Source organism: Hemiscyllium ocellatum, chromosome 17 (assembly GCF_020745735.1).
Source record: "Hemiscyllium ocellatum isolate sHemOce1 chromosome 17, sHemOce1.pat.X.cur, whole genome shotgun sequence".
Taxonomy (NCBI): Eukaryota; Metazoa; Chordata; class Chondrichthyes; order Orectolobiformes; family Hemiscylliidae; genus Hemiscyllium; species Hemiscyllium ocellatum.
Window position 1 is genome coordinate 29866405 of NC_083417.1, and position 72089 is coordinate 29938493.

General features: G+C 40.1%; 1 protein-coding gene across 2 annotated transcripts; it reads right to left on the reverse strand.

Annotated features, from left to right (window-relative positions):
• Positions 1–1776: 1776 nt before the first annotated feature.
• cdh31 (cadherin 31) lies at positions 1777–48569 on the reverse strand. Of its 2 annotated transcripts, none has more exons than XM_060838034.1 (16): positions 48396–48569; positions 48023–48122; positions 29959–30152; positions 29492–29644; positions 27520–27675; positions 24904–25048; positions 24166–24338; positions 21434–21562; positions 20841–21023; positions 19273–19517; positions 17687–17829; positions 16028–16252; positions 14358–14582; positions 8890–9020; positions 3871–4011; positions 1777–3758 (listed from the first exon to the last, which is right to left on the reverse strand). In XM_060838034.1, exons 1-16 carry the CDS (start codon positions 48540–48542, stop codon positions 3549–3551), a joined length of 2700 nt encoding a protein of 899 aa, XP_060694017.1. In that variant the 5' UTR covers positions 48543–48569; the 3' UTR covers positions 1777–3548. The 2 variants fall into 2 exon arrangements, with proteins under 2 accessions (XP_060694017.1, XP_060694016.1); XM_060838033.1 differs by having other exon boundaries at positions 29492–29647.
• Positions 48570–72089: the final 23520 nt, after the last annotated feature.

The following is a 72089-nucleotide window of genomic DNA, read 5'->3' on the forward strand; positions in this document are numbered from 1 at the left end:
GAGGGTAAACATCCCACAGAATAGTGGTGGGAGCCAAGACAGGACATAGGGTGCATGACATCCATTTAATCAAAGGAGAACATCCTTGCCTGAACAGGAGCAGGCTGTGAATGTAGTGATGCAGCGATCTTCCTATTCTAGTAGCCATGTAAAACCCATTGTCAAGGGCCATGCTGCTCTCCCATTGCCACTATCAAACAGAATCTGGGTAGGGCACACTTTCTGGGTGCTGTACCAACCAGCAATCCCAGGATTGCTCAACCAAAATTCTAAAGGCCAATAGGCCTTGGGCAAGGGCTCCTCCAACCCAACTGCATAACACTGATGTAGAATGGTGCCATAACGCACCATGGCAAAAGTGAGGACTGCAGATAAGTCTAAAGTAGAGTGATGCTGGAAAAGCACAGCAGGTCAAGCAGCAGCCAACGAGCAGGGGGAAAAAAAAAAGGTTTCAGGCAAAAGCCCTTCATCAGGCATGAAGCCTTCATTCCTGATGAAGGGCTTTTGCCTGAAACCTCCTTTTTTTTCCTGCTCCTTGGCTGCTGCTTGACCTGCTGTGCTTTTCCAGCATCACTCTACTATAGACTAAAGCAATATGACCATGTCTGTCTGAGATAACTGCTACAAACCATGACAAGCTGCCTAGCTTGGTGTCTCTGCTGAAAGACAAAGGCAGGACAGCACACAGTCACCCTGTTAGCTCTGGCTGAGGGTCTAAAGAACAGAAAGCAGGGCAAGACAAGGCAAGGCTGTGAGCATCCAAATAGGCATAAAGCAATAATGCGAGTGCTCAGAAAGTAAAACAGAGATACACATTTGTCCAGTGAGTGAACTGGATGCCTGTCAGTGTGCAAACTGTTCTTGCAGCTGCAGTGCTCTGAAGTGCAGAAAACTACTGCAGTTGGATCAGAGATATGCCATGATTATGCAGTGAGGCAGATATATATCAAAACCAGTGTTCATGGATATGGGACACATGCAAGCATTACCCATGGACCATGCCCTCAGATGCTGGTGCCAGGTGTCCAAGTTAGAGGTTGGGAGGAATGAGAGATAAGTTTGAGTCACCAGAAAACTAACTTGATTTTCAGGCATCCTTGGTGTATACCTTCCATCCAGTGATAGTTAAAATAGGAGAATGCCAGATTACTGAGGTGTGATTAGGCTGTTAAATGGAGTGGCAATCCATGCCAAGAGACCTCTCAATGCTCACTAGTGAGAATCTCATCTCAAAGGCAAACACTTGGTTGAAAAAGGGGACATTTTGGCCTTGATGTCAAGAATGGCTTCACTGGACACCTCACCTGACTCTTCCAAAATTTACCACCATTGCCAGAGGTTCAAGAGTTCAGAGGATTTAATTTTTTAAAAAATTATAAAATATAATCTGGCAGTTCATCATCACAGACATTTTCAGTCCAGAAAACAAGGGACACTGCTAACCTGCTTTCCAGTTTGAAAGTGTTGTTTAATTGGATTGGCTGCTGAGCCAGCTTCATGGTTTCCCTTTGCTTGGTTTGTGACTGAACCACTACAGATGGCACCAAAAGAAAAGCCATAACACAACAAGGTGGAAGAAGTAACACCGCAGAATTTGCTAAGCCTTTGAACAGTTTTCAACAATGTCACCACTGAATGTTGCCCCTTTGCTATTGAGTATTTCCTCTCAAGTGTTATTTAGAAATAGAAGAAAGAACTCCTTAAAAATCCCAACATAGGAGAACAAATTACAAGTAGGAAGCTCAAGCTCAGGAAACATCTAAAGAAACTAATCTAAACTGTTATAAACATTTATTTAAAAAACACACACTAGTACTTTATTCAATGCAAAACAAATTAAAAAGATCACTTAGGAAAACAGATGTCAAAATTTGCTCAGTACATTAGGCAGGCTATTGTGAACATTAAAAAGGCACTGTCGTTGATTGTCAGAAATTATCTTCCTTTGACAACTAGATCATGCTTAATGTATAAACTGAACAGATAGAAACAACAAATTCAAGTGTTCCTAAAATTGTACTCAATTTCTATATTAGAATTAATATCATACAAATTATACTTTGAACTAAAAAAACAGAAATGAGCAAAAATTATAGAATTCATAGTAAGGAAAAATAAATTGTTTCAGATGAATACTCTGCTCAGAGTTCCAAGAATGAAGAACAAATCGTTCAGTCTGCCAGGATGACACACCTTAACATGTATTGACCACAAAGCGCTCAGTTGCTTGTTGGTTTAAAATTCAGACCCAAATTTGAAACTGACCTGGCCATAAATGTGGGGTGCAGTAAGAGAAGGGAAATAATGTTAATTCATGTTCAAATTGCTATTGGAATGTAAATGGATGCATGTCTTCAAACTTTGACAGACTTACTTTACATTTCCTACCAAGATTCTTCCTGACCAAAGTGGGAAATGGGTTGGCAAAATAATGGAGAAAATGGGCAAAAAAAAAGGGATAATGCACAACCACAGGAGATTCTTGTGCAAATTTCTGGCTCAGGTCTCTTTCAGTTGAAAGATTCTAAAAATTTTACATCCCAAAATTTTGTTCCAAATTTATCACATCTCCTTTCTATTTTGTCATCATTCTGGGAGTACAACACAAATTTATTATTAGGCAATAGAATCTAAAACAATTTATGCAGCACAAAAACATTGCTGCCCAAATGTGTATACATTGCATTTGTTTCCATCCAGTGTAAAATTACACAATAGTTAAATTATCTACTTGGAATTGAAATCATGCATTTTAATCAGTCAAGCAACTCAAAGTCTACCTGCCAGTCACAAAGTCATGCATCAGACCTTAATATAAAATAATTTTATTCCTTTGCGTTTAATTATTCAACCCAAGATGTTAGTGCATAATTTGGGGGAAATAATACCTTTTCTTAAAAGTTTTGCTTTTCTTAAAAGCTCATAAATGAACATTTCCTGAGAACGCATGTGCTGGAAACTCACTGCATTTTGGCTAGTAGCTAGAAAAATGCTTTACAATAAAAAGAGTACACACATGACAACAGATAGTAATAAATGAAGGAAACCAACCAAACAGTATTTTCTTAAATCTACTGCAAGTAATATACATTTAACTAAAATAACACTACCTTAAAATTTAATGCAATATTTCCAAATTCTTCACATTATGCATTTTGCTCAAAAAAATAAAATAATGTTGCAATTAGTTCAGTAGTAATATATTGGAGGAGGAAGCAAATCTACTGGGGTGACATCAAACTGAATAATCTTTGGCTCATTTAAACTTTGGGAAAATCCAACTGCACGAGTTATGGACTATTGGAAATAAAGCTCTTCAGGGATAATCCGTGCTGGTCAGCTTAGACAAATTTGTTATTCACCTAAATTTTAATGACAATTTAGTAACCAGCTTTCAAACACTGATGCAAGATTGGTTGGAATGTAATTAGAGTTTGACCCCATCCTGCCATATATCCATTTTCTAGCATCTGCTGCACTCATGTCTTTTAAGCATTTACAGTGATTTAAAAAAGTAGTCTCTAAAATGGCTGATTAACACCATCTGCTCATTCTTCCCCACCGCCATACATCTCAGCTAGTTTTTTGAAGCGTGGTCCCCAATCGTTCAAGTGGTCATAATCCTGATCTAAATCAGAGTTGGTGGATGAGTTCACGGAGCTCAAAGATTCTGCTTCAGATCCACCACCTTCATAATCAAACACCAAGAGAGAGTCATAAGGAGGAGCAGTTGGATCATTATCTGCGGTCTTCAAATTCTATAATGGAGAAAAAAAAAGAAAATAAATCCAATTCCTAACACTGCACAAAAGCATTTTATGATCATACAATTCACTTAATGTTCACACTTTAATAATAGTGGTGCCTTACCTCATCAATGAAGTTGCCAATCTCATCTGGGTTTGCTGGGCGTGGCCGATACTGTGGTGCCAAGAGTAAGGGGGCCACATCATTACGAACAACTTCTGGCCTTGCATCTAGACCTCTGTGCAGTTGACTGAGATCATAATCCTGTTAAACAAGTGAAACAGTTATATCAGAACAATAGTATGGAGTTTTTTTTTGCATGTTCACTCTTAAAAAAGGTGGGAACTGAGCATGATGTTTCCCTGTGAGCAGTATGGGTCTGACATACATGTCAAATGCCAAAAGACAACAATGAGGAACCCACATGATTGGCAGTAGAGAGAATGCCAACACAAAATGCTCCCAATTGGCAGCCACCCTGTTTGAAGATGAGAAATCAAGTGGTCACACAGAGCTGCAATTTGCTTGAAATAGAAGAGAGATATTACATGCAGAATGACCAATGACAGATGTGAAATCTTTCAAACCTATTGGAGGTGGGAAGCTAATAAATAATTCAGGACAATGCATCCAAAGGTTTATCCAAATTTCTCTGCCACAAATCTTTCATTAGGCAAGCCAGCCTTGACCACTTAGAATACATTGGCAGTAGTTGGCATGGCGATGGTCAGCTGAGAAAAAGCTAGTCTAATTTATTTTTCCACACATATATGGCATAGGAGCTTTACTACCAATATCCATCTTAGTTGAACTCAGCAAAGTGATGGTGAGCTGCCTCCTTGAAAATCTCTACTTTGACTCAGTTGTACAGCATGGAAACAGACCCTTTGACCCAACTAGTCCACGCTGACTAGTTATCCTAAATAAATCTAGCCCTATTTGTCAGCACTTGGTCCATACCCTTCTAAATCCTTCCTATTCATATACCCATCCAGATGCCTTTGAAATGTTGTAATTGTACCAGTCACCACCACTTCCACTGGCAGCTCATTCAATACACGCACCACCCTCTGAAAATAAAAAGGAGGCCCGTCAGGTCACTTTTAAATCTTTCCTTGATCATCTTAAACCTATGTCCTCCAGTTTTGGACTACCCCACCCTGGGGAAAAGACCTCGTCTATTTATCCTATCCATGATTTTATAAACCTCTATAAAAGGTCATCCATCAGCCTTCAAAACTTCAGGGAAATAACTCCAGCCTATCCAATCTTCAACGCTGGCAACATCTTGTAACTCTCTTCTGAACCCTTTCAAGTTTCACAACACTCTTCTGATAGAAGAGAAGACCAGAATTGCACCCAGTATTCTAAAAGTGGCCTAACCAATGTCCTGTATTGCTGTAACATGACCTCCCACTCCTATACCAAATGCATTAACTAATAAAGGCAGGCATGCCAAACTCCTCCTTCACTGTCCTGTCTGTGACTCTACTTTCAAGGAAATATGAACTTGCATTTCAAGGTAACTTTATCCAGCAATACTCCCTAGGACCTTACCATTAAGGTGTACAAGTCCTGCCCTGATTTGCCTTTCCAAAATGCAGCACCTCACATGTATCTAAATTAAACTCCATCTGCCACTCCTTGGCCCATCTGATCAGGATCCCATTGTACTGCATGGTAACCTTCTTTACTGTGCACTTCACCTCCAATTTTGGTGTCATCTGCAAATTTACTAACTATACCTCGTAAATTCACATCCAAGTCATTTATATATAATGATGAAAAGCAGTGGACCCAGCACAGAGCCTGAATGGTGTATAGTCAACAATGAAGAAACAGCAGTGAACCTTTGCAATTCTGTTACAGGAAGTGGTTAAGAGCCAAAATATTTTTAAGAAGATATTTTCTAATAGTTATTAGGACTGAAGACATCAAGAGGTATGCGGTGAAAGTGGGAATGGAGTACAAGGTTGGATGATCAGATTTTGCTGAATGGTGGAGATTTGAAGGGCTGAATGTCTTATGTGTTTCTGTAAGAATATAAATTAGGCTGAGCGAATACCTCACAGAGGTTTATAAAATCATGAGGGGCATAAATAAAGGCCATGGGAATAGCAAAAGGTCTTTTTTTTGGTGTTGAGGAGTTCAAAACTAGACGACGTACCTGTACCCACATGACTACATCTGAAGAACCCTTTAAAAGGATCCTTCCTCATTATTGCAGTGATGGTTTCCATTATCAATAATACAATGCCCCCCCAATCCCATCTGAAATTTTGATGCCCTGGAATATTGAGCTACTAGCCCTGGCTTTCCTTCAACTGTCCACAGTGACTGCAACAATATCACATTCCCACATACTGGTCACTGCTCGAAGTTATCTGCCTTACCGGGCAGACTCCTTGCACTAAAATAGCTACAATTTTATTTTCTTGGACCTCCCAGCGTGCAGTATCATGCCCATATCTTTGCCATAATTTGGATTGTCTAGTAGTCCTTCCATTTCTGATAATACCTTGCTTCCAATTTTACATCTCCTCTGTGCTCCAACCCCCTGAAAAATTAATTTGAAATCTCCTCTGCAGCACTAGCAAGCCTCTCAGCAAGAAGGAAGGGTTAACTTGCCCAGGTTGTACAGGTCCCACTATCCAACAAGTCGCCCCAATAGCCCAAAAACTAAAGCATTCCCTCCTAAGACTATTAAAGGATTGGACACTCTGGAGGCAGGAAACATGTTTTCGCTGATGGGTGAGTCCCGAACCAGAGAACACAGCTTAAAAATACGGGGTAGGCCATTTAGGACAGAGATGAGGAGAAACTTCTTCACCCAGAGAATGGTGGCTGTGTGGAATGTTCTGCCCCAGAGGGCAGTGGGGGCCCAGTCTCTGGATTCGTTTAAGAAAAAAAGAGTTGGATAGAGCTCTCAAGGATAGTGGAATCAAGGGTTATGGAGATAAGACAGGAACAGGATACTGATTGAGGAGGATCAGCCATGATCATAATGAATGGTGGTGCAGGCTCAAAAAGGCAGAATGGTCTACTCCTGCGCCTATTGTCTATTGTCTTACACCATCCCTTTAGCCACTGTTCATAAGAACATGAATGCACTGTTCAATGGTGATCCACAGGATGACTATCAGGTTGACCAGTTCTGAGGAAGGATCACCAGTCCAGAAATGTTAACTCTGATTTCTCTTCACAGATGCTGCCAGACCTACTGAGCTTTTCCAGCAAACTTCTATTTTTGGACAATCATGGGCATTCAGAGTTGCTAATACCACAGAGAAACAAAAATTTAAAAAGGTGGTTATATTCTCCCTTGGAAATGGTGATTGCCTGGTGTGCATGGAAGGAGTGCAACTTGCCACTCAACATCCCATGCCTGAAATGTCACTCAGTCTTGCTACATGAGCACAGACTGCCTCAGGAGAAGAGGCTGTGAATGTACTAAACAGTATGCAATTAGCAAACATCTCAATAATGGCCTTGAATTGATGGGAAGTCCAATATGAAGTATCTGGACCTAGAGTCCCTGAGGACCTTCTGCAACAGTGTTCTCGATCTCAGATTCACTTGAAACTTGATGCAAATTTGGCCATAAGGACACAAACCTATTCAGAAATCAATGTACATAAAAGCCATTGTAAATTGATAGGACTAGCAGGCACTATTTTAGTTTCACCGGTGCCTAATCTGATAACTGGTAGAAACACTGGTGTAATAACAAGATGAAAAAAAAAATCAATGCTTCTAAATCTAAGTTGATAATCCTAGATGTGGAATATTGGATAATTTGGATTCAATAAGTTTAGATATTTAATAGTCAAAACCCAAAATTTAATTCTAAAACATACATTCCCAGTTAATGTCCAAAACACAGAATTTTATTTGGTCATTCCCATATGACTGATAGCTCAGATTCCAAAACAAAAATAGATCGTTTCAAGAAAAGTGTAGTTTAAAAACAGCTTTTTTCGGTGATTGCTTTATCGATTTATGAAAAACATCTGGATTACAAAAAAGCTTACCAATTCAAATTTATTATCCTAGAATACCAGATGGTGTACCTGGATAGTTGTTAATTTCACATGTTACTTTTGAACAAGACTGAAAAAAATATTGCCCAGGTTGAGATACAAATGTTCAAATGTTTCAAGGATTCAATCCAATTTTGAGGCATTTTGTATCCTGATGATCTGAAAATTTCCATTTGCTTCCACAGACACTGCCTGACCCGATATTTTCAATGTTTCTTTACAAATCTATGGAATTGAATACTGGAATCTGTTATAGCTCTAAACTGAAGGCTACTGGTGCAGTACCAACAATGCTGGAACACCATTTAGGCATGTCAAAGCTATACTGCAAGTGTGCTATCAAAGTACAATGGTTTTGACTGAGAACAACCCTGATGCTCCACAAATATATGAGCTACTTGTCCAAGAGATCTTCAAATAGTTTGAGTGTCTTCTACTCATTCTAGATGAAAAAAAAGTCACTGACAATTTCTTCAGGAGGAAGTGGCCATTTCAAACTATTATAAAAAGAACAGTTAATCTGAATGTGACATTCAAACAATTCTACACCTCAATTAAATTCCTGAGTCTGGATTTTGAACATTTAAAAAATTATTGTAAAGAAGAACTTGTTACAATTAATTTGTTTCCATAGATCAAAGACTTCAGTCTTTCTCTCCCATTACTACACTCAAGCTTTTGAATTTGCACTTTTTCCGAGTTTGATCGCCATTCAAGTTTCAACTTTCGTAGTGATTTATAACTTAGTATAGAACTGACAGTACATTAGTCAGACCCTTTTGAAAACGTAGTTCATTTAGTCCAGCTCAAGTGGCTTAGATTCCTCCTTTTATGGATGGGACATTTACATTCTCACAGGGTACATCCATATTACCATCTTTCATGACAAGATTCGTATTTAACAATGCAGTTCTATTTGGAGGAGCACAGGTCAGCTGTGAATAGTAGGTCCAGTGTCTAACAAATATATGAACTAATGCAATCATATTACACTAGACATAAAAGTGAACCCTTTGTAGAAAGTAGATGCCACTGCGAGTGTGCAGAGTAAAATCAATAAGCAGATCTTTAAAAACTATAAACTTTAAACCCTGACACTTACTTGGTCTTCTTCGCCACCACCTTCTTCATCGTAATAGTAAATGTTGTCCCGAACATCCTCTTCAGGCAGTAGAGGCTCCTTTTTGACATTCCGCCTCTTTTTCACAAATAGCAGAAGCAGCAGCACCAAGACTGAAAGAGAAAAATATCAGAATTTAAAACATAAAATCTCAGATCATGCATTTGACATCAGAAACACAGACATCTAAAAGGCTTAAATGCTCATGAATACAACAGCATTTCAGCAGCCCAACGCACAGACCAATTATACTACCAAACAGCACACATGAAATCATTGGCTACTTGTCAAATTGAATTAATTACTTTGTAGAAACCAAACAAAGGGAAAAAAAAAGCACCGATTAGAATGGGTGATCTTCCACATCCCCACCAAATGTTGAATTCAATAAAGGAAATGCCTTTGGCATTTACACTAGATATATTACACCATATTACACTAGACATAAGTGAACCCTTTGTAGAAAATATATTCTGCACACAGTCACTGGAATCAAGTCAATAAGCAGATCTTTAAAAGCTATAAACTTTAAACCCTGACACTAACTTGGTCTTCTTCACCACCACCTCCTTCAACAATAGTAAATGTTGTCCCGAAGATTCTCTTCAGACAGTACATGCATGTGAAAAAATTGCTGAAAATGTGTTGCTGGAAAAACGCAGGTCAGGCAGCATCCGAGGAGCAGGAGAATCGACCTTTCAGGTATGAGCCCTTCTTCAGGAATGAGGAAAGTGTGCCAAGCAGGCTAAGATAAAAGGTAGGGAGGGGCATTGGAAATGTGATCGGTGGAAGGAGGTTAAGGTGAGGGTGATAGGCCAGAGTGGGGGTGGGCGCGGAGAGGTCAGGAACAAGATTGCAGAATAGGAAGGTGGTGCTGAGTTCGAGGGTTGGGACAGAGACAAGTTGGGAGGGTGGGGGGGGAGGAAAGAGAGGTGGAATGAGGAAACTGGAGAAAATCGGAGTTCATCCCTTGTGGTTGGAGGATTCCTAGGCGGAAGATGATGAGGCGCTCTTCCTCCAGCCATCATGTTGCTATGGTCTGGCAATGGAGGAGTCATTCAAGGACCTGCATGTCCTTGGTGGAGTGGGAGGAGGAGATGAATTGTTGAGCCACGGGGTGGTTGAGTTGGTTGGTCTGGGTGTCCCAGAGGTGTTCTCTGAAATGTTCCGCAAGTAGGCGGCCTGTCTCCCCAATATAGAGGAGGCCACATCGGGTGCAGCAGATGCAGTAAATGATGTGTGTGGAGGTGCAGATGAATTTGTGGTGGATATGGAAGGATCCCTTGGGGCCTTGGAGGGAAGGAGCGGGGGGGGTGGGGGGGAAAAAGGTGTGAGCGCAAGTTTTGCATTTCTTGCGGTTGCAGGGGAAGGTGTCTGGAGCGGAGGTTGGGTTGGTGGGGGGTGTGGACCTGACGAGGGAATCATGGAGGGAGTGGTCTTTTCGGAACGCTGGTAGGGGAGTGGAGGGAAATATATCCCTGGTGGTGGGGTGTGTTTGGAGGTGGCGGAAATGATGACAGATGATATGATGTATATGGAGGTTGGTGGGGTGGTAGGTGAGAACCAGTGGGGTTCTGTCTGGGTGGCAATTGGAGGGGCGGGGCTCAAGGGCAGAGGAGCGGGAAGTGGAGGAGATGCGGTGGAGAGCATCGTCAATCACGTCTGGGGGGAAATTGAGGTCTTTGAAGGAGGCCACCTAGGCTGTACGGTATTGGAACTGGTCCTCCTGGGAGCAGATGCGGTGGAGACGAAGGAATTGGGAATATGGGATGGCGTTTTTACAGCGGGCAGGGAGGGAGGTGGTGTAGTCTAGAGGGAGTCGGTTGGTTTATAGTAAACCATAAGGAATAAACTCCGATTTCTCCAGTTTCCTCACTGCCCCTCCCCCCACCTGATCTCAGTCCCAACCCTTGACCTCAGCACCACCTTTCTAACCTGCAATCTTCTTCCTGACCTCTCCGCCCTCAACCCCACTCCGGCCTATCATCCTCACCTTAACCTCCTTCCACCTACTGCATTTCCAATGCCCTTCCCCTAAGTCCCTCCTCCCTACCTTTTATCTTCGCCTGTTTGGCACACTTTCCTCATTCCTGAAGAAGGGCTCATGCCCAAAAAGGTCGATTCTCCTGCTCCTTGGATGCTGCCTGGCCTGCTGCGCTTTTCCCGCAACACATTTTCAGCTCTGATCTCCAGCATCTGCAGTACTCACTTTCACCATTTGAAAAAAATTGGCCAATTCACTTCCAACATTAATTTACAGAGCTCATTTCAACAAATTCATTATTGGGTGTCAAGCACTTTTAAGCCCTAAATCATAGAAAACACCTCAAAAACATAGGTTCTATTTATCCTTCTGTCAAACATGACAACCAAGGTCAATGCTGTTCTCACTAATATCAGTGTAGGCCAAAGTCTACATAGATCAGGTTTGAATTTGTGCCTGACAGAGACCCAGGTCCAAAGATTCTTTCGAACATTTTCTATAATTACCTCTTGTAGCATGCAAGGCAACAATCTCCATCAAAACTCTGCTCATGTCATAGTAAAGCTGGCCCACAGCTGCACAGTATGTCATCATAATTATTCAGGAATGTTGGTTGCTTTTTAAAAGAGGACATGTAAAGAATAGCAGAACACATGTTTTGGATCTCTGAAATCCTGTCCTTGCTTGTTTTACCAAAATATATCTTGCGTTTGTCCAATTTAATTTGGATAGATCCCATCTGCCACTCCTCAGCCCAATGATTCAAGTAATCAATATTTATTTGTAATCTCTAGATAACCTTCTTCACTGTCCACTATACTACCAGTCTTAGCATCATCCACAAACCTATAACCATGCCTTCTATATTCTCATCCAAATAATTTTATATAATTCACAAGCAAACTTGCACTGATCCTGGTGGAACACTGCTGGTCACCAGCCTCCAGTCTGAAAAACAAGCCTCCACCACCACTCTCAGTGTTTGGCCAATTTTGTATTCAATTGGCAAACCCATGTGATTTAACTTTATTAATTAGTCAAATATGCAGAAGCTCAAAAGGCTTTACTCAAGTCCAACTAAACATTAAGGGCAGAGCAGTAGATAATTCTTCTTGTTACTTTCTCAAAAATAAAACTCAAGTTTGAGAGACATGATTTCTCTTGCACAAAACCATGCTGACTATTTGTAATCATTCCTGGCCTCTCCACTTGCATGAACATCATATCTTCCAGAATCACCAAGAACTTATCCACCAGTGATACCAGACTCATTAGATCTGCAGATCCCATGCTTTTCCTTACAGCCAGCCATTCTTAAATAAATCTTGAGATGATCTCTTTAAAACAGAGGGTAGCAACAGGAGATTTAATTGATGTTCAAAATTGTGGGCGGCACGGTGGTTAGCATTGCTGCCTCACAGTACCAGGGATCCGGGTTCAATTCCCGCCTCAGGCCACTGACTGTGCAAACTCCACACATTCTCCCCGCATCTGCGTGGGTTTCCTCCGGGTCTCCGATTTCCTCCCAGAGTCCAAAGATGTGCAGGTCAGGTGAATTGGCCATGCTAAATTGCCCGTAGTGTTGGTGAAGGGGTAAGTGTAGGGGTATGGGTGGGTTGTGCTTCGGCGGGTCGGTGTGGACTTGTTGGGCAGAAGGGCCTGTTTCCACACTGTAGGTAATCTAATCTAAATCAAATCATGAAGGGTAACTTGAATGGCAAGACATTTGGTAGCCAGAGGTCCTCACATTCAGATAATTAGGAAATTTCCCCATCCTACCCTTGCTTCAAGCAGCAAGATATTATGATGGTCTGGAATATATTGTTGTGGTTCTGTTCGCCGAGCTGGAAGTTTTTGTTGCAAACGTTTCGTCCCCTGGCTAGGCAACATCATCAGTGCTTTGGAGCCTCCTGCAAAGCGCTTCTTTGATGTTTCTTCCGTCCTTGCCGCTTCCTGTTGTCAGTTTTAGCTGTCCGCTGTAGTGGTTGGTATATTGGGTCCAGGTCGATGTGTTTGTTGATGGAGTTGTGGATGAATGCCATGCCTCTAGGAATTCCCTGGCTGTTCTCTGTCTGGCTTGCCCTATGATAGAGGTGTTGTCCCAGTCGAATTCATGTTGCTTGTTGTCGGAGTGTGTGGCTACTAGGGATAGCTGGTCGTGTCGTTTTGTGGCTAGTTGATGTTCATGTATGCGGGTTGTTAGCTGTCTTCCTGTTTGTCCTATATAGTGTTTTGTGCAGTCCTTGCATGGTATTTTGTACACTACACGAGCAAAACTAATGTTGGGTATCGGGTCCTTCGTTCTAGTGAGTTGTTGTCTGAGCGTGGCTGTTGGTTTGTGTGCCGTTATGAGTCCTAAGGGTCGCAGTAGTCTGGCTGTCAGTTCAGAAACGCTCTCAGGAGCGTTTCTGAACTGACAGCCAGACTACTGCGACCCTTAGGACTCATAACGGCACACAAACCAACAGCCACGCTCAGACAACAACTCACTAGAACGAAGGACCCGATACCCAACATTAGTTTTGCTCGTGTAGTGTACAAAATACCATGCAAGGACTGCACAAAACACTATATAGGACAAACAGGAAGACAGCTAACAACCCGCATACATGAACATCAACTAGCCACAAAACGACACGACCAGCTATCCCTAGTAGCCACACACTCCGACAACAAGCAACATGAATTCGACTGGGACAACACCACTATCATAGGGCAAGCCAGACAGAGAACAGCCAGAGAATTCCTAGAGGCACGGCATTCATCAACAAACATCGACCTGGACCCAATATACCAACCACTACAGCGGACAGCTGAAACTGACAACAGGAAGCGGCAAGGACAGACCACTATAAATACCGGAAGAAACATCAAAGAAGCGCTTTGCAGGAGGCTCCAAAGCACTGATGATGTCGCCTAGCCAGGGGACGAAACGTTTGCAACAAAAACTTCCAGCTCGGCGAACAGAACCACAACAACGAGCACCCGAGCTACAAATCTTCGCACAAACTCTGGAATATATTGGCTAAAGGTGGGGGGTGGAGAGTGGGGCATGAAGGTGGGAGCAGACTCCGTAACAACTGTCAAAAGGACATCAAATGAGTACATCATGTGGAGATGGCAGCAAAGTGTAAGGAAATAATTGCAGAGCTCTACAGAAAGTTGTTGAAAAATAGACAAACTTGTTATTTCTTTCAACGAGCCAGTATAGGAACACTGATGTATGGCTTCAGTCTGTGCTGTAACATCCTGGCGATTCCTCGAACCTTTAGCACTTACAGGCACTAATTTAATATCATTGTATCAAAAGTTTGAATTATGGAGTACTTATGGGACAAAAAGGGAAATCCAATAGCAACAAATCAGAATTACTCCAAAGCATTGATTGTTGAAAACTTAAGAGTGCAGATTATGAAGCTAATTTTTGAAATACAAAAAATTTAATCTGTATGTGGACAATACTCACGCAGCAATGCTAAAATGGCACCCAGAATAGCCAAAATGCCAGAGATTCCAAATGCAGCTCCAGCTATCCTCTCTTTACATCCTCCATTTTCATGACAGTCACAAACTTCTATCGACAGTCCTGTGAGTTGAGACAGCGGTGGCCTTCCACTGTCTGTTATTTTTAAAGGGACTTCATATCGGCCAGGCTCTACAGTTTTCTGCAGTAGTAACATTACCACTTCAGCTAAAAAGGGATAAAAACATTAAAAAAACTGACATACTTTAACAATCCTGAAAATAAGCTCACTGTCTTTTTTAAAGAATGTTCTTTTCAAGGTATGCATTTATTGCCCACATCTAATAACCCTTGTACGGAGTAGCTCGCTAGGCCATTTCAGAGGTCAGTTCAGAGCCAACCAGTCATGGATCTGGAGTTACATGTAGGCCAGGCAAGGATGACAGATTTCCTTCCCTAGAACAAGATGAACATGGTCATAAAAACCCAACTGATACAATTAATGATCGGCCTTTGGCTGCCAACGCAGAAACTAGACTTCAAATTCTGATTTATTAATTTAAAATTTAAGCTGCCTTGCCCATACAGCAGATGGTATTTGGACTAGTAGTTGAATGACATTGTCACTACACCACTGTCTTCTCCCATTTCAGGCAGGATGCCACTCTCAAATGTAGTCATCTTATTCAGGCACACTAATAGCATCAGTTGTTTTTCAGGGGATTTTAAACAGTACTGCAGTAAGTTAATCCTTAAAATTAAAAAGTTGGCTAGAGTGCTGTGGTACCCAGTCCTTCAGAAATTTGTGCCAATCACTGCGGACAATGTATAGTTGCGTATCCTCCATGTGCAACTCATTATTACCAGCTTCGGACCACGCAGGAGAAATTGGATTTTTGCATTCAACTACCGCTTCCAGTCAGACATTAAGTTAGAAGGGAATCAAATCTTGGTTTGCAAAGTTTCCAGAGATCAACTGAACAGTGCAATCCCATCTGCTGTCCATATTAATTTAGCATTTAGGTGTTCCTTAAATCTCATCTCCCAAAGCCAAAAGTTCTTGATTGGCAATTTAATTGCATTCACAAGCCAAAAAGGCACAGATACAGATAGTAGATTTTCTGTTGAATGATCAAGCTCAATTTAGAATGATCGAGATTGGCAGGTCAGTTAGGAATCCTTTTCGGATTACTCAATTTTTACGATTTTTGCAATCTGAAAACATTCAAACATGAATTCTCCAACATTAGCTCTTTAAGTCTCTCCTCCCCTTACATTATGTTTGCAGAAAAAGCCACAAGGAACCTCTCTGATAGCACTATATTAAAAAAAAAGGGTGTTTGATCTAATTCTCAGTCATTTCTCCCATTCTGTCTGTTCTCAGCTTAACATTAATTCTTTGTGCCCATTTGTTAAGCATTTTGAGATGCTTCGTGAGGTCAAAGGCATTAGGTAAGTGCACATGGATATGGGAGTAGGGATTTGAGGAGCCCAAATAATCACTTCTGCTAATAATTCTCGAGCAAATCCCAACAGAAACCCAAGGGGATGTACCACAAGCTGTCGACACATTCAGATGGAAAGAAAAAAGTTTGAAATAGAAAGAAAAAAAAGAGGAAAATAAAGAATTCATTTTTTGAAAAAGGCTATCCTTTTGAATATAAGCTGCTTACCATTTTCCATGTGTTTGATTGTCCAGTTACTCTCAGCTCCATGAGTTAGCTGCACAACGTAAGGAAAAGTGTTGGGTGGGATGTCTTTGTCCATAATGGTTACATTGACAGGAAGTGGATTATGGTTGCACACAAGGGTTGTAGACGCAATAGCAATTGGGGGATTGTCATTGACATCTTCAAGCTGCAGAATGAGGGTCCCAGTACCAGTAGCAGATGGAGAACCTGTGGAAACAAATAAAATTCTGAATCCTAAAGCAAGAATTGATAGAAGTTCAATACTCAACTGAATCACTTGATGCATCTTTGTATCATCCATAGTGGTTGCACAATCAATCATTCAACCCATCTTATGCAGGAAGGGCCCCAAAAGTCTCATCCTTCACAGCATCAGATTTATGTTAAATGACTCTTTGTTGCTTCTGCTGCTTATCCTATTCCATGCACGAGAAAAGAACTTGAAGATTTTCCCCAGACCAAACCCGTGCTTCCTCGAACTGCTATCACAATGTGAATGTGCTAGATTTCTCTTCCATTAGAAGTTTGCCACACTTCCACTTCAGTTGCAATCTTTTAAAGACTGAAAACTGAAGCTTCTATTTTCTTATGCGAAACAACATAAATATCAAGTGCATCAAGGGGGTATTTCTATGTACATAATTCACCAAAACCCAAGGGAATTCCCATGTTCGCATTGAGTGGCTATATTACTGTGGTCCACCAAAACAATGAGAAACCAAATAGGGTTACTAGAACTCTGCAGTTATAGTATTTTGACTTCCATTTCACCTTTTTGTTTATACGCAACCTTCTGTTACAAATTGTGCCAAAAGGTTTCCACCGCAACTGTTTTTGCTGTAAGTCATAAAATTCAAACTTTCAAAATAATGGGCATCATTTACACTTTTTAAAAAGTCTTGTCACACAGAGGGTAGCACAATTTGCATAAAGCAGATTAAAAACTACTCATGCCTTTCCCACTGGATCAAAAAGTGGTCTAACTGCCTTAATTGAAGATGGATGAACGAAATTGGAAACAGAAAAGTTTCTATTTCCGAAAGCAATGAGGTGGCAAAAAGTTAATACTTGCGTAGGTCATTAAAGTTACTCAAGAAAGGAGGCCACAATTGCCTATATTCCTCACCAAAGGCTTGCTGATCACAGTTATAAATTTAAATTTGGGCTTCAGTGTTGGATATTTCCAACCCAAAATTATGTAGGCATTATGACAATATGGTTTCAGTGGAGATAAATTTTAAATGCACTACATATTCCATGACAAGCAGTGTGATTTAGAAGCAAGGTGAGGAAATTAAATTTTTTCCCAGTGTTTTGTGTATTTGACTGTCCCACCTAATGTTTGCAGATCTGCCAGAACCATCTATTTGAGAGAGGATTTTAAAAGATGACATGAGACATTTTCTGGTCAGCTGGCCAGACCTAAACAAAGGTGCCTGGAAGTTGGAGATGGTGCACAAAAGCAACCGTGTGTTAAAATGCATTTTTAAAAACAGAATTTTCAAATCAGCCAAGACAATTTGCATAATTCCTCATGGTTATGTCATAAGGTAGAGAAATATTGCAGCAGTCAGCATCGAAGTTTGCCAGGTTATTAAAGACACAAATTATGGAGGTTGCTCACAAAAAAGTTATACTTACCATTATCATAAGCAAGTATTGTTGCAGTATATTTGCTGTCCTCAACAAACGGAGACTCTCTGTCCATTTCATTAACTAGTTTAATGATACCAGTATCTGACTCAATTTCAAACCATTTTGCTGGGTCACTTCCCATTCGATAACTGGAAAATAAAATTGGAAAAAAAGTTACCACGAATCCCTTTTAAAAATCAGAAAAAGGGGCAAAGCACAGTTTCCTGTTGAACTCTACATACATTCATTCCAATTCACCATAGTGGAGCAGTCAAATACTTCAGTATGGAATTACAATCATGCAGCAAGGTACAAAACTGGGTAATCATGTCTAAAAATGTACTTTTGGGACAACTTAATTAAGCGTAGGTTTTTCTTTTAAAGCAAGCAATCAGATAACAATGGTTAGATTAAGATTAGGGCACTAAAGGTTGTTTAGTACCAAGAAATAAAAGCCAAGTTTGGGATTTAAAATCCCACCACAATTCAGTGATGTTTGCAAAGTAAGGAGGTGGGACTCTAAAAGGGGCAAGGAATTCCATAGTATTCAGGTTAAGAAAATAGGGGGAAAAAAATGTACAGAAAAAGAAACTGCTATTAGTCATCTTCAACCCACCGAAGCTTTGAGATACCTACAGTTTTGTCTGTACTTTATTTCCCCCCCTTTTCATAATTAAAGATTATACAATAAAAAAGTAACAATACACAGGTGGATAGAAATAATACAATAGAAGAACGATGCCAGAGTATACAGAGATCTTAATCTCCAATCAGCATGTATAAAGGTGCATCCAGACTTGATGGCTCAAGCCTTTCAAAAATGTTTGTACCACAGAGGATTTGTTGTGTGAAAACGCTCCAGCTGACAGGCCACATGGAAGCAAATCTGATTTGATGATCATCCATATCAAAAAGCTGACCATGACATGAACTGCCAGTTCCTTAGACACATTCTTGCTGATCTTGCACTGGCCTCTCCAGTCATGACAAATATGGAAGATGAAGTCGCTTATAGATTAAGCATAAGGACTCAATCATTGGCTAAAGCTGCATTGTAATTTAATTGAATTAAACTTCATGCAACACCAAGCAGAAGTAAAATACAAAAGCCTGAATTTTGTGCTCAGCAGCAAAAGACACCATAGTGGGGCTGAGCAAAAGTGCAAGCCAGATTGCAACATTTTAAAGACATAAAAATGGAGATCAAATTGTCAATTTAATTATTTTTATCCCTGTACAAAAATTGGCACATGCATATAGGATTAAGGGAGGACTAAGAGAAAATAAAATAAATTTTAAAATCGTGAACGCTTGTGAAAGATCGATCAGTGGTTGCGAAGCGACCAAATCCTAGTCAATTCAAGACACTTTTGTAATAAGTGAATGAAATATAAATGTTTCCAAAAACAGGTAGCAAGCAACCACGCGAAGGACATGGATAACTCAACGTTGACTAATTACGTTGTTCCATGGGCTGCTAGAACCTTTCTGCATTAGTAATTGTAATTAACAAGTACAAGACATTTTACCAGACATCTGCAAATAGAAAGTTATCACTACATGAAAAAATGTCCTAAAAATCCATTTCATACCGAACTATTTGGTCTTGAGCATTGTCAGGATCCTTTGCGGAGCACGAGGTTACTGTACTTCCTATTGGTAGATTCTCAGGCTTTGTGTCTCTCTTAGTTTCTGGATCAAATATTGGTGCTTCATTTACATCTAGTACATTGATGATGACTGTAGCAGAGGAAAGTGGCATGGTTGAGGTCAAAGGTATTTGATTCTTCACTTCAACAATTACCCGATGCAATTTGCTCCTCTCATAATCCAAGGGCTGGATAGAGAAAAAGGTTGAATTAATGCATGCATGCAATACTAAAGAAGCATTATTCCAATGTAAAAGCAGAAAATTAACAGAACGGCACAGCTCTATTTTCAACAGGTTTGGGTGGGTGAGACACTTTCCCCAAAAGATGTCAGACTCATATCACCACCAAACGCCAGTGCATAACTTTCAGAGTTTTGCAGACCTTGTTAAAAACAAAAGCAGGACCAATTCCCCTAATTTGTATTAGTATGTGATAAAGATGCAGCCTGGTGTTGGTTGCTGGTCTGCACTTTGTCACTTTGTAACTGGCTGGGATCGTTATGAGGATAGGACCTTGCCCCTCCTCAGTTTTTATGACATCTGATGAAATTGTGATTTTCTATGTCAACTTGTGTAACATATGTAGAGCCAGGATTGTAATGAGACAATATTTACAACAATTAACTATCAAAACTTAATCTGACACTTCTGTTGACTATCAGACCAGCCTGCTGGCTGCTCACCATCAGATTGAAATATACAGAAAACAAAATGGAGGCCTCATATGCAAAGCATTAAATGTCATCTAACAGTCTTAATAGTACAGACAAAATACAATCTCATCCATTTTCACCTTTGAAGAATAGATGCAAGGATGCATGCTAGTATCTTAATGCATAAAATTAAATACTCTGGAGGATGTATAATGTGACTGGATCTGTCATTATGGCCCAATTATATAGCCTCACTCTACAATGTGCTTCAAACATGGATAAATGTGTATGATGAGTTAGAGACGCATGATGGTTTGGTGTGGCACAAGAGGATTCTAATAATGCCACGTATAACAAACAGTTGGTCATATACAACACAATGTTGCCCATTGCCCCAAAGAATCTGACCATTCTTTGTCACAAAGAAACTGGAATGCTCGTGGTTTTATCTGGGATGGGTAAAAGAAAACATATCATTTTTTGATGAACCCATGCATTCATAGGATGATTTCAAACTGATCCTTTGTCCTGCTGTCTGCATGCATATTGATCATGGTCTTTTGCAATTTTCTCCCCAAGAATGCATCTTGTGTATGTGGTTGGGGTATCAAAAGTGTGATGACGGAAGGACTTAGTGGATTACTTGCACTTGTTAGTTTAAATGTCCTCTTGTTGAGAAAATTCAAAGTTTTTTGGCCAGGTGTTTCACAAAGTATGCATGTGCAGAACATTCCGCAGCCTTCTGAAAAGCATTACCTAAAATCAGCCAGTTTGAATTAATTTCCAAAATGTAGAATACTTTTAATTGCCTGCAAACTAACTGTGTGGTGTTGACAAACAAAATGGAAAGCTCTACCTTAACTAACTTAAGGACTCCATTATTGTGCAAATCAGTCTCCATCGCAAACTGCTGTCTCTCATTTCCAAAAACGATGCTGTAGTTTGCTTTCCAGCCAAGTGAATTATACTCATCTTTGTCAGTTATTGAGAGAGTTGTTACGTCATAGTCATTTTCATTTTCACGAACATCTACAACAACCTGCAAGTCAGAAAGATAGAAGTCATGGGGGAGAAGCAGCTTAGCAAAAAAAAAGATCAAGTTCAACAGAGTTTCCTGGGATAATTACTCCCTCCTTACAACCGTTAGCAATTCCTACTTCAGATTCAAAATCCAGCTTTACTCCTAAAGGAAAATGAAATACTGGAGAATTCTTCCCAGGGATTCAACCTTCAACATTTTGTTCAAATGACTGTTCATCATGTGGGAGCCTATTGTCCCTTGAGCAGTACTGCAGGCAATTCTACCTTGATCTCAATCATTAGCAGCAAAGAGTACAGGATTATGATCTGGGACATCTTGATTAGAACCCAAAATTCACAGGCAACAGACAAATCCACCCATCACAACATTCAGGCAAACAGCTCGGACCCATTACATAAAACAAATACCTCTTTAGTCTCAAATTGTGGAGCATTATCATTTGTGTCCGTAACAGTGATTATTGCGTTAGCGTCAGTAAACATGCCGGCCCCTTCCAGATCAGCTGCTCGAATTATAAGTGTATATTTATTCACCAACTGACAGGAGAGAAATAAAAGAACAAAAAACAAATTTGTAAGTACGTAATACACTCAGTCAAAAGTCATCCTCAAAGTAATCTCAGCTCTTAATGCCTGTATTTCCAGCTACTGGCAGTTTGACAAACAATGGTTAAAAATGACATTGGAATGGGTAGAGGTTGCTTCATATGTGCACTCTTGGATGTGTATGTGCATACTTTGACAATCACATCAGACACCATCTTGTTAAAAGGACAAACAAAGGCATTTTTACCCACATTTGAAGCAGCTGTTAATCCATTTCAAAATAAAAACAGAGCAAACATTTCCAGTCCTTGTTGCAACTTTGGCGTGCCTGTAGTAGTTAGCTTGAGTGCTGGCTGAGTCTGGGTAAACCAATGACACGAAAAATAACCTAATTACTTGCTATAAACATCAATTCCAAGATCTTTTTCCTGGCTCAGTTTGATAGGTCCCACATCAACTACTCTACTCATTTCAGCCCGAACAAGTCAAATCTTCATCATGCTCTGCACCTCTCACCTGACTCGACAGTACTCCTGACCACAACCCCTAAATAAACCAGAGCTCCACATTCTTCCTACTGGATCCTCCAAACCCCAATCACACTGATTGCTCTAATATCCCCATTATCAAGCATTTAGATCCACGTTTAGCATCTAAACTCTGACGCATGACTTCTTTGAGGGGCCATGAATCAGGAATTCTGGTGAAACCGGTCAGGCTCTGCAGGAACTGCAGCTGGCTAGGAGTTGCCTAGCTCGTAATGAAACTGGCTTGGCGCTGTCTCACTATTCACACCCTATTCTGCACCAACTGAAATTAAGGGTATCAGGAAAAGGGGTGGGAATTCTTGAAGTAAGTCCCAGCTATTCAAACCTTCTTCCCCTGCCAAATGGTTTCTGTCAAACAAGATTGGAGGTAGGAAAGTGTGGGCTCCAGTCCTTAGGATAGTCATTTTTAGAAAATTATTGGTCTTATTTCCAGATTTTGATATTTAGCTAAGTTTTCCTTTGTACATTCATGCCACCCAATTTAGAACATGTCCAATGGACTAGTGATCATTGCAAAGCAATTATAGAGTCAGAGATGCACAGCACGAAACCAGACCCTTCGGTACAATGTGTCAATGCCGACCAGATAGCCTAAACTAATTTAGTCCCATTTACCAGCACTTGGCCTATATCCCTCTAAACCCTTCCTATTCATGTACCCTTCCAGATGCCTTTTAAATGCTGCAATTGTATTAGCCTCCACCACTTCCTCTGACAGCTCATTCCATACATGTACTACCCTCTCTGTGAAAATGTTGCCCCTTAGGTCCCTTTTAAATCTTTCCCCTCTCACTCTAAACCCTATGCCCTCTAGTTCTGGACTCCCCCACCCTGGGGAAAGGATCTTGTGTACTTACTCTATCCATGCTTTTATGATTTTATAAATCTTTAAGGTTAACCCTCAGCCTTCAACACTCCAGGGAAAACAGCCCCTGCCTATTCAGCCTCTAATCCTGGCAAACATCCTTGTAAATCTTTTGCGAACCCTTTCAAGTTTCACAACATCCTTCATATAGGAGGAAGACCAGAATTGCACACAATATTCCAAAAGTGGCCGAACCAACATTCTGGACAGCCAGAACATAACCTCCCAATCCTGATACTCAATGCTCTCAGCAATAAATGAAAGCATATTAAAAGCCTTCTTCACTATCCTGTCTACCTGTGACTCCACTTTCAAGGAGCTATGAACCTGTACTCCAAAGTCGCTTTGTTCAGCAACACTCCCTAGGACCTTACTATTAAGTGTATAAGTCCTGCTAAGATTGGTGTCTCCAAAATGCAACACCTCACATTTATTTAAATTAAACTCCATTCCTCATCCCATTGGCCCACCTGATCAAGATCCTATTGTACTCTAAGCTTCTTTTCTGTCCACTACATCTTCAATTTTGGTCAAGAGTGTGGTGCTGGAAAAGCACAGCAACTCAGGCAGTATCCGAGGAAGTGTAGAATCAATGTTTCGGGCAAAAGGCCTTCCTGCATCGCCAGCCCTCATTTTCTCCTCCAATTGTGGTGTCATCTGAAAACTTACTAAGTCTACCCCTATGTTCATATCCAAATTATTAATATAAATGATGAAAAGCAGTGGACCCAGCACTGATCCTTGAGGCACGCCACTGGTTAAAGGCATCCAGTCTGAAAGACAACCCTCCACCGCCCTCTGTCTTCTACCTTTAAGCCAGTTCTGTATCCTAGTGTTTAGTTCTCCCTATACTCTATGTGATCTAACCTTGCTAACCAGTCCACCATGAAAAACCTTGCCAAACAACTTGCTGAAGTCCATATAGATTACATCCACTGCTCTGTCCTCAATCCTTTGTTACTTCAAAAAACTCAAATATAGTTAGAAGGGACCCCAAAAAAAAGTTTCTTCAAAACAAAAAAAAGGGGCATGATGCAATTTCCACCATGCTCCCAACCTCCTATGCTATAGTATTAGACCACATCAAGTGAGGGATCATTACATCTCAACAAGATGCTTAACATTTTAGTGATCAGCTCTTCATCACTGCATAATAGGCTTATTTATCTATGATCACTCACCTCTCTGTCAAGTCCACTACTTTGCACAGATATTAATCCTGTTTCTGAACTAATTGTAAACATTTGCGAGCTGGGCAACTCCGGTGTTTGAGACACAATAGAGTACCTAATTATTCCATTCGCAGTATCTGGTTGGTCTTTGTCTGTAGCTGTTACATTCATGAAGGAGGTACCTACCAAAACAAATGTTAACTTACATCAGTTACATAAAACCTGACATATTGATCATTGCCAAATAGTGATTCGCTGCTCTTCTCGAAACATCTCACAGCACTATTTCCAAGTCCATCTGATAAGGTGAATGCAACTTTGTTTAAAGCTTTCATTCAATTAGGCAACTCTCCCTCTGAGTCACTAAAGTTTCAGTCTACTTTGAGCTCAAGTAGGGGCCATGAAAAATATACATACAGAAGGCAAAAAGCTTCAGAATAAATAGGTAATTAAATTTTCATACAACAGCTCTGAAAAAGCAACATATATCGTAGCTACAAGGAAACAAATCAAAATCTGAAAGTTTAAAATAAGAGTGATGGCAAACTCTTCACTCAGGCAAAATTTCAATGAGATTTTTGTCTACAATCTTCATTCAAACTATATTTCAATTATATAAAAATGTTGGAATTCTAAGAAACATAGGCTAAAATGCATCAGTTAATATAGTTTAGACTGAGGTATCAGTATAAAATAATATGCCAGCTGGTGTTTTCCAAAATAAGAAAACTGAAATTGCCCATTTACCTGGTGTCGCTCCTTCTGCGATATATCCATAGAATGTTGAAGTAGTAAATTCGGGCCTGTTATCATTCTGGTCAATTACCTTGATCTTTATGTCTACAGGTTGTTCAACAATTACTCCTTGCAAATCTTTTGCAATAGCTGTCAGCTATACACAAGGGATAGAAATAAAACTATTAGAATAACTGGAAAAAAAAATTGCAAAACAACTTCAACACCAAAAATGCCATGAAAAATCTGTAGAGCATATGGTTTTGTCAGCTGACTCGCATTTTCCAACAAATGGTGAACTCAGAGTGCCACTATGATTCATAACAGAAGACTGCAAGGTGACAAGGAAGCAGCATAAAAGTGATGGCATGCTTAGGTTGGACGGGAGGTGTTGGAGGTGGGACAGGTGGGTTGTGTCTGACAACAGGACTGTGCTGGGGATGAAAGGGGAGGTGATCATGTGGGTGGGGATATTGTTTGGGGTGGAGGTCATTTGATTTGTTCCTCAAAATCTACATCACCATTTTTCAAAGACGCCAACTTTTTCTGAGTAGTTATTTCCTTCACTAATATAGACCTCCAATTTAAAACTGATTTTTAAAAATGGTTCCAGGAGTTGCTGAGTGGAATCTTCAATTTCCCAAGAAATTCCTTCAATCTACAAGGATAGAGAATCCGCAGGGTCCCCGTGCGCAACTCCCAGTGTGCTTCAGAAATGATTATCTGACCATCAGAACATCTAGGCCTTGTAGATTGTGTCTTGGGGGTTAGTAAATCTGTACACTCCCCTGCCTGAGATTGTTTCATTGCACTTAAAAAAAAAACTAATAGATATTTTGATCATCAAGTATTTGTGAACAATGAGAAGATATTCTTCTTAGACCAAAGTGGATGATATTGGGGGAACAAAATTGCAAGAAACTTGAAAAGCTTTGCTTCACAATTTACAGTATCAGTTACAGAATTTACTTATACTTAAATTTGTAAAGCAGCCACTCCTGTATCATTAGCATGAATTGGAGACGTCTGCAACAAATTAAAGCTTCATTCCAATACAATACGGCTCACACATTGTTCAATTATTTAAATGTAAATAAAACTGCTACAAGATAAAAACAAGCAAGTTCAGTCTTTTCAAGAAATTTAGAAAAGGAAAAAAAATGCTTAAAAACACTCACCAGGTGAGAGTCCAACAGGTTTATTTGAAGCACTAGTTTTCAGAGTTCCTTAACCACCTGATGAAGGAGCAGCGCTCCAAAAGCTAGCGCTTCCAAATAAACCTGTAGGAGTATAACTTTGTGCTTTAACTTTCTTAAAGGGATCCTACATTACTAGAAAAGGGTTAAGTGATAATCAAGTGTGCTTAAATATAATACACATTGTTCTTAACTAAATATTCAATATCCTGTGGCATCATAAGACTAATAGTCACCCATGACTCTATCACTCACTGAGAATCATTTTGTCATCTGTTTTATTCCTTTTAAAAGGATTGTTCCTTCTCCAGGATGTAGGTTTGCTTACTGAGCTGGAAGGTTCATTTTCAGACATTTTGTCACCATACTAGGTAACACCTTCATTGAGCCTTTGAATGAAGCACTGGTGTTGTTGTCCACTTTCTAGTCATATGTTTGAGTTTCCTTGGATTGGTGATGTCATTTCCTGTGGTGACATCTTTTCCTATGGTGATGTCATTTTCTGTTTTTTTTTCCCCTCCAGGAGGTGGTAAATGGGATCCAAGTTAATGTGTTTGTTGATGGAAGTCTTGTGTCTCTGTTTGGCTTGTCCTAGGATGGAGGTGTTGTCCCAGTCAAAGAGGTGTCCTTCATCATCTGTATGTAAGGCTACTAGTGACAGTATCTCTCACTAGTAGCCTTACATATGGATGAGGTAGCACACCACTTTGACTGGGCCAACACATCCATCCTAGGACAAGCCAAACAGAGGCATGTTCGAGAATTCCAAGGAGCATGGCATTCCAACCGAACTCTATCAACACACACTAATTTGGATCCCATTTACAACCCCCAGTGGAAAACAGAAAGTGATGTCATGACTAAATGACATCAATCGAAAGAAACTCAAGCATATGACTAGAAAGTGGGCTACACCACCAGTGCTTCATTTGGAGGCTCACTGTTTGATGACAAAACATCAGAAAACGGACCTGCCAGCTCAGCGAACAAACCTACACCCAGAACCTCAACCTGAGCTACAAATCCGCTCAAAACTAGTTTCTTCTCTAGTGCATAAAAATCTGATATTATGTATATTCCCAAAGTCTCAAAGACAAAGAAATGTCTCAATTTAGCGTATGCACCTTTATCTGGAGCAGTCAGGCTTTGGTTTGAAGCTGGTTTTGTCAACCTTTGCTAGATTATAAATTGGAATGTATGCAGAAATACATTCCCAGTGATTGTGTTTAATGGTGCTGTTACACAGACTTTGAACTTCTCCCACAATTATAATATTCCAGTTAAATGGAGTAGCCCCAGCTTATGAAGCAAGACCAATATATTCAGCATACAGGACTGATTACTGGCTTAATGCAAAGCGATAACTGAAAGTAGCAAAGATAATTGCAATAAAGACAGCACAACCTCGAAAATTTGAATAAATGAAACTCACTTTGTATGAATCTTTTTGCTCTCTGTCTAGAGGTGAATGCACACTAATTGAACCATCATCACTCTTTATAGTAAACAAGCCCCGAGGTGGCTCATCAGCACCAGGTCCTTTGATAAAATACCGTAGAGCGATTTCTTTTTGCCGACTGGACTTTATCTGCAAAAAAAAAAATTCTGAGTATGTCATTTTGACAGCCCTTAGTCCCAAGTCACAATTTTACCAGGGCTAGTGGATTTGGCATTGAAATGATGAATAAGAGAAACTTTGGGCTTGAAAAATAATCTACTACATCAAGATTCATCCTTCCGATATTATTAATAGTGGAGGCGGCATTTGGTATGCTTTCCTTTATTGGTCAGAGTATTGAATACAGGAGTTGGGAGGTCATGTTGCAGCCGTACAGGACATTGGTTAGGCCACTGTTGGAATATTGCGTGCAATTCTGGTCTCCTTCCTATCGTAAAAGAACGTTGTGAAACTTGAAAGGGTTCAGAAAAGATTTACAACGATGTTGCCAGGGTTGGAGGATTTGAGCTATAGGGAGAGGCTGAACAGGGGTGATCTTATAGAGGTTTATAAAATAATGAGGGGCACGGATAGGACAAACAGACAAAGTCTCTTCACTGGGGTGGGGTAGTCCAGAGCTAGAGGGATAGGTTTAGGGTGAGAAGGGAAAGATATAAAAGACACCCAAAGAGCAACTTTTTCATGCAGAGGGTGGTACGTGTGTGGAATGAGCTGCCAAAGGAAGTGGGGGAGGCTGGTACAATTGCAACATTCAAAAAAGGCATCTGGATGGGTATATGAATAGGAAGGGTTTGGAGGGATATGGGCTGGGTGCTGGCAGGTGGGATTAGATTGGGTTGGGATAGCTGGTTGGCATGGACGCGTTGGACTGAAGGGTCTGTTTCCGTGCTGTATATCTATGACTATAAAGAAGTCATCAGTTGGTACAATGCTTAAATGGAAAAAGTCCAGCCACATTTTCTAGTAATTTGTTTTTGAAAAACTAAGAACAGCTTCAAAATATTGCTACCAATATTTGCATATTTTGTGAAGAAGTTTTTTTGGAAAAATTCCAAAACTATGATTGCAATGTGTGTAATCTACTTATAGAAATGAAGAAATAGCGACAAATCATTAGTGGAGGAAAGTAGCCACTTCGAGACGCATTGCAAAGATTAAACTTAAATTTGTCTGACAGTTTTGGAAAATATCAAACTACAAGCCTGTAGGTCTCCTCACTGCATGTAGACAGTAAAAGGTTTTAGTCAGGTGGTTATAAAAGTCTAAAACATGTAGTTCAAAAACATGTTGGAAATCCTGTTTTGATTTCATAGAAGACCAGCTGAGAAAAGCAATTAAAAACCAGAAATGCTTGCAAAATTTAATGGTCTGCAATGTTTCATTGACAGGTTCTTCCAACTGGTCAGAGTTGGTTGCTGGACAAGCCTTCAGTTTTGTTTTCGCTATCATAGTTTTCCTATTTTATTTGTATACCCTGCCTTTTCAGTTCAGAAAGGTTATTTGAAGTCTGAAATAACCAGAGAGATGGCAACGCATTGAACATGAAACAACTTTCACGGAGTTAAAGTTTAGAAAATAGCAGAGTAACATTTCTCTCTTCATTGCGTGCAGCCTGTTTTTACCTTAAATTTGCTTTGTATATCTGTGCATGCACCATCTTCAAGGGGTCAATCTGTGAATGATTGGTGCAGTTACTCTGTGTTGCTGCAGAAAATTGATATACAGGTATCCTCTGCATTCGAAAGTTCATTTTACAAAAGATCTACATCAGTACCTGTTTTTGCTAACTGAAGTTAGCAAAAGAAGATTTTACGAGAAAAGGTGAAGTTTTCCTCCATATAAATTAGTGCTTTTTTGCTTTGTGCCACTTCATAGTTTCATAGGAACGCTCTACTTTCGGACAGCTGGGATTCCTGTATCACATTTATGAAAGGTAAAAACAAACCTGTATCACAAATTTTGGGTAGTCTCCTCTCTCATTTTCTGGAAAATTGATAGTAGGAATTATCCATTCTCGCTTCTTCCTTCTCAGGGATGCACCTGATGAACGTTGAGACCGCATAATCAGGACTTTCCCAGAATTATCAGCAGAGATTTTCTGCTAAAATACAAAATCAGGGCATTTGACAGTGAACTCAATTTTTGGGTAAAATCTCTCAAAAACCAAAAAGAACGAATACATTTAAATGTTATAGAATTAAATTTAGAATAAAATATTAACAATTTGCTACAATTGCTAAAATAAAATGAAATGGGGTTATATCTGGATAGTTCCCAGTATAAAAAGTGTATGTTTGCTGAGAAAATCGCATGAAAATTACAGTAGTCATAGCTCTTCTCTGAAGATGTGGCTGTAATGTGTTCACAGCACTAAATGGTAGAAGATATTCACTTCCACGAAAAACAAGTTACCTTTTTTCTATTTATGAGAACTGTAACAGTAGCATCCCATTCCTCATCCTCACTACGTGCAGTAACAAGTAAATTTGCATGGCTTTCTGGGGACATCAGCTTTTGAACAGACACTGTTCCATCGTTGTATATTTTGAAGCGTGGATCATTAATTTCAAAAGTCACATTTTTCTGTCCACTGCAGTCAAAGTGAACTATTAAAATAAAAATTGAAAGAAATAAATTTTTCAGACCAACCCACCAGCAGTGAATAAATCATAATTTTATTTATGACTGGTACACATCATAACTTTATTTATGACTGCCATTCCAAAGTCAATGTTCCTTTTAGGTGGACTTTGCACTGCTATTACCTATCATGAAATACAACCGAATTCTCACCATGGGTTTAATATTCCCAGCAGAACATACATTCCTACAGTTTTAAATCTTTGTGATTTATTTTGTTTCTCTCCTTGTGGCAGTAGTGACAATTTGTTGGATTCTAATTCCAATCACAGACACATGCCATAGATACACACCTAAATGAGTAATATTAATGAGGGAGTGTTATTGGAGTATTAAGAAACTGGTGTATATGTAGCACCACTAATACAATGAAAATATCCATGTGCTTCACAGGAGCCTTAGAGAATGAAGTGTGACACTAAACCAAATAAGTAGACATTAGGTCAGATGACCAAAAGCTTGATCAGAGGGGTATGTTTTCAGGGCTATCTAATGGGGACTAGCAAGGTAGAGGGCTACACCAAAGGAATGAGAGAGCTTAGAGCCTAGGCATGAAGCAATTATAATAAATAAAGGAAATGCAAGTCAAGATGGTGATCCTGTCATTGCCTGAAATTGAGGCACAAGTAATCAAAATCCCCATTGCTGATCAATTGCAACCCCTTATTATCGCATGAGATTAACCCAACACAGACTATGGCTAAGATATAGTCGTCCATGCACTGGGAATGGGAGCGAGAGTCTTCAGTGGTGATGGATTCTTGTCCTCATGAAGACAAGCTCCAATCAGCCACTTGAGAACTGACTGGCAAGTTTCTCAGCAAATCGTAAGTTTTGATATTGAAGTTCCACCTGCCAGAAGTTACTTTCCATATCCACTATTTGCCACTACAGGACAAAGCTTTTAAGGGCTGAAAAGGCAAGTCTTGCCAAGAGGTAGGAATCAAGAGGATTGGAGGCAAGGACTAACCTTCAGTAGCCACATTCATGCCCCCATTAGCTTCCGAATGGAGCCACCAACCCTCCACACCCTCAACCCAGCAAAGGTGGTCAGTATTTTTCCCCCAAACTGGGAAACAACCACCTTTCTCAATTAAAAGCAAAGTACTTTGGATGGTGGAGATCTGAAATATAAAACAGTAAGTGCTAGAGAGGCCCAGCATATCTAGCAGTATCTAAGGAGAGAAAATCAGAGTGAGTACGGAGTCCAAATGCTTTTATGGCAGAAAGGAGAATGTTCAAATTAGTTAGTGGTGTGGGAAAATCCTCAAGTAGCCATGAATAGGCCATGTATGACCTTAATTGGTAGTCAGTCAGTCAGGAAGGTCACCCAAGAATCTTCTTGCCCAGCACTTAATTTCATACCACATTTAAACTTTTAGTTACATTATTGGTCTCCCAAGTTTTTCCATCAGTCCTTGTGAAGTTGCCAGTACTTGGAGCACATTCTGTAGACAACCTCCATTATCGTACCAAAGCGGTAATTCACATTGGAGTGTTTGGATAGTCAGTATCAACAGACTGCTCAATTGTAGGAGACAAAGGTAAGCCTGTTGCTACTGTCATATGTCAACACATGTGTACTTGAAAAATGAATTGCAACAGAGTCATCAGAAGAACACAAGGTGCCTTTTAACTTTCAATTCAACAGGAACAGAGATCAAATGAAAAGACCTATCTCTATCTAGGATGAGATCAGTCACTGAGTGGACAAGGTATTGAACCATAAGTCTATTTTCCTCATGACAGATTTAAATTGGACAAGCCATCGGAAAAACAGATTAGCTTCTTTATATTGATGGAGTGAAAGGCAAAACATTCAAACTGAATCTACATTGTACAAAGTAAACTACAGAAATGGATAGAGCTTTAAATGTAGTTAAAAAATTGCTCCCCATCAATAAATACACAACCAAAAGAAAAATAACAAATTGTGTTTCCCTGAAAGCTTCTGCACATGAGGGATGGGGGGGGGATACTTTTCACTGCAGTTTTTGCAAAGACGCACCACTAGTATCCGGGGAAGAAAATTTAAGGCTAGCAGGAAATCTGAAAATTTAAAATTAAATACTGCAGCATGTCTCCCCAAATTAACAACAGGAATCACTTAAACTTTCTGTCTCCATTTCTCAGCTAATAACCAGTTAGCATTAAATATGGTAATTCAGAAGTCTTAGTCTGTTTTTCCCTGTTCCTCCAAAAGTCTCGTGATTGTAAAACATCAGAAATGTTTGGCAATGCAACATGAAGAACATTAGGTTGTGTGTTGTTGTTGAATTTATTCAGGTGTGTATCAATTTATAAAAGTATGATCAGTCTTAATTACTGCCAAGCAACTTTACTGGTTAAGAAACTCACGCAGACAATCATTTCTTCAGAATTTCATGATTGTTGAATTAAAAAAAATGGAAAATAATTTTCTACTTCTATTATTTCTTGCTTTTTGTACTTTATTCTAAATTAAATGCAATACCGTAATTTATACCTTCTGGTTTGACAGTGTCTTGGTAAGAATTCTTCAACATGACAATGAAAAAGTCTCAATGGTTTTTTTTGTTCACTCGCAACAGACCTCCTTTAGAAGGAGATGTAAGCAGAGAAGAAATTCTAGAAAAGTTCTAATTTGTCTCTCAAAGATTCACTAAAGGTCTACGGACAGCACAAGCATAATGAATGGTTAATGCTATTCCTTCACCACTGTGAAACAGCTCATGAACAATTCTTCTTGATGTGGAATTGCCTCAATTCAAAAAGGACTTGATTTAACACCATAGTTCCTGTGGTTTAACAAGATACTTAAGAAATTAGAAAATTAGAACAGCTCTAATGGATCAATTTCTTATCCAATTCAACGAAGAGTCAGGATTTAATTAATTCAAAATTCATCCATGGAGTTAGAGATAAAGCTAGTTATTCCCAAACTTTAAACACATCTGTTGAGTTGTTAGAGACCTTACAGGGCAAATTGGGCATCCATTCTGTTGATTGACCCTGCACCAATGCAGCAAGTCCTCTACAAGTTTTTGAAAAACACATCGATATTGAAGAAGTTAGGAACTTTCAATATATGTACCACTTGTCTTCAAAATGTACCTGGGTTATTTGTCTTAACTAAGCCTTTACAACCAAAATCAAATCAAAAACATTACTGCAACCAACACTTCATGCAATACCTTCACTTTATTGCGCAGCTAAATCCAGTAGGTGAAGCTGTCAAAGTCATAATGTTTAAAATCAACTACAGCACGTATTCAAATAACACAGATTTATCTGGAAGCAGTAGCTTTCAGAGCACTGCTCTTTCACTACCTAAAGAAGGAGCAGTGCCCTGGAAGCTAGTGCTTCCAAATAAATCTATTGGACTATAACCTGTGTTGAGAGATTTTTAACTTTGTCCACCCTAGTCCAACAGCAGCACCTCCACATGTATTCAAATAAGCACTGAATTTCTATAAAATGAAGGTAGTTGATTTGGACTTTTAAAATATTAAGATTGGTACCGACACTACCCAAAGATGGATTCAGAATCCTTCCAGGGACAACTTTCCTAATTTCATCTGACTTACTTCTGGATAACAATTATTTTGATTTAGATGTTAGCTACTGAAGATTACAGAGAAGGAAGTGGTATTGAAGACAGTTTCAAACAGAAGTTGTGTACTAGAATTGTTCATTGGGCTCACTCTGTTCCCATTTTGAGATCATGACTTTAGGTGTCTGAAAAATTTGGACAGAGATTGAAATGCAATATATTTGATGGATTGTATACAGCTTTAGCAAGAAAAGCAAGGGAAGGAGCTATTTTGTTGCAAAATTAGAAGGTTTATAATGGATTTAATCCTTGCAGTCTAAGTTCACTGGTTTAGATATACACTATCAGGTTTCACCAGTGAATAGCAGGGAGATTTCTAAGTAGCACAAAATGATTTTATAATACTCAAGAACTAACAGAAAACATAAAAAGCAGACATGGAAATGTCAAAGGTAAGATATGAATTACATCAAAATACTGCTCATGAATGGATCAAAAAACTACAATTGAATGATTTTGAAAGCAATAACAATTCGTAAGAGACATTATAAACCACAGGCTCCAGCCTCAAAGTTGCTTATGCAGTTATTACAGATATGTCAAAAAAAGTTTGATAAGAGTGAATCTTCAAAACTTTAAAAGGCAAACATCTTTTGAAATCTTGTTTAACCCAGGGCCACAGGACAAGTACAAAAGAGCGAACTAATTGCAGGAGTGTAATATGAAACTCAAACAAAGTCCAAACACAAATCAAGGAATGTTGAAAACATTGAAAAGTCTGCACCTGCAGAGTAACCTTTTGCTAACTTAGTTATCTGTTCTCCCCCACCAAAAAAAATTACTGATTGAACATTCCTTTGTAAGTTCTCTATAGAAGTTGTAGAAACTCAAAATATAAACTCTGAGTTTGTGTGGATATTTTCTCAAAAAGTCAATAAAAAAAACTTTTTTTTCCACCGATAGTTGGCAGTGGTTGCAATAACAAAAATGAAGCACTTTTGATGTCACTTGTTTTGGTAACAACAGCACTGATTATCTAGTTTCACGTGACATAATGGTCAGCTTTTCTACTTTATTAAACAAACTGAAAAATCAGGTTAAAACGTTCAATTATGCCATACAGGTGACTGGCAAGACAATAGCATATGCAAATTGCATGGTTGATGGCCAGGACTCACTTTGGAAGGTACAAACAATGACTGCACATGCTAGAAACCAGATTCTGGATTAATGATGCTGGCAGAGCACAGCAGTTCAGACAGCATCCAAGGAGCAGCGAAATCGATGTTTCGGGCAAAAGCCCTTCATCAAGAATAAGGGCAGAGGGCCTGAAGCGGGGAGATAAGCTAGAGGAGGGTGGAGAGAAAGTAGCATAGAGTACAATGGGTGAGTGGGGGAGGGGATGAAGGTGATAGGTCAGGGAGGAGAGGGTGGAGTGGATAGGTGGAAAAGAAGATAGGCAGGTACGACAAGTCATGGGGACAATGCTGAGCTGGAAGTTTGGAACTGAAGTGAGGTGGAGTAAGGGGAAATGAGGAAACTGGTGAAGTCCACATTGATGCCCTGGGGTTGAAGTGTTCAGAGGCGGAAGATGAGGCATTCTTCCTCCAGGTGTCTGGTGGTAAGGGAGCGGCGGTGAAGGGAGAACCAGGACCTCCATGTCCTCATGACATCCAGGTAACAACAGCAATTCATCATAAACTAAAAGTCAAAGAGAAGTACAACATGGAAACAGACTTTTCAGTCCAACTCATCCATGCCGACCAGATATCCCTACCTAATCTAGTCCCATTTGCCAGCACTCGACCCATATCCTTCTCAATCCTTCCTATTCATACACCCATCCAGATGCCTTAAGTGTTGCAATTGTACCAGCCTCTACTATATCCTCTGGCAGCTCATTCTATGCACGCACCACCCTCAGAGAATGTTGCACCTTAGGTCGCTTTTAGATCTTTCGCCTCTCTCTAAACCTATTCCCTCCAGTTCTGAATTCCTCCACCCCTGAGAAAAGACCTTGTCTCTCTACCCTATCCATGTCCCTCATGATTTTATAAACTTCTATGAGATCACCCCTCAACCTCCAAACACTCCAGGGAAAACAGCCCCAGCCTATTCAACCTCGCTCAAAGCTCAAATCCTCCAACCCTGGCAACATCCTTGCAAGTCTTTTCTGAACCTTTCAAGTTGCATAACATCTTTGATAGGAACGAGACCAGAATTGCACATAATATTTCAAAAGTTGCCCAACCAATGTCCTGTACAGCGATAACATAACCTCAACTCCTGTACTCAATACTCTGACTAATAAAGAAAAGCACACTAAACGCCTTCTTCACTATCCTATCGACCTGCGACTCTACTTTCAAGGAATTATGAACCTGCGCTCCTAAAGTTTCTGTTCAGCAACACTCCCTAGGACCTTACCATTCATGGTATAGGTCCTGCTAAGATTTGCTTTCCCTAAATGCAGCAGCTCACATTTATCTAAATTAAACTCCATCTGCCACTTCTCAGCCCATTGGCCCATCTGATCAAGATCCTGTTGTAATCAGAGGTAACCTTCTTTGCTGTCCACTGCACCTCCAATTTTGGCATCATCTGCAAACTTACTAATTATACCTCCTATGTTCATATCCAAATCATTTATATAAATGATAAAAAACAGAAGACTCAGAGTGCCACAAGGATCAGTGCTATCTCCTAACGTCTTATTTGAGCCAGTTCTGTATCCAAATGACTAGTTCTCCCTATATTCCATGAGATCTAACTTTGCTAACAAGTCTCCCATGGGGAACCTTGTCAAATGCCTTACTGAAGTCTCATATAGATCACATCCAGCACTCTGCCCTCAAATTATCTTCTTACTTTTTCAAAAAACTCAATCAAGTTTGAGAGACATGATTTCCCACACAAAGCCATGCTGACTATCCCTAATGATTCCTTGCCTTTCCAAATACATGTAAATTCTGTCCTTCAGGATTCCCTCCAACAACTTGCCTACCACCAACGTCAGGCTCACCAGTCGATAGTTCCCTGGGTTATCCTTACCACCTTTCCTAAATAATGGCACCACTTAGCCAAGCTGCCATCTGTAGTAATGCCTGAATGGCTAAGGGAAGGAGATGGTAAACAACTTTTTGTTCAATGTATCAATTATCTTACATCAAGTAAACTGCCTATGAGATCTTAGTTATAACACTAGACAGTGCTCAACTCAATAACAAATGGCTATGGTAGCCTAATGGTTAGGGTCCTCTGCAAGCAAATTAGAGAACCATTAATAAATAATTAGAAAAAAAAAGTTTGCCGATAATGCACACCCACAAAAAATGATCATGAAACCTGCTAGATTATCTCAATACTTTATTTATGCCTTTCTATCTCCATCTTGTCTAGCCTACTTGTAATTGTACTCCCAAAGATAGGTAATAAATACTGCCTTACTATGGTCACCTACATTCCATCAGTTAAAAAAGTGAACAAATCAATTCTGTTTTATTTGCATTTGGACAATGTTGCTACATCTGATAGTGATCAATGGCTCACATGACCATGCTTTTGTCTCAAAACCCCTTTCAAACTGTTTCATAGATCACAGCTACCTTTGTTCAACATGACCTCCTATTCCAGACAACACTTATGCCATTATAAAACCAAGCTGGCATCAATTCTGCACCAAGATCAGTCACAAAGAAATACTGGTATTCTGTCAGTCTCTGAATGGCTGCTAATTAGATCGACAAAGTATTCTCACTGCACACTTTCCACGGATCAGAGTACAACAAAAAGATGCTGACAAAAAGCCAGCTCATTCACATTGTAGAACTGAAGTATGTTTGAAAAAGGTGGTGTAACTGACTTCCATTACTACTGTGTATAAAACTGTTTTCACAACAATTTGATTAAAATACTGGTAATGAAGCACTCTCCCTCATGTATTTTGAAATTCATTAAAAGTGAATGGAAAAGATCCTTGAACATATACAGCTAGCTTCAACTCTTACTCCCAATGCTAGTTACAGCAGCAGCAGCCAGCAGTTTGGGTCTTTTAAACAACCAACCTGTTTTAAAAATTCACACTACTCAGAGGCAGTCACCACAGACCAGAGAGAGATTGATCCCCGACATTAAGTGGCCAGGTCGACTCAAAGCAGAAGTGGGTACTACAGATGCTGGAGGAGATTAGAGTCCAAAATTAGAGTGGTGCTGGAAAAGCACAACAGCTCAGGCTCCGTGGAGCAGAAAAATTGACATTTCAGGCAAAAGCCCCTCATGCTGGGAGCCTCGGGAGCGGAGAGATAAGTGGGGTGGGGAGCTGGGGAGAAGGTAGCTGAAAGTGCAATAGGTGGATGGAGGTGGGGTTAATGGCGATAGATCGGAGGGGGGCTGGAGCGGATAGGTGAGAAGGAAGATTGACAGGTGGGAGAGGCCATGGGGGAAGGTGCTGAGCTGGAAAATTGGAACGGAGGTAAAAGGTAGGTGGGTTGTGTGTGTGTGTGTGTGTGGGGGGGGGGGGGGGAGGGAGGGAGGGGGGGCGGAGCAGAATAAGGAAACTGGTTGAAATGTTCAGCCACGGGACAGTGGGGTTGATTAGTGCAGGTGTCAATGGAAGCCTTAGGTTTGCTTTTGAGAAGACCTCAAGCTCCTTCCAACCCATGAGGAAAAGTTATAGTGTGGTTTTGTCATCATTTCCAACCCTGCTTGCAACATTAGAACCCAATCTTATAGAATTTAAAAAAAAAGAGCATGAGCAGATACTGTGTTATACACTGCAACAGTCCCTCTGAGCAAGAGTTAGTGGTAGCCTAACTACTAGTGCCACTTCTAAGCATCGCAATGTGTGACAAGGTAATTATAAAGACACTGACAAAAAAAAAGATGTCAACTAAATTTTATCCCCATGTCCCACCCATCCTACCCCAAATCTGGTCTGTGCCAGGAGACAGGATTTTAAAAACATTGCAGTAGATTCAGCACTCCTAAGATAAAAAAGGGACCAAAAGAACAAACCAACATTGCCACCTACAAATAATGCATCAGCACTAGATGGACTATAAACATGAAGGAAAAGTTATAGTCTGGCTTTTTCAGAGGTTACTGCCAAAGACTCAATAGTATCAATATTGAAAATTTCAAACAAAGAATAAAGTATCAGGATGCAAATTTCAGGACTTGTTTTATAGATTTTTGTTTAATTAAAATGCTTGTTGTTCAGGTTTTGAAAATCAAAGATTAATAAAATTAATTTGTTCAATATGTAAAAGGCTGGGGGGAAGAAGAGTTTGATTAGATTACTTACAGTGTCGAAACAGGCCCTTCGGCCCAACAAGTCCACACCGACCCGCCGAAGCGCAACCCACCCATACCCCTACATTTACCCCTTACCTAACACTACAGGCAATTTAGCATACCAATTCACCTGACCCGCACATCTTTGGACTGTGGGAGGAAACCAGAGCACCCGGAGGAAACTCACGCAGACACGGGGAGAACATGCAAACTCCACACAGTCAGTCGCCTGAGTCAGGAATTGAACCCGGATCTCAGGCGCTGTGAGGCAGCAGTGCTAACTGCTGTGCCACCGTGCCACCCCTAATATGCAGAAATTTTTAAATGGTGGTTGATTCGACCTGAAGATTGAATAATGTAGATGGTAATAGTTAAAACTGTTTTCTGATTTGAATCTCATGCTGTTTAATTGAGACAGTAAGAGCATGAACAAGCAAAAAGAACAAGTGACAAAAGAAAGCAGAGAATTTAGTAGTGATAATCATGAACTAAAGCTAGGTAGAAAATCCAAAGCTCTGCTCCTTCTTCATTTATTGACGAGCTGTGTGCACTAACGTTGTGAAACCTGAAAAAGCATTCACTGAACAGAAAGGAATCAATAGAACCTATTCATCAATTTGCAACTCAACAGCATTGCAGTAAGGCCTTTAAAGTTAAATCCTCTCTCCTTTTCTTCCCACACCCATAGTTATTAAACCTGTAGGCACAAATGTACAAGGTTAGCAATTATTTTGCCTCACCCTAAGTTACAACCGAAACTGGTTTTTCAACCCCAGGCGTTCTGTTTACACAGCACGACATTCCAGTCCAGGCAAGCCCAAGGATTACAGGTATCTGAAGCAAAAGCTGACATTTTGCCAGATAGAAGGATGTGCTTATTTCACAACTCTCAAAGTTATTTATCAGATGCCATTGCTATATGGTTGAACTGCAAAGCCAGAGTCAAGATTTGGGAACAATTGAAGACGTTTAGTCACCTTGTATGAGGAACTGTATGTTACTGTTGTTGACAAAGTTATCACTTACTGTATCTGCTTTTTTTAAAAATGAGGCTGTGAGCAGGAGAGCAAGAAAAGGGTGCAACAGGTCAAAGCACGTGCAATGAATTTTGCAGCAGTGAAAAGACCTCTGCTGTGCTCCCTCCGAGAGAGCTGAGCATATAAAGAAGGACAGACAGTCCAGCTCCACCACATCCTTCATGGCTCATTGCCTGGACCTGTTAATGGCAACTTAAGTAAGGCCCACAAGGAAGTCCTCTAACCTACCCACCACCTTTCCTTCTCTATGCTCTTCCTTCTGCAGTGTACTTATACATCTTGACAGCAGAGTGAACTGCGATAAACATTTAAGAACAGCTGCTTCAAAAAGAAAATTTAAACATAAATGGAACTAAAAAAACAAACTATTTCCTCCAGGCCACACAATTACATGCAATCTGACACTGAGTGAACATATTTAAATGGTTACCCCATGGGAATGCTGCATGTAATACGCTTCAGCCTAGATCCTCAACAGAAACCGGAAAGACCCACTCCGACAGCTATCCATTGGGGAATGTAGGGCATTAGGGTGGCATGGTGGCTCAGTGGTTAGCATTGCTGCCTCACAGCACCAGGGACCCAGGTTCAATTGCAGCCTCGCGCGACTGTGTGTGGAGTTTGCACATTCTCCTCATGTCTGTGTGGGTTTCCTCCAGGTGCTCCGGTTTCCTCCAGGTGCTCCGGTTTCCTCAGTCCAAAGATGAGCAGGTTAGGTGAATTGGCAATGCTACATTGCCTATATTGTTAGGTGCAGTAGTCAGTCAGAGGGAAATGGGTCTGGGTGGGTTAGTCTTCAGAGGGTCGCTGTGGACTAGTTGGATTGAAGGGCCTGTTTCCACACAGGAGGGAATCTAATCTAACCATTACACTAAAGCGTATTCAGGCTGTGGACAGAGGTAAGGAAGTGAAGAGGGTGCAGTAACAGCCCAAACAGGAATATCCTCTGCGCTGCTCCGAAGGGGATAAATTTCCACAAGCTGGCCCAAATTGTAGCACAGGATCCTGAGAGAGGGTCCAGACTCTGGAGCCTGGTGTGTAGTTTTGGACAGATGGTGGCCAGTTCATCCAGAAGCTCACAGCTCACTTTAGCTGTCTCAGTTCCTTATGTATTCTCTGTCCAAGTCCCACATGAGGATCTGGATGGTTTTACGTACTGGACATTAACTGATGCCGAATGGCTATGAGAACCTTTTCCAACCCCTTTCTAGGGCTGGGGGCCAGGGCCAACAGTGCTCTTTGACAGACATATACAGAATAAGAAAAACTCAAAGCATGCATTTTCCTTGGGAATTTACCCTAGCTTTCCTCATTAGGAAAGACAATATTACAAGGCAGAGTTGAAATATAAAATAAGAAATTAAATTCTCAGGCCAGGCAGTTTCCATGGAGACAAAGAGAAAGTGGATGGAACTTCCCATTATTCTGGGAACAAGATGCATGGAGGTGGGGGTGGGGATTACTTGTGAAAGAGGCTACAAGTCAAGTTTGGTGGGTGAAGAGGAAAATTAAGTGAAGGCCATAATCAGGCCAGATCAAGTCTAACTGGAAAGGAGCAGGCTCAACAGGCTCTATTGCCTACCCCAACTCATTTATCTTGTGACTTTCTTAGAGGTTACACCAACCAAATTTCCTCTTGCAATTCAGACAGTACCTATTCCTGTATTGAGGCGAGTTAATGTTGGTCCTTTCATAACAATAACATGGATGCAGTTTTTTTGGGCAAGAGGTGGAGGAGAGAATGGAGCAAGGCAACTACACCAGCTGCAGACATTTATTGAGCTCTTCTTTCCATAATACAGATGATACGTTGTTACAGAATCTAATTTAGACGTATGTCAGTAACTCAGGGCCACAGTTTCAAGATTTGCTGAGAGAGAGCTAGGAGTGAAGCGAGGAGAAACTTCTTTACTCAGTTGTTAGGATTTGGAATATGCTGGTGGTGGCAGATTCCATAGAGATTTCAAAAGTGCTGGATATAGGAAGGTGGCAAACTTAAGAGTGCTATACAGAGATAGGGCAGGTGAATAGGATGAGCTGAGTGGCTCCTTTGAGAGCCAGTACAGATATGATCGGTCAAATAAAAATCATAAAATTTTACTATACAGGAGGAGGCTGTAAAGTACTAATCTTTGGTTGCTAGCTAAAGGTTCCCAGGTGAAGCAAGACTAGTGCTTTCACTGCCACGTCAAATAGCAGAGCTTTTTTTAAAAACAAAAAAAAGACTCTTGCATATATCAACGGAGGTCTTGACATCTAAGATCTGTTAACTGGTTGCACAAATGATTTAAGCACCCTGAGCCTGACAAATTTAGTATCCTGAAGGTATGCATATCTTTAATATTTCTGACACAAATCTACTCATTGAAGATAAAATTGCAGGCCACAAATATCAACTCTCACTGCTCTTCCCCAAAGTAATGCCATGGGATCTTTTACATCCTCCTGAAAAGGCAGGCTTTGGTTTAACATCTGACGATGCTCCTCCGTCCTTCACCGCAGTAGCAGCTTTAGTTTTGCTACTCAAGCCTTGAATAGAAAGCCTCATGCTTCAGCGGAATGAATACCACAATTGAGCCATGCCTGGCAACTAGCTTTATGCTATGACAAAGTGGTCATAGCAATGTGCAGGTCAGGTGAATTGGCCATGCTAAATTGCCCGTAGTGTTAGGTGCAATAGTCAGGGGTGAATGTAGGGGAATGGGTCTGGGTGGGCTATTCTTCGGAGGGTCAGTGTGGACTTGTTGAGCAGAAGGGGCTGTTTCCACACAGTAGGGAATCTAATCTTAATAAATGGCTTAAAAATATCTCTGTTGGGCAGGTGACCAAAAGTCATTTTTAAAAAAAGACAATTGTTCAAAAAGGCCGAAGATAGTCACGAGCTTCACCTTCTGCTTCCCTGTGCCAACAGTAATAATTAAAGTCAGTTCAGCATTGTGGGTACTCATTAGTAAATTAAGCACGCAAAAGGTAAATTACAGGTTATCCTGTATCTCTGAAGCAGGGCAGATCCTCATGTGGATTGAACCATGGTGTTTACTTCTCGTCCCCACCCTTCAGCCCAGGGAGGCTGAATAAAACCTGGAGCAGATTTCTCTGGATGGAAGAGAAGGAATTCTAAAAAAAAACAAAAAAAAGTAAACATACACCTCCCTGCATTTTATTTGCTGGCCTTCAGTTTCCCTTCAAAATTGCGTGGACTCTAAAATGGCATTGTTTTCAGCAGACGTATATTTAGATTTAAGTCTAGGGATGGAACAGACTTTATTCCAACTTGCTTCAGGCAATAGGTAATGAATGGCATCAGTGCAGACAGGTATTTATAAACAGACAGCTTAACTATAAGTCTTCCTGCTGAGTGTAGTCCTTGAAATAAATTAGCAAAAAACTTGTGCATTGGTCAAAAAAAAGAAAAAGACCTGACTTGTTAAATTTGGTAAACCTTCTAAACTTATAATTTACAAAGAGAATGGATGTGTGCTTCTTGACAGTTATTATAGTTCCTTTCAACACCTCACCTCTCTCTCTTCCCCCACCCCCCCGCCCCACCATGATATGGATACTTCAAACAAGAACTTAATTTTGAAGTTGCTAAGAAAAAAAGTATGGGTATTTGTTCCTACCCATCCCCGTCTCCCACCCATCTACAGTGTGTTACTTTTTGGGAAGATTCTATCTATTACTTTGCATTAAAAAAAGGTGTCAAATACTCAATCTTGTGAAGATTTATTCAAGCAGATAGCTTTCAAGAAAAAGTTTGTTGTTTGATAACTTGCTACCATTCTCTCTTATCACAACTGACCCATTAAAGTATGTTGCAAATATTTATGCAAGATGCCAACAAGCAGATTCAACCATTAAGGATATCATAATTACAAAAATGTGCTACTAAACTAACTATTACCCAAACAAACTGTTGTAGTGTTTGCATTTTTAAGCATCCATTGTCACTTGTGCAGACGTTGGATTCCGATCAGAATAGGTCACAACATCCTACCACAGTGCAAAGGACAGGATCTTAGTTGCTCATCTTCATAAATGAACGAACAACTTGCCAAACAAAATCTGAATTAGTTTTTGAGAATACGGTCCAGCCAATACAAAGAAACTTGCAAAGTAATCATGCACAAACAAGCCAGTCTAATCAGTTGTTAGTTTTTTTCAGCCAGTGAGCAAATAGTTTAATCACATTTATCAATCCTGAAAGTGAGGCGGTAGCAGAGATTAAATCATTTTAAGTGATTAGAGATAGAAAAGGATAGCTAGAACGTAGCACAAGTCTGTTAATCTAATGCTGACATTTTCAGCCTCAACTCTTTCCCTAGAAGTTGAATTCTGTTCAGTTTTGCACATAGGTCTCTTGCTCACTATTTTAAGACTAACAACTAAACCATCTCCTTCATTCCAAAACCTTTCAATTATGGAATAATCTAATTCAGGAGAAGTGGTTTAGCTCAGTTGGCTGGATTATCAGCTTGCAGAGCAGTGTGATGCCAACAGTGTGGGTTCAATTCCCATCACTGGTTTGAGATTACCATGAAGGACTGTCCTTCTCAACCTCTTCCCTTGCCTGAGATCGGTGCTCCTCAGGTTAAATCATTGCCAGTCGCTTCTCTCTCTAAATGAAAGAGCAACCCCTATGGTCTGGCAAGACCACAGTAACACAACAACAATTCTAATTCAGACCACTATCTCCAATCCTCTCAACATCTTTATCAAGTTGCCTTATAAACTGCAATGTTCTAATACAAAAGTGAGAAAATCATATTCATATTTCCTCATATACCAGTACCCTGGTGAAAAGGCATCATGTCTGCTTTGAGCTCCCATTATTCTGACAAGATATAGAACTCAATACTGCATAAAGTCCAGCAGGTTTCATGGGGAGTCACTTTTGGCTTATGCATGTTAAACCTTTACTGCTTAAACCTAGAATGCCATTATTATTTTACAGCTTCAATAGCTTGAAGTGCCGTCTTTAATGGTCTGCAAAGCCTGCACCATCCGCCAGTGGCATTAAAAAAATTCATGTTACAACTCAAAGAGCAGCAAGCTCTTCTGGTTGTTTAATCATGCCAATCTCAATCTACATTATTTGTTATCTATTCTTTCATTAGATTGGTTTTCTAGAAACAGGTAATGCATTAGATCAGAGTGAACAGAAGATATCTGAAGTCTTCATTGTACAGCTAGACCCAAGAGACTAAAGGATTTCTGTTATGAGCTACTGTGTTAGCTAATCTCAATCAGAGCAGTGGCCGAAGTGATAAAAATGGCAGATTCCACCTAGCTCAGGAAGGGGAACACCAAGCCAAAACCAAAAACGTACAAATTGACCTTGGATAGTGATAAGTAAAAGAGGTTGAAAGCAAAGGCAAATAATATAACCACACTCTGCAAGAAAGTGAGGATGCATCAAAATTTAAATAAGTACACTTAATTACAAGTTAGAAAGGATTTCTAGGAAAGAGCATCAGCTCATCGCTCAAATATTGAATATGCATGCATCATAAAGCATTAGATTACTTAGTGTGGAAACAGGCCCTTTGGCCCAACAAGTCCACACCGACCCTTCGAAGAGCAACCCATTCCCCTACATTTACCCCATCACCTAACACTACAGGCAATTTAGCATGGCCAGTTCACCTAACCTGCACTTCTTTGGACTGTGGGAGGAAACCAGAGCAGCCGGAGGAAACCCATACAGACACTGGGAGAATGTGCAAACTCCACACAGACAGTTGTCCAAGGTGGGAATTGAACCTGGGTCCCTGGTGCTGTGAAGCAGCAGTGCTAGCCACTGTGCCATGCTACAATTCAAAGAAATGAAGCTGTAAAATAATAACAGCATTCTAGGTTTTAGCAGTAAAGGTTTAATGTGCCTAAGCCAAAAGTGACTCCCCATGAAACCCTGCTGCACTTTGACCTATATACTTTATGCAGTATTGAATTCTACATCTTGTCAGAAGGTATTTGAGACAGGTTTTTCACAGAAAATCAGCCAAAACTCAAGTTTTGGCTCATATGACATGAAATGAAGTGGCAAAATTCATCATTTCCTACAATGGAGTATCATACATAAGAAGCATTGAAATAAAAAAGTACACTCATCTAAAAGCCAAAAGACCACAGTTGAAGTAAATGAGAAGGAATCATTTTCCTTGTTATACTACTCACACCTTTGTTATCCTGATCACCATGAAATGATGAACGTAAACAAATATCACGAGCACTTGAATAGAGACAAACATAGTAAAACAAAAATCAGCCAGGAGGCACACAGACAAGATTGAATGCATCATCTTGTCATGTGTTCAGAAAACCTTCACAGCATTTGAACTATCCAGTTCATGCATAATAACAAATCTCATCATCGAACAAATCCCTATTCACAATAAACCACTTCATCTGCTGCTTGGTGTTCCCTCTTTGGAATAGTATTTCAGAATCACATGGATGTTTCATTTATATTTATCCTGAAAATGCAAGGAGGGCATGAACATAAACTCTATATGAAGAGCCAACCTCACTGGAGAAGTATTAGAATGTGGTTGCTACATTCTAATGTCAAGTGACTGTGCAAATGTCTTTTCTATTGCTCATTTTGACTTCTACAAATGAATGCACAAAATCAGATGCTGCACTAGGTTAAATCCATTAATGATGGTAGTCACCTCTTACACCCAACAGCAACCCTCGCCTCCAGCCAACACACAAGCCTTTTAGAAAAGGTCTTGACAGGATCTACAATATAAATCATAAAGCACGTTTGCCAAGGGATCTCAAACTTTGCAGAACAAATCTCAACTGAAATCCAAGGACTTCAAAGCTCAGCTTCTCCAACGACTGACCAAATAATTTCAGTCCAGCACACAGAAAACCTTTAACGGAAATCATCTGTTTTGGTGCCCCATTCACCTACAGACAGCACTCTGTATTGCTGGTGCGGGAGACATTTTCAGGTGAGCTGGACTTTTTTTTTAAATTTGGAAAGCATCCATTTTGTTAAATTAAACCCAAAACATCTCACAGGGGGTTTTCAACAAATAGACAAAACACAAAAACAAACAATGGAATCAATTATTTATTTCCCATGAATGAAGTTAGCAGGGATTTATGAACTGAAAGATAGGACAGCCGATTAAAACGTTAAAAAGGGAAAATTTGGTGTTTAAAACGAAGGCGTCTACTTTATAAAACGCATTATAATCTGGCTGGGGCTGTTTGGAAGCTGAAAATGTTCTGGGGCTTTTTCCCAAGAGAGAAAAAAAAAGTTTAATTTTGTTCAGTCCCTGGGGTGATTTTTGAAAAACTTGTTTCTGAGAAGTAGCTGCACTGAGTAGGTGTTAGCAACAGCAGTTCGCTGGTCAGAGTAACTGTACACCGTAGTTAGTGAAAGTTATAGGGAAGTAAAAAGAAAATCAGACTATGTCACACACTCAACCTGCGGCGTCTAATATTAAATTAGACAAGGGGAGGGGGAGGGGGGGGGGTGTTAGTAACCAAACACAGTATCCTTTCACTGCACTCAAAATACATATAATCCACTGGAAAACAAACTCATGTCCAGGAAAGTTCAGGTTTTGGCAGAGTGCAGAGGATTTGGGGACAAAAAAAAAGTATCGCACCTGCATTTCACAACTCGAACAGAAAGTTAAACGAAAGGCGAGAATCGAAAGTCTAGCCACCGCCCTCAGTACGGGGAGCAGACAATCTCTGTTAGTGTACTTTAATCATCAAAATCTCCCAGTGAAAGAAAGAGAGGGGAGGGGGATCGCGGAATCCTCTACATCGGACCGCACTTTTTAAACACGATTTAATTCCATCTCACGGGATCCATTTTACTCAGGGACTCGGGATGATTCTCGATCCCTTCTCTGAGTAACCGCCCTCCCCACCACTATTCTCAGTCTCGCTTCCGCATTGCTCCCTGTGAATTCCCCACCGATTCTCAGGTACTTTCCTGAACCCTTACCTCTGCCCAGAACGCGTCCCATCACCAACGAGGGCACGCCGAAAGTGTAGCTCTTTGGGTCGAACCCTTTACATTGCGTCGAAGCCTCACCGCTCCAAGCCTGGGGGTTCGGACAAATTAACATTAAATACAGTATAGAAAACAAAAACCATCTTCTCTCTCAGTTTACAGTACATCCCCTCCCAAAGCGGGTTGGATACGCCGCAACTGGGAATCGCTCAGATTAAAGCTCAACCAACGAGGAAGCCACCAAGAAATGGAAGATTTGGAGCATTTCAGGGCATTAAACCGGGGGACCTTAGAAACTGTCCCTGAGCAGAGCTCTGGAGATGTATAGGGTGTAACCTGGTCAGAGTAGAACTCACTCACTCACCTGGAGCAGGAGGGTTACTAGCCCCACAAGCAGCAGGCTATAATTCCCCATTGGGTTGCGAGTCTGTTTCCAAAGCGCCTTGTATCTGTGACCTCCCGATTCTATCTCCTTGTTCACAATAAGTTGCCCCTTCTCTCTGAGCACCATCCTTCACCAACTCGCCCAAGACTGGAGGCCAATCGCCGCGAGTCCAGGTGACGTCTCCAGGTGAGTTCCTCTCTCATTGGCTGGCAGCCGGATGCTTGAGTCCAATTTTGGGTAAAGCCAGGAGCTGGTGTCAGGTAAAAGGAAGCAGCGACCCGAGGCTATCCGTGATCCAATGAATTCCCCCACTCCCAGTTTCAGTGGAAGGTGGCGGAAATGATGCCGTTTACTCGAAACAGTGGGCATCAAAACGAAAGGGCTGTGTGGATCTTGTTAAAGTGTGAACTGTCCGTACAGCGATCTCTTGGAAAGCTGCCTTCCAACCCACTGTGTAATGTGGATCTGGGCGGTGCCTGCATTAATGTTGAGTTCAGCCCCAGCACAGATCAGTGAACAAGGAGGTCAAACTGCCTCTATCACTGAACACAGTTCCAAACCAGGGTGGCTGGAGTGGACGGTGCTGGCTTTGGCAACTGTTCTATATTGTTTGGAGAGAATTGAAGTTAAATTTAGATATTATCTATACTAAAGCCGTGATGTTAAAACTCACACAACACCAGGTTATAGCCAACAGGTTTGTGAAATATGTAGGTGATTTTTCTTTGCGGACCAGAATTTCTAGAAAAATGGGACACAGTCCCATGGAAAGTGGGGAGGCTGCAGAAGGATCTAGACAGTTTGAGAGAGTGGTCCAGAAAATGGCTGATGGAATTCAATGTGAGCAAATGCGAGGTCTTGCACTTTGGAAAAAAGAATAAAAGCATAGACTACTTTCTAAACGGTGAGAACGTTCGTAAAACCAAAGTACAAAGGGATCTGGGAGTGCTAGTTGAGGATTCTGGAAAGGTAAACATGCAGGTTGAGTCCGTGATTAAGAAAGCGAATGTAATGTTGTCATTTATCTCAAGAGGGTTAGAATATAAAATACTGTTGCGCTACTGAGACTTTATAAAGCTCTGGTTAGGCCCCATTTGGAGTACTGTGTCCAGTCTTGGTCCCCACACCTCAGAAAGGACACACAGGCACTGGAACGTGTCCAGCGGAGATTCACACAGATGATCCCTGGAATGGTAGGTCTAATATACGAGGAACGGCTGAGGATCCTGGGATTGTATTTATTGGAGTTTAGAAGATTAAGGGGAGATCTAATAGAAACTTATAAGATAATACATGGCTTGGAAAGGGTGGACGCTAAGAAATTGTTTCCGTTAGACGAGGAGACTAGGACCCGTGGACACAGCTTGAGAATTAGAGGGAGTCAATTCAGAATAGAAATGCGGAAACATTTCTTCAGCCAGAGAATGGTGGGCCTGTGGAATTCATTTCCGCAGAGTGCAGTGGAGGCCGGGACGCTAAATGTCTTCAAGGCAGAGATTGATAAATTCTTGATATCATAAGGAATTAAGGGCTACGGGGAGAATGCAAGTAAGTGGAGTTGAAATGCGCATCAGCCATGATTGAATGGCGGAGTGCACTCGATGGGCTGAATGGCCTTACTTCCACTCCTATGTCTTATGGTCTTATGGTCTAGTGAAATTTGGTCTTTCAACAAGCCTCTCTTCTGGGCTGGATGAGCAACGCCAATGTTAATTGCATCACTACACTCAAAAGTAAGTTTCTGTCGAAGCCTCTATGCCCCTTTTGCCCCTTTGGGACACTCCTTAAAACTGTTAAAGGTGCTTTATAAATGCATGTTCTTGCAAATACAGGAAGCACCATGTAGTATTGTTTTTCCACCCAGCACATCATAATGCAATATTTGGCTATTGTGTCTGCATATAAACACTTGCATTGAGCGGATGCCTGTCAATTTTCATCCTAGCTAATGTTTAAAAGGCAGTAAATATGAATAACTTATTCATTTATTGAATTCCATGTAATGGAGGTTGACCACTAATGCTGTAACAGAAGGGATTCCATGGTATTGACTTTGGGTCAGTGATGAGACATGTCCAAATCAGGATGTATATGCTTTAGAGGGGATTTTTAAGGTGGTTATGCCCCCAAATGACTGCTAAATCTGCAACAGATTTACCTCCTCACAGCACAAAACCCTGACTGACAGGCTGTTGATTAACCAAAATTGCTCCCAAATTTACTTCAAGGTAAATATTAGTCCTGGTCCTGCCTGGAACGTGGACTCTCTTGCTCTTCTGATGCTGCTTGACCTGCTGTGCTTTTTCCAGCACCATGTTTTATTGGCTCCGACTTTCCAGCATCTGCAGTCCTCATTATCTCCACACAAACATACAGTCTCAAATTGACTTCAGGATGTGTCTACTTTGATTACTTCGACTCTGGGAATCACTGGACAGTAGCCTCAAAAGTGTATGTCATGTTGAGTGGAACAATGTACTGGCTCAAGCTGGATGCTAGTGGTACGGCAGCAAGGTAGTGGAGGAGGATTGGGATTTTGCAGAGATTGAGAATAAAGAGGGGTAATGCATCAGAATCTTGTTGGTTATCAGAGCAGTCTTAGTCCCGTCAGCAAGAATTTCAACAGGAAGTGATGGGATGAGTGAGCAGGCAGCCAAGCAGGGATGATGTAGTTGGAGCTCTTGTGGCCAATCACACATTTATGAGGATTCTAGCTGAGAAATTGTATCGTCCCTGAATTAGGGCGTGTTCCAGACACAGCACTGACTGCATGCAATGTGAGCGGGAAGACCACAAAACACTGACCACTAATATAATATAATGAGGAAACCATTGTCAGACATGGCTGAAAAATGGGAACTGCACAAACAAGCTTTTAGGCCTCTCTGTTTTAAACATGTGGAATGAATCAATAAAGATATTTTTCAATGTGTTTACAACTTCGTTAGAAATAGCAAACAGAAGAAATTTTCATCAATATTTTTGCATGTCACCACATACGTACGGAAGGAATCATACTCTAAAATATTTAAAAATGATGCAGTTAGAGTTCCTGTGGTCAATTAATGCACCTGTGAGGATTGTGGCTTTTGGTGACAAATGTAATCCTGAAACAGTTACTGCATCTAATCCAGAAACAGGAAGAGAGATGATGCTTTTGTAGTCATGCTGATTGAAAAGTTAGTCAACAGTGCACTTTTAACAATCTTTACCCAAAGTTACAACTGAGTTCCTCACACAGTGACACTTGCCTAGAGTGAACGCAAGAATCTTTGCACTGCCTAAATCACCAACGTTACTCAGTGGAGGAAATTGAACACTTCCTACTCCCTGCCGCTTTCTATTTGCAATTTTTCAACTCTATCTTCGATATTCTGAAATTGGAACAGAATAAATATAATTGTTATGAACTTGTAGGGGACATTTCTATGCTCACTCTATTAGATTGGCAGATGGTTGAAGGGGAGAATTAAAAAAAATCAGTCTTGATACATAAAGATCCTGGCAATGTAGGTTGGGAGCCTGTTTTGATTATAACACCAATGTGTCAGTACTTAGAAAGTCTTTCCAGCTTACCACATCCCTATGTGAAATTCAGTTCCATAGCTGGCTCAAGATAATGAGAAATGTCTACAGTTACGAATTTTTATGAATGTCCTTCACTGAAGCAAACATTAACTTTGAATTTGATTATTTTCTTATGAAAATTGTTGCTGATATGGGATGGGGTAGGAATATTTCTCTCTCCTGCACCACTGTACTAACAGCTGATCTCATAAGCTCTTCCTACAGCCTGGTGAAAGAGATTTTCCAGTTTGCGACATGGATTATTGTGCAACATGTCGGTTTACTTTGAAGTTGTTGCTGCATTTTAGGCTCTCTTCCAACACCTTGTGCTTTGTGTTCTTGATAAAGAACTGGTTTCTGTCTGCAGGCTGACTCAAAAGTGCCCTATTATTTGCATGTCTACACATGTAGTATATGAACCAGTAAAAAAATGTACACGTAATATTGCAAAATAGTATTCTAATGACGAATTGGTAGGTGCTGTATTTTCAAGGGTGTGCCACTCATGTGATATATACAATAGTGTTCTATCTGTTTCACTGAGGCTGCATAGGTCATATGCAACTATCTAGAGCTGAAGCTGTCAGATGTTATGGCCAATATTCATCTCTTAACTGATACAACCAAAACTAAAATGTTTTGTGCCTTGTAAAATGATTCATGTAATCCTGACTGTAATGCTTTTGAATGTCTGGGAGAAGAGATCAAGTTCTACACAAATGTAAGCCAAATTTCCTGTCAGTCACTGAAATGATGCAAAATAATCTGTTGTAATTCTGATGGAAAAACCAAGGAAACCCTTTAAAGTATTGTGCTTAGGCTGTTCATTTATATACTTGTCATTATTCGGAGGCTAACCTTTATAGAAATCACTCCCAATAATCTACTATCAATCCAAAATAACGTAGTGTACTATTTTTAAAAAGTAATTTTTTATCGATGATGACAAAGCAGTTGGATCTTGAGGCGAAACAAAAATCTTGTCTTTTATTAGACTTTAACACTATCCTGATGCATGAATGTACACAATTATGGTGTGGTTGTAATGTCAATGCATTAGTAATCCAGTGCGTGAGTCCAAAGTTCTGGCAGCTCAATAAAAAACCTAGAATAAACACCCAGCTTTAATGGTGAAACTGTTGATTGTCACAAAAAAAGGATCACAGATATCCTTTGGGGAAGGCAATTTACCATTCTTACCTGGTGTTGCCAACAGTAATGTCATTGACTCGTAACTATTCTCTGGGCAATTAGGAATTGGCCATAAATTCTAGCCTAGGCAGTGATACCCACATGAACAAATAAAAATTTCAAATCTTAATTCAGCAACAGAGTTTGCCTATATAAGACCAATTGGAATTAATGTTTCTTGATTGATTTAGTTAAAAATCACACAACACCAGGTTATAGTCCACCTCCTTCATCAGGTGGTTGTAGAGTATAAGATCTTAGGACACAGAATTTATAGCAAAGTTTACAGTGTGATGTAACTGAAATCACATATTGAAAAAAACCTGGATTGTTTGTTAAGTCTCTCATCTTTTAAAATGGGCATATTGGTTTCAGTTCTTTCATATGTAAATACCAGAACTTTCCAGAATTAAAAGATTCTAACTTTGTCCACCCCAGTCCAACACTGGCACCTCCAAATCATGATAATTTAGTTGTTAATATTCATTGGATATTCATTTATTGATCTAATGTTATTCTGCTTAACTGTCACCAATGTCGATTTTATCATGTGACTGTGCTTATCCTCACCAGACACAAAAGCATTAGTGGAGTTTGAACAGAATGAAAATAATTATGTGCCAGAAGTTACTGATTAGCTTATTTCGATTTCATAGAGTCAGATTGTGCAAATGTGCAATCTTCAAGGTTGGATAATGCAAGTTAACATGAAAACCTTAATGGACAACAATGTAAGGTAAGGAGGATGTTAAAGAGGAACAGAAGTCATAATAACCACAGTGTTTTACACTGAATTTGTTTTAATGTTTAGTGTCTTAGTATAGGCAACTAGATTTGACTAAACATAAAATTTTAACTTTATAACAATGGTTTTAAGATTGTAATATAATCCTTCAGAATATTAAAACTCAAGACGATGCATTGTCTGAATATATCTTCAGCCAGAGAGTGGTAGGCCTATGGAATTCATTGCCACAGAGCATAGTGGAGGCCAGGACGTTGGGTGTCTTCAAGGCAGAGATTGATAAATTCTTGATCTCGCAAGGAATTAAGGGTTACAGGGAGAATGCGGGTAAGTGGAATTGAAATGCCCATCAGCCATGATCAATTGGCAGAGTGGGCTCGAAGGGCTGAATGGCCTTGCTTCTTATGTCTTATGGTATAAGGACATCTCACTACATCATTCTTTATACACAGTCTGTATAACAATTTACTTATATTGATACTTTGTGATTTTCTGTATTAGCTTAATTTGGTTTTAAATTTTTCCCCTATATCTTTTAAGTTAAACTAAAGAAAATCAATCCAGGTACCCATAACCCCAGATAGAAGCAGTTAGCTTCTAAAACAAACATTTACTGATAAGGGGTTGATTTAATGGGGACTTACCAAAAATTGAAAACAGAGACAGTGAGTTCGGTATCACTTGTCGGGCGAGGGGGGGGGCGGGGGTGGGGGGGGGCGGGAGGGGGGTTTGACAGCATCCATATCCCTATCGCAAACTAATAATTTAAAAAACCTCTTATTTAGACCCCAAGAAGTCATTAAAGAAACAATACCTAACCATAATGAAGAGGATAGGCCCGTGTTAATTGACACCTTAAGGAATGAGACAGGGGATAGCCATTAACTGATGTCACCTCCCACTATCACCCTTAAGAGCCATTTAGAGATTAATCACACAACCCTTAAACCACCTAGAAATGATCCTCACCTCACCTAGCCAACTCGAATGAAATGACCTGACTGATTAGGCTGTGAGTTGTGGCTTGGACATCATCAAAAAGCAGCAGTTTTTGGACACTCAGGCTAGCACCAAATTTGAAACTGAAGTTAATAGAATTTGCTATTTAAACAGAAGTAGAAAATGCCAGAGGTATTGGAGAGAGCCATCGGCTGAGTCTTGATCCTGTCCCTAAGCTGATGCAAAAGCCCTGGTATGCCTGTGATGTCACTTTGATAAGTATTATTTTTTTGCCTGATATAAAGTTTTCTGAGTTATTGCACCAGATTGACTCCTGTTGCTTTATTGGCTTAAATCTCAAATAAATATTGGGATTCCTGTTTAAATTGTAACCTAAAACTTACACCCACCCAAAATCAAACCCAACAATTAATGCTGTGGTTTATGATTTGGAGACGCCGGTGTTGGACTGGGGCTCCAGTCCACTCCAAATACAAGTGGTTGTGATGAAGGAGCAGCACTCCAACAGCTAGTGCTTCCAATTAAACCCGTTGGACTATAACCTGGTGTTGTGTGATTTTTAATTTTGCTATGGTTTGCACCTTAAAATGTAAAAAATAACCCTAACTTATTTTCTGCACTACCATTTTGTTTAGCCCATCTTTCTGTTCCTAGAATTCTCACACTCGAGCCTGTTCCCATTAAATTCTGACCACTCAACTTATTTTCCTGGCCCCATGCCAGCTGCTATAGCAGTGGTTCCTTTCCTCAGCTGCAGCTTGCAACCTTTCAAATCTGTGATCATTGCCTTTCCACCTCAGAAAAATCCTCCCTGGATCCCTCTTCCTTCCAAAAAGATCATCCTAACTTTAATGACCTTTCTTCTCAAAAATCCTTGACTGTGTTCTTGCTTCCCAAGTCTGAGCCCTTCTTTCCCATAACTATATGGTTAAACTTCTCAATCAAGTTTCTGCCCTGCTACATAACCAAAACAGCCCTCACTGAAGGCTGAAATGATATCTCTATGATTGACCTTGGAGTACTATCTTTCCATGTTCTTTACAATATCGCTACAGCCTTAGACCTGGTCAGCTCATTTGAATCCTCCTTTGAAATGTCTTTCTTTCATTACCTTATGAGTAAGACTGTCTTTCTTTTAGTCTGACTTACTCAAAATATTAATTCTCTTTCCTACTTCATAGATGCTACCAGTCCTTCAGAACTTTTCCAGGAAGCACTATATCAATACAAGTTGTTGTTCTTTTGAGCCTCTATTGTTATTTCCTTGATGTAAACAGACTGGGAGCGTGACAGATTTCACACCTTGTTGCAAGTGTTCATATCTGGTTGTTAGTCTCTTTCTCCAAACATTTCTCCTACTGTGCCAGAAAATCAAGGAATCAGACTGGTCTGTTTCACGATCATGTCAGTACATGTATCTTTAACATTTCAAAAGAGTTATTCCATCTACCAACTTTAATTAGTTTCTCACCAAAGAACTGAAGCAAGAAAAATCTGGTTAGCACAGATGTTTATGCTGATGACGTCTGATGGCTATATGCAGACAGTTCCCTGGATTACTCACCAATGGTACAGAAGAATGAAGTCATCCTATTGATATTGCTGGACAGCACAATTATTAAATCAATTATGTTATAATTATCTGGCATCACACAAAATAAGTGAATCTTCTGACATATCACAATCATGTGCTGTGTGATTTTAGAACAAAGAACATTACAGCACAGGAACAAGCCCTTTGGCCCTTCAAACCTGCACCTATCCAGGTCCTCTATCTAAACCTGTTGCTTATTTTCTAAGGATCTGTATCCCTCTGCTCCCTGCCCATTCATGTATCTGTCTAGATACACCTTAAATGACACTAATGTGCCCGCCTCAACCACCTCCACTGGCAACGCGTTCCAGGCACCCACCACCCTCTGCGTAAAGAACTTTCCATGCATATCTCCCTTAAATGTTTCCCCTCTCATCTTGAACACATGACCCCTAGTAATTGAGTTCCCCCACTCTGGGAAAAAGCTTCTTGCTATCCACCCTGTCTATATGATTTTGTAGACCTCATTCAGGTTCCCCTCCCCCAGCCTCTGTCTTGTAATGAAAATAATCCTAATCTACTCAACCTCTCTTCATAGCTATCACCCTCCATACCAGGCAACATCCTGGTGAACCTCCTCTGCACCCTCTCCAAAGCATCCACATCCTTTTGGTAATGTGGCAACCAGAACTGTATGCAGTATTTCAAATGTGGCTGAACCAAAATCCTATACATCTGTAACATGACCTGCCAACTCTTGTACTCAATACTCCATCCGATGGAGGAAAGCATGCCGTATGCCTTCTTAAGTTAGTAAGTTTGCAAATGACACCAAAATTGCTGTTGTCGTGGACAGTGAAGAAGGTTACCTCAGAGTACAACAAGATCTTGATCAGATGGGCCAATGGGCTAGGAGTGGCAGATGGAGTTTAATTTAGATAAATGCAAGGTGCTGCATTTTAGAAAAGCAAATCATAGCAAGATTTGTACATTTAATGGTAAGGTCCTGGGCAGTATTGCTGAACAAAGAGACCTTGGAGTGCAGGTTCATAGCTTCTTGAAAGTAGAGTCGCAGGTAGATAGGATAGTGAATTGCAATTTTGTATGCTTTCCTTTATTGGTCAGCATATTGAGTACAGGGGTTTGGAGGTCATGTTGCGACTGTACAGAACATTGGTTAGGCCACTGTTGGAATATTGCATGCATTTCTGGTCTCCTTCCTATCAGAAAGATGTTGTGAAACTTGAAAGAATTCAGAAATGATTTTCAAGGATGTTGCCAGGGTTGAGGATTTAAGCTATAGGGAGAGGCTGAATAGGCTGGGGCTGTTTTCCCTGGAGCGTTGGAGGCTGAGAGGTGACCTTATAAAGGTTAATAAAATCATGAGGGGCATGGATAAGATAAGTAGGCAACATCTTTTTCCTGGGGCGGGAGAGTCCAGAACAAGAGGGCATAGGTTTAGGGTGAGAGGGGAAAGATATAAAAGAGACCTAAGGGGAACCTTTTCACACACAGGGTGGTGCGTGTATGGAATAAGCTGCCAGAGGAAGTGATGGAGGCTGGTACAATTTCAAAGGCATCTGGATAGGTATATGAATAGCAAGGGTTTGGAGGGATATGGACGACATGCTGACAAATGGGACTGGATTGGATTGGGATAGCCGGTCGGCATGGACAAGTTGGACAGAAGGGTCTGTTTCCATGCTGTACATCTCTATGATTCCATGATCATTCTATTGATCTGTGTTGGCACCTTGAGGGTACAATCGATCTAAACACCTAGATCTCTCTGTACGTCAATGTCCACCAGGACCTTTCCATTTACAGCAGAGTTTGCTCTGAATTAGATCTTCCAAGATGCATCACCTCGCATTTGCCCGGATTGAACTCCATCTGCCATTTGTCTGCCTAACTCTCCAATCTATCTATATTCTGCTGCATTTTCTGACAGTCCCCTTCACTATCTGCTACTCCACCAATCTTAGTGTCATCTGCAAACTTGCTGATCAGACTACCTATACCTTCCTCCAGATCATTTATGTATATCACAAACAACAGTGGTTCCAGCATGGATTTTTGTGGAACACCACCAGTCATAGTTCTCCATTTTGAGAAACTCCCTTCCAAGCCTTGGTCAAGTTGCTGTTGTTCCTACTCTGTTGGGCATAACAGTTGGAGCTTTTGCAATATATGTGTTGATTTCAGAACCCAATGACAAACTACTGTTGATTGTGGAGTCTAAATGTGTAAGTGATGAGAAGACATCAATATTGTCTATTGTCACTCAGCAAGCAGGGAAAACCAATTTCTAATTATCCACATTGGTAAGAAAATGATTCAGAATACAAAAGAAAGTCAAGCAAAATTCACTTGAGGCCAAGAGAAATTTTAACTCCACCTGGTGCAAATAAATTGGGTGGGGAGTAAAGATGATGGGTGGTGGGGGTTTGCAGTGATCTTTGATGTGAATTCTCATTCTATGCTATTTTCAATCCCATCATTTTCAGATACAACTTTCCTTTTGTTTTGTTATTTCAATTAAGAATTACTAGTTACAATAAGTTTAGCATAATTGAATAGACCATTTTAGATTTTTTAGAGAACTGTAAAGTACAGCAGAAGATCAGGCCCAAACAAAGTTTGCGCTGACACGTGGGGCCTTGCTAAACTAAAAAATCTTTTGTCTCTATATGGGTCTGTATCCTTCTATTACCTGCGTCTTCATTATGTCTGTCAAAATGCTTCTTAAATGTTGCTATTGTATCTATCTCCACCATTCCCTCTGGCAGTGCTATTCAATCACTTACCATTTCTGTGTAAGTAACTTGCTTCTCACATCTCCTTTAAACTTATCCCGTTTAACCTTAAACCTATGACCCCTAGTAATTAACATTTTTACGCTGGCAAAAGACTGACTATCCATTCTATCCATAATTTTGGCAACTTCTATCAGTTCACTCTTCATCTGTTGATGCTCTCATAAAAACAAACCAAGTTTGTCCAATCTCTCCTTATAACTAATACCCTCCAAACCAGGCAACATTCTGATAAACCATTTCTGTAGCTTCTCCAAAGCCTTCAGTATGGTACCAGAACTGAACACAATGTTCTACATGTGGTTTAACTAAAGGTCTATACATCTGTTACAGGACTTGCCATTTTTATACTCTGTGCCTTTACCAATGATAGCAAGCAAGCTATGTGCCTTCTTGACCACCTTATCCACTTGTGTTGCCACTTTCAGGGAATTGTGGACCTGTATGTCTAGATCTTTCTATATGTTGATGCTACTATTGGTTCTGCCATTTACTCTATATTTTTCTCCTGAATTAGATCTTCCAAAATGCATTGCTTTGCTTTTGTTTGCATTAAGCACTATCTGCCATTTCTCTGCACAATTCTCCAGTCTACCTATATCCTGCTTTGTCTTAGGTAATCTTTCTAATTATCCGTAGCTTCCACAATCATTTTGTCATCCAGAAAATGATTAACCAGGCCACCAACCTTCTCTTTCAAATAATTTCCATATATATTACAAATAACAGGGATGCCAGCACTGAAGCCTTCTAAACACTACTGGTCACAGATCTCCATTCAGCAAAACATTCTTCCACTGCTACTCTTTGTAACTAAGCCAGTTGTGTATCCATCTTACAAGATCACCATAGATCCCATGTGACTTCACTCTTACATCAGCTTTCTTTGGATAAGAGACCTTGCCAGAAGCTTTGCTGATGTACACATAGACAACATCTCCTGCCCTGCGCTTATCAATCATCATTGTCACTTTCTGAAAATACCTAATCGTATTTGTGAGACACAACCTTGCCTTCACAAAGCCATGCTGCCTATTGATAATAAGTCCCTATTTTTCCAAATGTGATTAAATCCTATCCCAAAGAATCTTCTCCAATAATTTCCCTACTATTGATGTAAGGCTCAATGGCCTGTGATTTTTGGATTATCTCTGTTGCCCTTTTTAAACAAAGGAACAATGTTGGCTATTCGTTATTCCTCTGGGAACTCTCCTGTGCCTAAAGAGGATACAATGATTTCATACAAAGCCCCAGCAATTTCCTCACTTGCCTCCTAATAGACCCCTCCTGAGACTCACCATCCACCATGTCCTTCTCCTTTGAGATTACTGATGCAAAGTATTTAGTAGGGACCTCACCTACTTCTTCCAGCTCCACACATAAATTCCCTCAGCGAATGCAGATACTGGAGAATAGAGTCAAGATTAGGATGGTGCTGGAAAAGCACAGCAGGTCAGGCAGCATCTGAGAAGCAGGAAAATCAATATTATGGCTGGTGAAGGGCATTTGCTCGAAATGTCGATTTCTTTGCTCCTCGGATGCTGCCTGACCTGCTGTGCTCCTCCAGCACCACTTAATCTTGACATAAATTTCTTCATTTATCCATGAGTGGATCTACCCTTTCCTAAGTTACCCTCTTGCTCCTTATATATGTACATGTCTTGAGATCTTACTTAATTCTGTTTGCCAAAGACATTTCATGGTCCCTTTTAGCCCTCCTAATTTCTTGCTTGAGTATTTTCCTATTATCTTTAGGGCTCTATCTGTCTTCAGTTTCCTAAACCTTAGGTATGCTTCCTTTTTCTTCTTGGCTCTAATTGCTTGATACAATAGGGAAAATGTTTGATGAAAAAGACAAACACCAGATATTAACACTTTTAACAAGACAAAATCTGTCATACTGCCAGGCTGAGAGGACTGCCCCCTAATTTTTATTTTAACAAATGCATCTCCATAATTCAATTGAGACACATAGAGTCATAGAGATGTACAGCATGGAAACAGACCCTTCAGTCCAACATCTATCATTTTAACTGTGAACCTCATTAATTCACACACATTCTCCAAATTGTAAACAAATGTTGGTGACACAATGTTTCTTGGTCTAGATAAATGATCTTAAAACAGTATTCCCTGTGGGCAGGGAGGTCCTGGATAATGATTTTATCCCCACCAATACCCACCTTCCACTTTAATGTGGGAATCAGCACATGGAGAATCCATTTCTTCTGCTATGAAATCTAGTGCAATTAGAGCTAGTCTCTTCAGGAATGAAATCAGGAAATATCTCATCATAGGAAAAAAAATCCAAACGCATTGTTCTTCCAAACACTTGTCCTATCTTTAACCTCCCTTTCTTCTTCAAAGTCCTTGAACATGTTGTTGCTTCCCAGCCCCAAGCCCATCATTCCTATCACTCTGCAGTTTAACTTCCCTAATTGAGTTTACACCCAAACCACAGCAGTGAGACAGCCCTGACCAAAGTCAGAAATGTCCAAATCAGGAAACAGTTTTTCATAGGACAATATAACAATCAAATTGCTTTGTCCTTCCAAACAATTGTCACATCTTTAACCTCTTTTTTTCTTCCAAAGTCCTTGACCCTGTTATTCATTTTCCAACAGAAATTTTTGAGATTGAGATAAACAGATTTTTAGTGGGTAACATTATCAAGGAATATTATCAAAGCTGGGCAACTGGTGTTAAGGCACAGACATGATTTGAGTGAAAGTCAGAACAGGCTCAAGACGTTGCTCCTTTTGCACACAATCACTGACAATATGTATTTTTAAACAAGTGTAAATGAAAGTTTTGTCTGGTCCTCAAATATACACTTTTTTTTAAGAAAGCTATCTATACCACCTGATCACTTATTCCTGATACTGGAGTCTCTTTTGTTGTACATACAAATTAATCAGAGTTAGTATGCAGATTCTATCTCACTAATAACTTAAACCTATTGGAACTTTACCATACACATGGTTTGTAATTATTCAATTATATAGGAAATTACTGCAACAAGAATACTACAAATCTAATTTGATGTCAATGATACTTTGTGTCCTTTTCTTAGCTAAGTATTTGTACATAGTGAAATGTAATATCTTTGGGTGTAACTCTGCTGATCATTTTCAGTAAGCATCTATTCTTAAGGAGTTTGCTTGTGGTCAATTTGTCTGTAAATGGTTATCTCAAGCATGAAAATCAAGATTTCTGACCATGTTTGCTGGTTACGTAAACAAGACTAGACAGAAGTATATCTTATTTGTCATGATTTGTCTTTGTGACAGGCGGGAATATTATGACTATTGTAAAATAACTGTGTTACAGTACTGGCAATCCAGAAACCTGGGCTAATATTCTGGAGCTATGTGTTCAAATCCCACCATTGAAGCTGAAGCATTTGAACTCAGGAAATTAAATTAGTCTGGAGTACAATGCTTCCGTCAGTAATTGTCAAGGTGAAACTGCTGGATTGTTTTTAAAACCCACTGGATTCACTAATGTCCTCTATGGAAGGAAATTTGTCACAGAATTTTACAGCCTGCCCTACAATCAAGGCAGTGTTTCATTGGGAATAGCTTCAAGGAACCCAAGTAAAACCAAAGTCAATAGGAAGCAAGGGATACATTCTCCATTTTCAGGAGTCTTACTGCACACAAAGGAATATGGTTGAGATCTCGGAAGAAAGAAACTTAGTGCCGCTTTCATAACCTCATTGTGCTACTCTATCAATGGCCGGAAGTGGAGATGGTCACCGACAATAGCACAATGTTCACCTCAGTCACCTCCTCTGCCATCAGTGCACAAGGCTACACTATGTACCATACACAAGATGCATTTCAGCAAATTGCTAAAACTTACTCCACCTTCCAAATTGCAACTTCCACTTCCTAGAAAGACACGACCAGAAGGCGATCAAAATCCTTGAACTCTCTTCGAATAGCATGCATGAAGACTTTCATAGGAACACAAGAACATAGGAACAGGAATAGGCTATTCAGCCCCTCGAACCTGTTCCACCACTCAATGAGATCATAGCTGATCTGTGGCCTAACTCCACTCATCTGCTTTTGGCTCCATATCCTTAGTACTTTTTCTTAATGAAAGTTTATATATCTCAGATTTGAAATTTAGAACTGGTCCAGCACCTACCCTCATTTATGGAAGAGAGTTCCAAACATCTATCACCCTTTGTGTATAGAAATGCTTCCTAACAGCTCTCCTGAACCGTTAGGCCCTAATTCTAAGTGAGATTCCCAACCAGTGGGAATAGTTTCTTTATATACCCTATCTTCTCCAGTAAATATTTTTAAAACTTTCAATAAATGATGTTATGGTTCAAGGAGATGGTTTATCATCAACATTTCAAGGGCAGTTAGGGATGAACAATTCATTTTGTCATGTAAGCCGTATCCAACTCCTGAGACAGAATAATGAAGTTTAATCTGTGCATGGTGAAACTTGTTAATGAACACCTCTAGTGACCGAGATTTATTAATACCATTACTAAATCACAATAGTCTGTAAAATATGTGCAGAGAAACATTCAGTTTGTAAAGGCAGTGCATTGTGGCAGCTGGGTTCAATACCTAACCTGCACCAAGCTGGTTGATTCCTCTAATGCTTGGCTCTGTGGGGAGAGTTGTGTCAGTCTTTGCTTTAGATTATTGACAGTTGCTGAATCTTAACCTGGCAAGTGGAGCTTTACTCCAGCAAAGATTTAACTGTGTCAGAGTGGCAGCAAAGAAAATTGCTGATCTAAGAACAATGAGTTTGCTGTTTAATTAATATTTCTTCGTGGTAAGCAAAATTATATATTGAACTGTTCTATAAAGGGAAACTTCCTTTTCTCTTATATTTTGCGTTTGGGCCTGTTCCTGCTGTGTATTTCCATCATGTTCTGCTTTTTCAGATTTTATTTCCTGATGGGCATAAATTAAACAAAGCATTATCAGCAGTAAATGTGTTGATGTGTAAATTCTGGTAGCCCATTAAACTAATAAGAGAAGGTTAGGTTTACACATGGGAATTTTCATGACAGATTTAAAACTATGTGGGCAAAAACCTTTTTAAAATTGCCCACATCATGGTGGTTGGATATGATGAAGAATCACTAGTTGTTTCCTAGGAAATGACTTCTGGGATGCTGTATGACTCATATTTTTACAGGACATTAACAGTGTGATTAGTGCTTCATTGATAGTAAAGTGCTTGGGAGTGGTCTGATGTTAGGAATAACATTATGTAAATGCAAAATCTTTTCCTTTGACAGACTTTGGAAACCAAACTCAGAACTAAATAATCAAGGAAGGTAGAAATTGTGATTAACATCTACATACATTTTATGCTAATGTATCGTGAGGAACTCATCAAGACAACAGTATTAACAATGTTCTGGATTAGTGGTGCTGGAAGAGCACAGCAGTTCAGGCAGCATCCAAGGAGCAGCAAAATCGACGTTACGGACAAAAGCAACTTCATTGGGAATAAAGGCAGTGAGCCTGAAGCGTGGAGAGATAATCTAGAGGAGGGTGGGGGTGGGGAGAAAGTAGCATAGAGTACAATGGGTGAGTGGGGGAGGGGATGAAGGTGATAGGTCAGGGAGGAGAGGGTGGAGTGGATAGGTGGAAATGGAAAAAGGCAGGTAGGACAAGTCCGGACAAGTCATGGGGACAGTGCTGAACTGGAAGCTTGGAAGTAGGGTGAGGTGGGGGAAGGGGAAATGAGGAAACTGTTGAAGTCCACATTAATGCCCTGGGATTGAAGTGTTCTGAGGCGGAAGATGAGGCGTTCTTCCTCCAGGCGTCTGGTGGTGAGGGAGCGGCGGTGAAGGAGGCCCAGGACCTCCATGTCCTCGGCAGAGTGGGAGGGGGAGTTGAAATGTTGGGCCACAGGACAGTGTGGTTGATTGGTGCAGGTGTTCCAGAGATGTTCCCTAAAGCGCTCTGCTAGGAGGCACCCAGTCTCCCCAGTGTAGAGGAGACCACATTGGGAGCAATGGATACAATAAATGATATTAGTGGATGTGCAGGTAAAACTTTGATGGATGTGGAAGGATCCTTTAGGGCCTTGGATAGAGATGAGGGAGGAGGTGCGGGCACAGGTTTGACAGTTCCTGCGGTGGCAGGGGAAAGTGCCAGGATGTGAGGGTGGGTTGTAGGGGTGTGTGGACCTGACCAGGTAGTCACGGAGGGAACGGTCTTTTCTGGATTAGTGGTGCTGGAAGAGCTTCTGGATTAATGGTGCTGGAAGAGCTCTGGATTAGTGGTGCTGGAAGAGCTCATTGGTACTAACAATGTTTCCGCTCATTGACATTTCATCAGAACTGCCTTTGAAGTACTACTGAGCTCTCGAACAAATGGCTGAATGTTACAACAGAGAAACAGGGTCAGATCCATTTTATACTCCTACTAACAATTTTGATCACATTAACAATTCTTCTCCATTAAGTATTTTTCAAAGCAATCTCTTCAGTTATGGCTTTCAACTGTTTTTCACTCTCAGGCTTAGTCAATCCTCTGACCTGTGACCCTGAGGATTTAATGTTTCCCAGAAAATATTTGAAAGATATTTACACAGAGTTATGCCAACAGATTGGATTCAATTCTTGCACTGGCTGAGGTTTACCATGAAGGTCCTACCTTCTAAACCTCTCCCCTCACTGATGCATGGTGACCCTCAGGTTAAACCACCACCAGTCACCACTCTCTAGTGAGATAGCAGGATTATAGTGACTTTATCTTTTACATTTTATTTCGCCAACACATTTGATGTGCAACAGTGAGTGATACAGGGGTTGGAAACAGATCTTCCTTTATTCAGAACAGATGAAATCTTCAGGAAATATTCCATAGTTCTATCCTATCTTTAACAGATGAACAACAAGAACATGTTTGGTATAAAGTGTTATTATTTTAACAGCCAATTTTCAGATTGTGGTGTTAACTAACTGGATATACTGATAATGTATTCAAAACACTTAAGAAAAAATTATTACATCTGCCATCTGTATTATTTTTATGTTAGAAATTGTCATTTTATTTTAACCTTCAATCTCACTAATCTCCAGGGCACAGATCTGCTTATGAATAGAATGGGGAATGTTTATCTGAGAAGTAACAGTGCTGTCAAGTTGGTTTTCCGTTTCATTTTGCACTTGGGTTTCTCAGCTGCTCCCTTTCTCTTGGTAGCATGCTTAATTCAGGGACTCTGTGTGGAAAAGGAAGCCAACTTTTAAATTATTTAAACCACAACTTCAGCATTTACAGATTGTGGCATATACATAGAGGCAAGCTGTTCTTTGTTGTCTTTTTATATTTAAAAAATTGTTTTATGTTTTATCTGCCATCTATGACAGACATGAAAAAAGCGATTACAGTATTTCGAAGAAGTGCATGAGCAGTATACTTGGAATCCTGATAGATATTTATCCTTCAACCAACCTAATAAAAATCACAATAAGAGATTATTTGGTCATTGATGTCTGCAGGAGTTGGCTGTATGTAAATTGCCTATGTAGTTCCAAGATGACAACAGTAGTTATATTTCAAATGTGCTTAATCGGCAGTTCTTCGGTACATTGAAGGTCATGAAAGGTGCTAAGTAAGTGTAATTTTTTTTTGTTTTTTGCAGTTTCAGTGAATTTAACAAGATAAATATGTCTGACTTCACGAGAATTTCGATTGAAATGTATGCACTAAATCTCTACTGTTGCCATCAAATGAGCAGAAATCCTTCCTCAAACTTGGATGCAAGTTTGCATCTGAAATTAAAACTCTTAATCCTTGTCTTTCCAAATAAGAATAGAAATTTGAAAGGGTGCAGAAAACAGTTACAAATATATTACATGGACTGGAGGGTTTGAGTTATAAGGAAGTGGCTGGATAGGCTGTGACTTTATTCCCTGGATCGTAGGAGGTTGAGGGGTGATCTTGTAGAAGTTTATAAAATTATAAAATAGAGAAAAGGCAAGTAACAAAGCGAGAGTTCAAAACTAGGGGGCATAATTTTAAATGTGAGAGAAAAAATATTTAAAAGGAACCTGTGGGGCAATGTTTTCACTGAGAGTGGTTCGTGTTTGGAATGAACTGATAAATGCAGGTACCCCGTAATGTTAGGTAAGGGGTAAATGTATTGGTGGGTTTCGCTTCGGCGGGTCGGTGTGGACTTGTTGGGCCGAAGGGCCTGTTTCCACACTGTAAGTCTAATCTAATCTAATCTAATCTAATTACAACATTTTAAAGATATTTGGACTGGTACATGAATAGGAAAGGTTTAGAATGATATGGGTCAAATGCAATCAAATGTTTAAGTTGAAAATTGTTAGTTTATGTGACTATGGATCCTGACTGGATGGGAGAAAGCTGTAATAATTATGACGCATTAGTTCAAGAACCAGAGTATGGTAGAGTATACATTGGTAGAAAGATGCTAAAGGATAATTACAGTGGGTACCTGAACAAGAGATCTCAAACTTTTGCAGTTAAGACAGAGTGGATTGTTATAGACAAATTTGGCATGGGACAACAAATAGAAAATGAAACAGCTTAAGCAGAAACTGCAGAAATGATTCCAAAATATGGGAAAAACAAGAAAATCACTCTTGGCATTAAAACATTGGCATATAAGTAAGACAAGAAAATAACATCCTTCCTGGTGCCTCTGGGTTTAATGATTGTAAAGTAATGAGGTCAACCAGGTAGACCTCATAGAGATTCTGGCCAACAGATAAGAACAGGAGTAGTTCTGAGGGACTTGGATCAGTGTCAAGGACTCTCCATATGTAAATAAAGGGTAACTTGGTGCTAGTCTGGCATACCAGACTATAGAGTTATTTCACTGGGATTGTGTATAAAGTAGGTATTTAACTGGTAATATAGTGGTACAGGCCAAGATAGTTGTAGCAGGATTAGGGCCATTTGGCTTATTGGCCCTGCAATGCCATTCAACTTGATCAAGGAGAAAGATCTCATCAATTCAGTCTAAACTGCCTATGCTTTAGCTTGAGACGTGATCTCCTGTTCTGGAAATGTCTGACTAGGAGGAAACATTTTCCCTGCATCCAGTCTGCCCAATCTGTCAGAATTTTATATGTTTCAATGAGACGCCTTCATCATTCTAAATTCCAGTGAATACAAGCCCACCCATTCTAATCTCTCTTCATATAACAGCCCTGTCACTCCAGGAATCGGTCTGCATTCTCTCTAGGGCAAGTATATTTCTTAGGTAAGGAGATAAAAATGCACACAATATTCTAGCAATAGTCTCACCAAGGCTCCATACAGCAAAACTTCCTTGATTCTGTACTCAAGCCCTCTTGCAGCAAAGACCAGTAAGCCATTTGCCTTCCTGCTTGCCATCCTGCAGGCTTGTTTTCAGTGACTGATGTACATCCACATCTCCCAATCTATTATCATTTATATAAAACCTACATTCTATTTTTCATACCAAAGTGGACAACTTCACATTTACCCACGTTGTATTCCTCCTTCTCAGTAGACCCTTGCTTCCTGAGATAAGAGAGATTGAGCAGTTTAGGTCTACACCCTCAAAAATTAGAAAAATGAGAGGAGATCTAATTGAGATACATAAGATGCTGAAGGAAATTGACAAAGTAGATGTGTAAATGATGTTTCCTTCTGTGGAGCAACTTGTAATGAGAGGTCATAGTTCTAGGATAAGGGGTAGCAGATTTAAAATGGAAATGAGGAGAAATTACTTCCCTCAAAGGGTTATGAATCTGTGGAATCCACTCCCCAGAGTGCGGTGGATGCGGGGACATTGAATAAATTTAAGAGGAGATAAAGACAGGTTTTCATTAGTAAAAGATTGAAGGTTTATGAAGAGTCGGCAGGAAATGGAGTTGAGGTTGAGATGAGCTCAGCTATGATCATATTAAATGGTGGAGCAGGCTCAAGAGACTAAACTGACTACTCCTGCTGTTAGTTTTTAGGTTCTTATATGTCTTAGTATTTCTAGTAAATTTTCTGTATGTTCTTCTGTGAAGAACTAATGTAGCTATTTAATTGTTCAGCGATTTCCTTGTTCTCCATTTTCTGTTGCCCCATTTTGTACTGTGAGTGGTCTACATTTGTCTGCACTAAGTGTTTTTTTCCTTTTACATATTTATAGAAAATCTTACAGTCCACCTTTACGTTCCTTGTAAATTTGCTCTCACATTTTCCCCTCTTCTTCAATCTGTTGGTTCTCTTTTTGCTGAATTCTAAAATGCTCTCAAAACTCAGACTTGCTGTTTTCTCTCAGGACGATATATGACTTCTCTTTATATCTAATACCAACCCTAATTTCTTCATTAGCATCATTGGGCCATATCTCCTGTTGTGTATTTTGCCCAAAAGAAGCATATAATTGTTGCATGCATCCAGCCATTCCTTAAATATTAACAATTGCTTTTTAATTCAGTTACCCAGTCAATCAGAGGCAATTTAACTCTCACACCTTCATAGTTTCCTTTTGTTTAGATTTAGGACCCTGGGTTACATTGGACTACTTCACTTTTTATCCTAGTGAAGAATTCTATGATGTTATGGTCATTTTCTCCTGCAGAACTTCTCACATTAATTGACCCTTTATCATTGTACTAAACCAAATCAAGAATAGCCCGTTGTTTAGTTGCTTCTTCAGCTCACTGGTCTGAAAAAGACATTTGGACGCACTCCAAGAATTCATTCATCATAGTATTATTTCTAACGTGGGTTGCCCAGTCTCTACGTACATTAAATCACCCATGATTACTGAATCACCCAGAATCATCTGTAATTCCTTGCTTAATGCTATTCCCACCTCACACCAATGTTTCCTCTAAGCTGTATGTGCAGCCGCTCCATACCTTGCATTTGGCGTGTCAATGCAAATTTCAGCATTATTTTCTGTTTCCAGATGTCACTGCTGCACATGAACCTCAGAGATCCACACAGAAGAGAAAAGCATTAGAGGGAAGGCTCCATACCACTACTATTTGAAGGCCTATAGACAATTTCCGCTAATGTTTTTATGTCTCGTGTTGCTTCTTAGTCCAACCAGACTAGATTTTCTGCACCTTTCTGATTACTGCACTGATCTTACTAACAACACCACATCAGCTCCTTTTTCTTTTTACTTATTCTTCTTAAAGATTGAAGACGTTTGGATATCACTCCAGTTTTGGTCACCTTACAGCCATTTTTCCATCGTTGAAATCATATTGTATCCATTTACAACTACTTGCAATGTCAGTTCATCTACTTCATTGCAAATACACATGCATTCAGATATGGAACTTTAGATCTGTCTCTTTGACATTTTAATTTTTTTTGTAGTATTGCCCTCTTTGTTGCTATCTCTCGTTTCCTCTGCTTTCTATTTTTGCCTTCCACTTTTCTACCTTTCATTTCTATCTTTGCTTCCCTCAGTCTTGTCTCCTCACTTCAGGTTATGTCCTCCTGTCATATTAAATTCTTTCCTACAGTACTAGTGAATGCTCTGCAAGAAGGTAGGCCCTGGTCCAATAGAAAGATTGCACTGGGACCAGGGAAGCTGGTCCATTCAGGAGTATCCCAGCAGCGGCAAGTTGTTCCAAGTATAACAGTGGTAGAGGGGACTGGAATCAAGCAAGAGGGTCATCATTGGGTAAGGTAGGTAGTAAATGTGGTGAGTTTAGTAAGATGTGGTGGGAGAACTTGCTAGGCCTTGCAATGAGAAACCCTCCATGAAACTCAACAAACCAGACATGACCAATTAAAAATAAACAATTTCAACCATAGTTACTAATTTTGCTGATGAGTCAATGCAAAGTGAGAAAATAAGTTGTGAAGAGGGCAAAAGGAATCTACAAAAGAGGTTTAGATAGATAAAGTGATTGGACAAAGATCTTGAAAATAAAGTATAATGTGGGAAAATATGAACTTGTCTATTTTGGCAGGAAGAATATCAAAATGATGGTGGTTCTGATTCAGAATGCTTCTCACTAAATATTGCTGATTGTTTCCCAAGAACAACACAGGGTCCAGGAGAAAACATCAGCAACAGTACCCTAGAGAACAAACCTAATAATTGGGGTTGGAGAAAGGGGCAGGGAAGGCAGGCGAGCAGAAAGAGAGAATTTCATGTCAGGATGAAAAGAAGAGCTCATTTAGGGTTAAGGGATAGAGGGAGAGAAGAGATGACAATGGAGCTGGGGATGGAGTTGGAAATTTGGTGTAACGAAGAGAGGTCGGCAATTTTGAGTAGGAACCCAATGCCTTCCTTGCGATTTCACGTGAATACATGCTCCTCCTGGCTCACTTGAAGTGGTGGAAAAGACACTTAGCTTAAAGAATCGTTAGGTCTCACCTCTCCATCATTGCTAAATTTCTATACAGCAGTGGTTAACTTAAAATGGGTTTCAATGGTACTGAAGAATCCTGAATGTGACATGTTAATGTTCCTCCACTCTATGCAAAGATGTTAAAACTGCATGAAACTCACAGCTGCAGAAACAATGCTGGGTCCATCAGCATCAGGTTAGGATCATATTAAATCTAAAATAAAAATGGAATTGAAATATATGTCTGGTCTATATTCACAGAGACTACAGCAGCCAGCCTACAAGTCTGGACCAAGCAAACAAGCTCACAGCTGCTTTTTGTAGATCAAAGTGACTGCGAGCAGGTTCTTTGATACTTACCTGAATTGGTCTTTTGGGAGCTGCTGCAACATGTTTTCTACACAAAAGCACAATTGTCAATCTGAGTAAGATTAGAAAATAGTTTGTCATATGAATTTAGGTTATACAGGAAATGTTGGGACTTTCTATAAATGTGAGTTTTCATTCAGGAAATGCAAAGTTCTATGCCTTCCAAACATCATGTAAATCGCAG

Excerpts from the sequence above, each read along its gene's own strand:
- cdh31 (XM_060838033.1), bottom strand. The coding sequence starts at position 48,542 with ATGGTGCTCAGAGAGAAGGGGCAACTTATTGTGAACAAGGAGATAGAA. Across the intron at positions 16,253-17,686 it reads AATACTTGCTTATGATAATG|GTTCTCCATCTGCTACTGGT; the intron begins GTAAGTATAACT and ends TTGTTTCCACAG. Across the intron at positions 3,759-3,870 it reads TTGGCAACTTCATTGATGAG|AATTTGAAGACCGCAGATAA; the intron begins GTAAGGCACCAC and ends TCTCCATTATAG.